At 41.2% G+C, this 60,884-nt stretch overlaps 5 protein-coding genes and 1 long non-coding RNA gene across 8 annotated transcripts; 4 read left to right on the top strand and 2 right to left on the bottom strand.

Moving 5' to 3' along the window:
* Positions 1-5,449: 5,449 nt before the first annotated feature.
* On the bottom strand, positions 5,450-32,968 carry poc1a (POC1 centriolar protein A). Of its 2 annotated transcripts, none has more exons than XM_019881397.1 (11): positions 32,763-32,968; positions 29,670-29,754; positions 29,396-29,567; positions 28,750-28,929; positions 28,578-28,685; positions 28,372-28,487; positions 26,540-26,673; positions 24,081-24,149; positions 23,868-23,957; positions 13,147-13,395; positions 5,450-6,444 (listed from the first exon to the last, which is right to left on the bottom strand). In XM_019881397.1, exons 1-11 carry the CDS (start codon positions 32,775-32,777, stop codon positions 6,313-6,315), a joined length of 1,350 nt encoding a protein of 449 aa, XP_019736956.1. In that variant the 5' UTR covers positions 32,778-32,968; the 3' UTR covers positions 5,450-6,312. The 2 variants fall into 2 exon arrangements, with proteins under 2 accessions (XP_019736956.1, XP_019736954.1); XM_019881395.1 differs by lacking the exon at positions 32,763-32,968 and adding an exon at positions 29,939-30,080.
* Positions 30,132-30,850, top strand: b9d2 (B9 domain containing 2). The gene has a single exon (XM_019881398.1). The coding sequence runs from the start codon at positions 30,292-30,294 to the stop codon at positions 30,817-30,819; it is 528 nt and encodes a 175-aa protein (XP_019736957.1). The 5' UTR covers positions 30,132-30,291; the 3' UTR covers positions 30,820-30,850.
* Positions 32,969-40,377: 7,409 nt separating the features above from the next.
* On the bottom strand, positions 40,378-45,576 carry alas1 (aminolevulinate, delta-, synthase 1). Of its 2 annotated transcripts, none has more exons than XM_019881320.1 (11): positions 45,407-45,575; positions 44,707-44,921; positions 44,438-44,623; positions 44,222-44,347; positions 43,889-44,108; positions 42,747-42,931; positions 42,483-42,662; positions 42,229-42,393; positions 41,029-41,297; positions 40,786-40,948; positions 40,378-40,692 (listed from the first exon to the last, which is right to left on the bottom strand). In XM_019881320.1, the coding sequence occupies exons 2-11, from the start codon at positions 44,909-44,911 to the stop codon at positions 40,532-40,534; spliced, it is 1,860 nt and encodes a 619-aa protein (XP_019736879.1). In that variant the 5' UTR covers positions 44,912-44,921; positions 45,407-45,575; the 3' UTR covers positions 40,378-40,531. The 2 variants fall into 2 exon arrangements, with proteins under 2 accessions (XP_019736879.1, XP_019736878.1); XM_019881319.1 differs by having other exon boundaries at positions 40,532-40,692; positions 44,707-44,917; positions 45,407-45,576.
* Positions 45,577-47,269: 1,693 nt separating this feature from the next.
* Positions 47,270-54,713, top strand: LOC109522562 (protein shisa-5-like). Its single transcript, XM_019881247.1, has 5 exons — positions 47,270-47,427; positions 49,690-49,843; positions 51,250-51,389; positions 52,551-52,808; positions 53,534-54,713. Exons 1-5 carry the CDS (start codon positions 47,358-47,360, stop codon positions 53,716-53,718), a joined length of 807 nt encoding a protein of 268 aa, XP_019736806.1. The 5' UTR covers positions 47,270-47,357; the 3' UTR covers positions 53,719-54,713.
* A 1,786-nt stretch (positions 54,714-56,499) lies between these two features.
* On the top strand, positions 56,500-59,861 carry LOC109522563 (protein shisa-5-like). Its single transcript, XM_019881248.1, has 5 exons — positions 56,500-56,637; positions 56,759-56,906; positions 57,985-58,148; positions 58,932-59,090; positions 59,365-59,861. Exons 1-5 carry the CDS (start codon positions 56,571-56,573, stop codon positions 59,454-59,456), a joined length of 630 nt encoding a protein of 209 aa, XP_019736807.1. The 5' UTR covers positions 56,500-56,570; the 3' UTR covers positions 59,457-59,861.
* On the top strand, positions 56,913-57,879 carry LOC109522564 (uncharacterized). The gene is made up of 2 exons (XR_002169580.1): positions 56,913-57,430; positions 57,768-57,879. It is a non-coding gene; the product is annotated as an uncharacterized LOC109522564 (long non-coding RNA).
* Positions 59,862-60,884: the final 1,023 nt, after the last annotated feature.

A 60,884-nucleotide genomic window follows, 5' to 3' on the forward strand; every position in this document is an offset into this window, starting at 1 on the left:
TGTGTGTGTGTGTGTGTGTGTGTGTGTGTGTGTGTGTGTGTGTGTGTGTGTGTGCGTGCGTGCGTGCGTTTCCTTTCTGCATATTTCCGAGCACATGCAACCACTTTGAAAGATATTTTGATGTGGCCACCAGCGCACACTTCTTTCATCCCAGGTGGGATTTTTCTCCCTATTGCTTAGAGCGAGCACACACAGGAGGGAAAAGATACACAGCACTTTGTCAAGACATGTCACATCAATCTGTGGAAAGCCCCTGACACAGTTACAATTTGAATATAAAGTTGGACAATAGACTCTTAAAAAAAAATAAAAAAAACAGTTGGGTTATTTCATTAACTCAATTTTTAGATTTTGGTTGAATTTGGTCAAAATTCTGGGTTATTTCTTACGAAAGTAGCCAAATTGTAGAATCAAATTAAACATTTATTGGGTTAAATGCCTATAATCTTTTTGTTGGGTCAAAAATTAACCAATCAAGTATGACTGGTGGCCATGACAGGCGTCGACATGCTGTTCATTCGGCTACACACCGTACCGTGCTGAGGTCGACACTTTTGACGTTTGGATTTCTTCATTTATCATTCCTCAATGGTAAGTACGTTACATATTTTATTCTTTTGAAAACGGTCACGTTGCTTTGTAACTGCGTGTGTTGGACAAGGCGAGTGCAGGAATCATTTTAAAAAAAGCTCAAAAGCCTCGCAATGGTAAGGCAATGTGAGCTTTTTTTTTTTTTTTAAGTTGGTTAATTTTGAAAGCTTATTATTAAATCATAATTATTAGTAGTATTTTTTTTTCAACCACTGTAGATTTTTTTTTCTATTCCATGGCCGAAAACCTGTGTCTACACAAAAGCAACACAAGTGTAAAAAATACACTTGGTATGACTTTTATTAATGCTGGGAATTGGCTTCCATTGTTAACAGTTCCCATTTGCTTGAAAAATTCCCCGTTTTGTTTTCCACCAGGTTTGATTTATACTATAAAACAGAAGGAAGGTCATTTTTTTAAAACACTCTTACAAAACACTATTTGTAAAAATATATTTATGCATGTGTTTTTGTTGTTCAGTTTTTGATGAACCCCCATTAGTGGCCCAGTACTGATGGTGTTTAGTTTCACTTTTGTTTTTGCACTACCTGTATGTAGCAAATGTTTTGAAAAATTATATCAAAAGGCATTTTGACAACAATTTAGCACTGGCACTCATTGCAATTAACTTGGAGCACAGTCCTGTGAAACCATGAACTTGCTTCACTCTCTTTTTCCCATCCAACCAACCAAAAGAAAAAAGAAAAAAAAAGAAAAAGAAAATACAGCTGCAAATTCTGTGTTTTGGCCTAAGCGACAAATTATAAGTGGCTACTAGAACTCGAATGTCTAAAAATACACTTCAGCTATTGATGTGCTTGGGAAAAATCGTTTTGTTTTTCCTCCGCATTATTTCAAATTGTACCTGCAGCACAGAGGGAACTGAGAGGGACTGGCGAATTGTCTCTAATGTCCTCAACGATGGTAGTTTATTGAACAACAAGATGGAGAGAGGACAAAGCCCTGACACACTGAACCAGGAAAACACTCACATTCTCATTCGCACTCTCACACACGCGCACACACACGAGCAGTGGCGGCAACCACAGCTTACAAGGAAAAACATATCCAGATGTTCTCCTCATAGACTCACTAAACCCCCCTCCCACACACACACAACACACACACACACACACACACACACACACACACGCACACACACACACACATTTGCTTGTCGGCCACATATGGCCCACATATTCCAGAGGCCCACTCTCAAGACTCGTTTTACTTCTGCAGACATTTGGTCCACCTATACATCTCAGGAAATCACCGACATCCCCATCGCCATCATTATCATCATTAAAATAGAGCAAGGCCATGCCCCCAACAGATCAGAAAGTGCTATGTTGTCATTACTGGTTGTTTAGCAATATACCCACCGTTTTTATATACTTCTGGTCAATAAATACTTCAATATATTGATATTAGTGGTTGAGTGAACTCGGGCAACAAGAGGCTGTGGATTCACAACTGCTGGAGGTGATATTTGGAGGATTCAGTTTGGGGCCTATTTGAGGTCACTCCTGCTCAAGCCAGGGCCTGTCTGAGGTCTACACTGCCCAAGCTCTCTAACCTACTGAAGGATGCCCAAGGGTACTGACAAAGTGTGAGCTGAAAAGGCTGCTGATAAACCTGTGCCAAGAAAAATCCCAGATCCCAACAACCTTGGTCGGAGAGTATGAGCGAGCCGGGTGGTGTCATGGAGGTGGATGCATCTGTGCTGGAATCAATCAATACAAAGAGAAGCAAGTTGGACATGCTTGACTCACAAGGAGAATATATCTGTGAGTTAAAAAAAAAAAACAGCCTAGAGTTTAGCCCAAAGCAGATTGAAGAGCTGTCAAAGGAAAATGCCTTCCTGAAGGGTGTGGTGGAAGGTAGTGCAAAAAATCAGCTGCTTCTATCATCTTAGACAACAAGCAAATTAAAGAACCTTATTGGATATACAATGCAGAGTGATGAGAAACAATCTGACATTTGAGAGGATAATGGCAACTCTGAAGATACTTGTCAGACACTTTATGACCGAAAACCTAAAAATGCACTCAAAGGTGGTGAGAGACATAACCTTCTTCAGGGTTCACAATCTGGGCAGATCTGTGGATGGGAAAACAAGGCCAATAATAGCTCGTTATGAGCATTACAAGCAGAAAGAGTTGGTGAAGAGCCAAAGTAAGGAGCTGAAAGGGTCCTCATTTTGGCTAAATGACCACTTTCCAGCAGAGATCAATGGCAGGAGGAAAAAGCCGAGACCAATAATGAGAGAAAACTATGGCCTGAAACATAAAGTGCCATTGACGGTCGACAGGCTGGACATAAATGGACAACTCTACAGGGACTCGGAGGTGACCCCTTGGATCTTTTAGAAGAGCTTTGTGTTTTGTAGATTTTTGTACATTCCGTGACTCGAGCAACTTTACTTCCAAAGAAAAGCTGAAAACATTGCTCACCCAAATATATGTAGTCTGAGGAATAAAATAATGTATATGGTCGGTTGTTTTCAAACACAATTAATAAAAATGATCTGAAAACCATGTGGATGAGACATTTGAAGAAGCATCGTGCATCCAAGGGTATAATCTATACAGAAAGGACAGGAATGTATATGGGAGCTTATCATGTTATCAGGTTACAGGGCGCATGAAAGGGTTAAAAACCAACAAGAAGGGTTCCAATGCATCATCTCGTATAGATCATATGTACTTGAGTGGAGATGAGCTGTGTCAGTGTCAACAGGTTGTAGCGACAACAATGTGGTAGGTAGCATGGAATACTTTACCACTGTCAATGTCCAAACTGACACAGAAATCACGATTCAAAAGTCAAATAAAAAAAACATCTGGGAAAGTAACTGCAGCATCTTCAACTCTTAATGTCGTTCATAAAATGATGTTACAATGGATTATAGGGTTTAATACATGTTGCTTTTTTCCTCCAAATGTTTTTTTTTAAATGTATATTGTTTTTGGATTTTCTCCCCCCCCTCCCGAAATGAATGTTTAAAAATTCATGTATTGTTTTCATAAGAGAACTCCAGGAAGACAAGCAGTGCCTAAGGGAACAACTAATGGGGGATCCTAACAAATAAAACAAAACAAAATGACTGACATGTAATAGACAGCAGTTCCTATTAAAAAATTACAGTACTGGATTAGCAGGACATACAATACGGTAAATTTGCTGAGAATTGTTGCTCTGACAGTTCATGAATACAGGCCATGCACCTAGAAACGGCTGAATCCCCTCCTCTACAAGAGCTCCTGGCAGGCCATCTGCTTGAGGCCCATAGTTACTGAAGGGAGACGTGTTTTTCTGTGTGTGTCTGAGAATGCCCCAGACAGGAAGGAAGAGAGTGGGCCCTGCAGCACAACTCGGGAACTCAGGTTGTGTTTTACTTCTTTTTCCACGGGTGCGACAGAGGCCGCGCTGGCTTCTTTTAAAAGAAGTCAGTCATTAATATGTTCCCCCGCTTCCTCTCGTGACGCCACACATCGCTCTCAGGACTGACCTGGGACCCGGACCACCGTGTTCTGCGTAAAGTCATTTGTTCCATGAGTTTAAAAAGAAAAATAAAATTACTGTTCGTGGCTGTGAGTGTAACCTCAAGATCATTTCCAGTGAGGCTACTAAAAATAAAAGTGCTGATTTGAACAAAAGCAGTCCGGTTGTGCTTATAATTGCGGAATGAAACAAAGGCTTTGGGTTTTTTCGGTTTCCCCTCTACAAATTTTGTGGTGTTTCTATTAACATTATAAAATTACTTTTTGACAACCTTATCTTAGGCTACCAATCACAGTGCGGTTCCTAAAGAGGGTGGCTGTATACGCATGCCCATGATCGGGCCAAATTTGAAAACTTTCCCTTTTCGGTTCAAAGTCAACAAAGGCCTGATTGGATGTCTCTAAAAGATTAACCTAACTGATTATCATGTGGTGTTGAGTGTGTCTGGAGTGAGTTTTCATCCCAATCTGCTTGGAAAACTTCGAGCGGCCAATTGTAAATGTTAAAACCTTTTTGACGTTGCGACGTGATATGCACAAACAGCCAATGAGGAACTGACCCGAATCTCACCGTGCCCGCATATTTTTTTGGTGGTTAAAAATCAATATCCGAGAAAAGCTGGTATTCCTGTAGTGATAAATCTGAGCTCACTTGTTTTCTGAGTTTGGTCATGTGACCTTTGCAAGCTGAGCCGTGATTGGTTGTTACCTGAGCTCTGAGCAACTGTGATGTCATTTTCAGTTGACAGCAAGTGGCAAATTGGACTTAAAATGGCCTGCTTTTGCTGCTTAATCCATATTCCACAAACAAAACCTTGATCAGAATACTGTGCGTGGACGAGTGGGGGCAGATAGAACATAATACTGTGAAGAAAATTTTTTAGGTTGACTTCGCTGTTAAGTTTGATAACAAGTGATGCGCATAGTGTCCCTGAATGATGTATTACATTGCCTACACACCGCGCCCCAAGGGAAACCGAACATGGCGGGCTGTAGCGTACCACTTGGCGGAAGACTGGCCTAATGCACGGCGGCTCCAAAAATCTGGCAAAGGAGGAGGTGAAAGTGACTCACCAGGCGCTTGGGATGACAAAACTCACGACTCACGCTGTCCACATCTCTGCTAAAGACAACAAAACAAAGGAAAGTCACGATGTGTCGGATAACCGCTTTGGCCCTGGGGGGACCGGTCGCTGGAGGAAACGGTCCCCTTGAAAGCGTAACTGCTGATGACATCATTGCTCTGGCTAAAACAATGGCAACAAATGAACTTGAAGGAGTTATGAAAGAGCATCTGGAGTCTCTTTAATTTCAACTAAGGAGAGGGAATTTAAAAACAAAACAAAAAAACCCCAAAACAAAACAAAAAAAAAAAAACAAGATGGTTGCCGACAACAGTAAAATCCACGATGTCTTCAAAGTATAGACAGCAAATACACATATACAAAAAGCACCTCAAGATTAACTTTCACTTAAAGAAGACATACAAAACTATTTCATATGAGCCAACAAAATATGTTTGGGATCAATGGCTCATATGCAGTACCATTAGTTGCACACACACAGTGTAGTGTATGAAAGGCTACCTCTCCGAATAAAAAATAATGAGTTGTCTTTATGGGAGTCTGCTCTCGTAAGTTGTCACGGAAACAAAATCTGGACTCGCCATGAGCCTTCAGGATATAGGACGGGGTGTAGGCCTAAAGTCAGACAGGACCAGGGTTGGGGTTGACAAAAGTAGGTCACAGACATTGTATTAAAAAACCTGAAAACTTTCAAATTCTGAAAAGAATGCAACTTTGATGGCGAAATGCCATACGGGACTAATAAATGGCGTAGCGCCCTGGGACATAAGCACCCAACGATGTGGAGTGACACAGAATCGGTCTTCCTATAATAGGTTACTTTTGAAAGACGAGATGAGACCACCACTATTTTTTTTTTAAGTGAATGAAGCAGCAACTTTGATGTTTGCGTTTCGATGATTAAGTGCAGCTTGCATTTGCCATTCTGTGCAAGTTTGCCCAAAACACACAGCTAAAAGACAGACGTGCCGCGCACAGGCAAGTGGGAAAATGTCGCCTACTGCAAACACGCTTCATCAGCAGAAAAGAGACGCTCTCTCAGCACTGTTGCAAGCAACCACCTCTGCAACATTTGTCTCTGCCGCGTCTCAAGCGTCTCCGCGAGGACGAGTTGGATCGGCAAACGCCGAGGCTCAGTACGGGGCGGCCGACGTCCAGCTCGCCTCGTCTGGAAAGGTTTGCGCGTGAGACGCCACCTGGTTCTGTAAACACTCCTTCAGCTTGTCTTCTGTCAGCGTCAGCCGCTGTTCCAAGATGGACACCGTCTGGAAGGACAAAGAGGAGGAGGATGATGATTGGAAGCGAGACAAAAAGGGAAGGAAGGAGATGGAGAGAAGAGGCACGTTAGGACGCGCAGCGCCAGCGTGACAGTGATGGACAAATAATGGCCGCAATTGTCTGAGTGTGAATGAGGCAGTTTGTGTACTTTTGAGGCGTCGTGAGCGCGAAACAATATTACTTGGAAAAGGTCTGCTTCTGCCCGCCACAAGACACTCGAAAATAGATGCAATATGGATCAGTGCAATCAGCAGCATCAGCAGACGGCATTGGAAACTCCAAAGACAAACACAATTCAACTTGTTCTCATTTTAATATAATTCTTCCCATCGGAAAGAATGTCATTTGCCATTGTATCACAAAATCCTTGATTAACTATTGACATTTACTTATCCTTATTTGTTCCAGTGACATTTAGACATTAATAATGGTCAAAGGTGCAAAACAGATGCTAACAACTAGAAAATGACACGAAACAAAGTTCAATAAGGTAATTAATGTAAAATAAACACCCAGAGACTGAGACCTGTTCGGAGAAAATAATAAATAAAAGAATAAAAATATCATTTTCAAACCCATCTCACAAAGACTTACTAAATAATAAATGGCCTGTACATTATTTCATAAAAAAATAAAAACATAATGTGCCAGTAGTGTGCATGTACAATCGGCAAAGACTCTCCATAACCTCCGGCTATACCGACATACAAAGATGTTTGTCTCTCAGTTGAGATATATCACTTCAATATACTTCCTTGACACCTATTACTACTTTCCTATTAGCTCAGGCTTTAGTGCCATCTTGTGGATGGTTACAGAAAGAGCACAAAAACCGCAACTGGGTGTCTTTCACCAAATAGGTCTTGAATAGGTGAAAGGGTGCACTGAACCACAAATAGGCAGGGATACAGTTCTGGTTCCACTATATTTTGAGAATTGTCTGGACGCCTGAGCGTCAAGATAAGAGATGAGTTCCACCATGCTTGCATATAAGGCTTGTGCACATCTCTGTTTCACCTGTCAAATGCTTTCACTCCACAGCAAGTAACGGTCTACAGTAAACAGACTAGAAAGCGTCCAGGCGTTCTCTAATCAACCAAGTACATGGTGCTGCTGCCAGTGGTCTGGCAAGTTCAAGGCTCGGCCGGTGCGTGATTCAATTATTTGTGACTGCAACAAAAAGGGTGTATATCTGTTATTTTGCTTTGGTTTCATTTGATTTTCTTTGTTTTTGCCCCTGACTGATTGATTTGTTATTTGAATTCTGAGTAGTGCCTGAAGACATTCAAGACAAGAAAACAATGATGTCCCATTGCAAAGCCAGGCGATGTAATCATGATCACAAATCATTCAGGCAGCACTTTTACGACAACAGTTGTGAAAAAAAAAAAAGAAAAAGATCATCTCAAGGAGGCTGAAAACAGTAACATGATTGTGAATGTCTCCCTTGTGTTGCCTGGTGACAAACACGGTGCGGCAAGGAAGCTCATGACTTTGGATACAGTGAGCGAGGAACACGTCGACAAAACTCCCTTGTTTAATGCTTCAAACAAAATACCTTGTTTGCAGGATTAGCTGTGAAAAAGTATTTCATAAAATCTTCACAAAATGGAAACTCCTCTGGTTTTTGGAGACATTGTCTCTTTGGAGTAGAGGTTGGCATCGGAGTGTATTGTCACTCCTGTCTCATCCCACGCCCAAAGGTGGGGGGAAAAATTGCGTCCTGTCATAGTTCGGACTGGAGTAAAAAAGCAAAGTTTACGGAGAGAATGACCAACGGCATGTAAAAAAGCCACTTGAATTCAACTTGGGACCATGCGGTGAGTGAGTGTCACTCGCGGCCCTTTTCCATCTGTATATATGTAAATAAAATTAATATTTTGTCATCAAAAGCCCTTTCCTAGTGTTGTTTTTGTTGCTTCATAGTTAAGGTGTCCCAAAAGCGAAAATAAATAAATAAATAAATACTAGCATCAAAGTTGCCGCTTTGCCGATCGCTTGTTTTAGGTGAAACCAGCCTGTGTTCGACTAAAGAATGGCCAACGACAGGAAAAAAGTGGCAAACCAACTTTTTGTCGTTAAAGGAGGAGAGTCGACTCTTTCCATTGCAGTTTTCACATAGTCACGCAACGCAATATTCTTTGGGTGCTGAGTGATCAGTCGAAAGGCTCTAAAATGGCGGGCAAGATGGCGAAACTGCTCTGATAATGGACGGCGGTGAATCTGTTAAAAGCAGTTAATGGTGTTATTATGTTCTTGGTCAAGTCTTAAAATACTAGCATTAAATATCCTTTTGTTGATTTAGTTCTTAGAAAACGGTTATGAAATGAATTATTTAAGGTAACATGTTAGATAAAAAATGACTTGCCCTCATTACTGAACAAATTAATTTTTATTTTTTTTACGCCACACGAGGCAAAGGGAACATGTTAGCATAAGGAATTATGTGTTATGAAACTGTCCTACACTGAATGAATATCGTGGGCCCTGATAATAATCAGTTTCTTGTTCAGTGATTTTTTTTTGGAGGGGTTTGATATTCACCAGAGCTTTTCCACGAGGCTATTGTCAGACTTGTGGGGGCCTCAGATCTCTTTTACTGCTCATTCTGTGGAATAAAATGACAACGAAGCCTGTATTTTGCAATTAGATCCGAGTAATGCTCCAATGATGAAAAAAAAAAATCCAAAAGCAAGGCTGAACTGAGGTTTGGAGAGTATCAGGTTTAACTGGAAACATGAACTTGGACACTTCACGGACTAACCCTATTTGTTCTTCAATCCAACTGCACAAATCAAAAATTTTGACACAGTTGGCAGAACATCAGAATTCCTGACGAGTCTAAAGGGCACTGGACTGCTGCGCTCTCTTGCACAGATAAGCACAGAACGCTGATCAAAGTATAAATGAATTCCAAAGAGTAGACGGCTGAAGAGTCCTGCCATGTTTTGACATTCCAATCGGAGTTGATTTTGTGTTTCTGTAATATTCTATTAATAGATTAGTGATGTTTATTTGTCCTCATCATTAAACATTATGGTTAAGACAGTGTTTAAAAGTGTTTTGTTGTCGAAGAATGTACGCAAGGTAACTTGTGGTTACCCTTGTATGACATTTAACCCTTTTAGGGACAGCGGTTACTACAGCGGACAGTTTATTATGTTATCAGGTTACTGATGATCATTATTGGTGAATGAAAGGGTTAAGAATATTATTTCAAACATTGTATGTGAAAATATAGAAAATACAGGTGTCATTGTAGATACTTAGTAATGGGATCATCCATCCATTTTCAACACCGTTTATCCAGAACAGGGTCAGAGGGGTGGCTGGAGCCTATCCCAGCTGACTTCCGGCCCTGAACTAGTAGTGAGTCAGTCGTAGGCTACATACAGAGACAACAACCATACACAGCCCCATTCACACCGTCACTGAGTGGGAACCGATCCCACACTGCCTTGCACACAAGTCAGACGAGTGTACCCACTACACCACCAACGACACGTAATGGAACCATTCATTCATTCATTTTACGATCCGCTTTATCCTCACAAGGGTCGCGGGGGGTGCTGGAGCCTATCCCAGCTGTCTTCGGGCAGTAGGCGGGGGACACCCTGAACCGGTTGCCAGCCAATAGCAGGGCACACAGAGACGAACAACCATCCGCGCTCACACTCACACCTAGTGGACAGGCTGAGTGTTCACTCAGCCTGCGATGCATGTTTTTGGAATGTGGGAGGAAACCGGAGTACCCGGAGAAAACCCACACCAGGGAGAACATGCAAACTCCACACAGGGAGGCCGGAGCTGGGATTGAACCCGGTACCTCTGCACTGTGTGGTCGACGCGCTAACCACTGGACCACCACCGGGCTGCCATAAGGGAACCAATTATTACAATTATCATTGTTCTGAACACGAAATGCTGTTTTGAAAGACGACCAAATCAAACTTTGAACATCGTCGTACTTCAGGGAACAACCGTATAAATGATCTCCATGGAGCAGAATGGATTGTGGTCAAACTTTAAGGTGTGGCTGTACAGTATATGACCACCACTACACCTTTAGGAGAATCTCGTTCAATCCTTGAGGAAAAATAAAGTCTCTACCCAACAATACAACGTGAAGAGCTGAAAAACCTTGTGATAAAGTCTGTCATCTGATGATCAATAAAACCGTGTTACGTTGAACTCCATGAGAAAATGTGTAGACATGTAGACTGTGAAAAGTCATGGGGTGTCATGCTTAAAAACAACAAACGCGCCAAAAATGATGATGAGGAAACTGCTGTTGGCAGTCGTGGTCTTCAGCTGTGGGGTATGCGCGGGTGAGGGTAGTTTTCTTTCTGAGTCATCAGACCAGGCATCTTCTGTTATTCAATCCATGCAAGCAGGGTAAATGTGTGTATATCTTTCTCCTGGTCTCTGTTCTCTAGATCAATAATACCCTGTTTATCTTACCAACCTGATATGGTCCGTCAGTCCTCAGCCTTACTGACTTTTGTGTGAGTGTGCGTGCGATTGTGCACGCGTCCCCCAGGCTGCAGCAACATGATACCGCTCCATGGTTTTCATTTAGGGTAGGAACCAAATCTTTATGCCCCTAAAATGGAGCGAGCACAGTTTCTCTTTTCATTCTAGAATGCATGATACGTCCCATCGCCTTCAGCGTTACCGGCCTGTGTTACAGTCTCATCGCTTTGGTACGGCCCACGCTATGTCTGACCCAAAAGACAAACTGGTGTTGATGCCGAACTGCTTCAATAGGAATGTAAAAAAAAATAAGGATCCAAAACAACGTTGGAGGAGGGAGACATCTAAAACATGCTGGATAGAGACGTTCGAGGAACAGAGTTGGACATCCCTGCTGACCATTTATGTTAGCGTAGCTCAAGGACATTAAGCTCAAAAGCCTCATGGAGAGCATGTAGGTCAGCTTCTAAAGTGTATTTACAAAGCAATGTGAAAGAAATTTACATAGGGGCTGGTTTTCGTATTTACTAATAACTCAAAATGTAGATTTAGTAAAAATGATTTTTGATAGAGTGAGCGCTAATACTATTTTAAGTCATCAACGTTTAGCGAAGAATTCAGACCGATGACATGACGTATGATGAAATTGTCAGACTAAAGACACACAAATCGGGGGCGGCTGATGTCGATCTTTAAACTAATAGCTTGACTGGCTCCTTCTACAACAGGAAAACCGACACTGTAATCAGAGAAAGAGGTTTATTGTCATGTTACATCTCTTGAATGTATTGGAACATGATTTGAGAAATCAAAGCCCAACTTCCCTGTAGTGCTCATTAAAACAAATGATGGACGACATTCAAAACACTTTTTGAATGTCGTCCATCATCCGGCGTGAGTGAAAAAGTCTATGTCTCGGGTGAATCATAGCAGTTAAATACATAGGGTAAAGTGCTGTACATACAGTACTGAGGGGAGGGGGTAGAAACAACTCACAACTGGGTGGAGTGGTGGGTGGACAAGTGAAAAACAGCTACGACAGCAAAGTGCGTCTTTGGAAGCTTCTGTCGTATGCTGAATAATTCATTCGCGTCCCTCAGATTCCTCGACTGTGAGCGGTATAAAGAGCTGAATGGTGAAGCAAGAAAGTATGTATTGGCAGTTATTTGCGCTTTCCTAATAGCATGGGTGTTACAATATGCTCACGTTTGCCTTATTTGCTGGTTTGGCTGTTGTATTGTAAAATAGTAAAAAGAAATTGTCATGATGAAGGCCATCCACTGAGGCCCAAACCCCTCCTCTCGAGTTGACGTGTTGACATAAAAGGTCATAGTGCATTCCGTGACTGCTCATCGTGTCATATATTCCCATTGTCATTCTGGGTGTTCCGTTTTCAGACTTGAAGAAAGCATCACGTATTAGTGGTGAAATGTGAAAGGGGTGACAAAGCGTGCTGCAGCCTGCCTCGCTGAGCTAGCTGCTGCATTTTTTTTTTTCCGAATCCTGTGCAGGTTTCTACACATGACCATCCATGTGTTTGACTGCAAATATTCCTCTGCGACATATGCTCATCCAACAATACCCAACTCGGAATTTGTTCATAGTCTGCATATTTGATGCTCTATTTGTGGCACTTCCCCTTTCAACCCCAAGCTCCACCAAATATGATATGAAATATAGCCACACTTGCAACCTAATTGTTTTATCTTTACTTTCACACCACATTTCACTGAATTCCGTCTCTTTAGAAGTGTCTTGCGATATCTTGACAGAGCAACGTGGTAACATTTTCACTCATAATTGGAATGCCCCAGTGAGAAGAAGAAAGCTTTCTAAAGTACTCAGATATCAAATATGGGGCTCTACGAATACCTCCTCACATCATCTGAGGATCCATAATTCATGAATCAAACATGGGTAAAACAACACAGAGGCATTGCAGATGAAAATAAAAAAGGAGGATTAGAACCAAATCCATATAGTGAACACATGTTTTGGGGCGCTAATGTGTGCTTGAACTGAACGAAATGTAATTCATCAACCAGTGGGATTCAGTGTCAAGCACCATAGAAGGAGTTATGTAATCGTTTTCGTGTCCATGCTGCTGAAACCATTTCTGGCCTACAAGTTGAGAAGTAAAAGGAAGCTTTTGTTCTCGACTGCATGAGTGGGTGGCGCGGTGCATGCCACGAAAGACGAGCCCGACGTCCACTTACCTGCGTGAGAATATCCAGTTGACCCATAATGTGTTCAAGCGTGGTGGTTAGGCCAGGGGGCGCGCTTTCTTCCAAGACAAGGGACACTTGAGGCGAGGGCTGAGCCGGGTAGTGGACCTTTGGCTCCACGCCGTGGACCTTTGGCTGGGTGGAGGTGGAACTGGTGCTCAAACTCCTGTGGGTGTTGGGATGTATGGCTGCACGGGGAGGACGGCCTATTTTGGCAGCTGTTTGGGCTGGTTCCGAGGCCTAAAATCGTGGCAACAGAAACGCGGTCACTCTCTCTTAAAACCTTCGTCCAACATTGAAATCCAAACTCTAACTTGAAAGCCTAACTTTAAGCTTGAACCTCAATTTCAAACTCAAATCCTCATTTAAATGTCAAATCTTGAAATGAAGCGCTAAACTTACGTGCAAACCACAACATAGAGGCTTAATGCTGACTCCAAATTCTAAATCTGATGTTTAAGCCAAACAGGAAACGACGGTTCAACCAAATACCGTATTTTCCGCACTATAAGGCACACCTTCAATGAATGGCCTATAAAGGGAATACAGGTACAATAAAATACAGCTTCATTTATATAGAGCTTTCACAACCACTGCCGCTGGAACAAAGCGCTTTACAGAACATTTAAGATATGTCCAAGAAATCAGAATATTGATCCATATGTAGAAGGCGCATCGGCTTATAAGGCACACTGTTGGCTTTTGAGAAAATTGAATACTTTTAGGTGCGCCTTACAGCGCGGAAAATACAGTACATGTACAGGGATAACTCATGGAGGTAAGCTATTTCAAAATGTCTAAAACTAAGAGCAGAGGTATGCTGCCCTGAGTGGGTGGCAAATGACTACTTTGCACAGCAAACAAAATAATTATCTTAAACACAGAGAGCCTGCTCGAACATGCACTTTCAAACTATACATTGGTAGTGACAGGCTTATTTTCCCCAGAATTGGGAGTGATCCAAAAGGAGCAGAAATCCGTACTGGGCCGAAATGATCCAACTACGAAAAAGTAGACAAAAAGTCACACAGTCTGGAAACATTGTGGTTGGTTTTTGCTTTTCACTTTTCACACAAAAGAACAAACTTTTTTGAATTGAATTTTGTTAAAAGGCTACATTGGATACAAACAAGACTGACAACATAAACATGCACGTTTGAAATGAAAAGGGCAGTTATGAGAAGTTGTTATTCGAAAGTTAGATTTGAGTGAAACTTATGTCATGTTCAAGTTCGTCTTTTGTGACAATCATTTTCATCCCAATTACACGACACAATGTCGTTATCAAGCACCAGTACTCTCTATAGAGTACTCAAATTTAAGTACTAGTGCTTGAAAAAATCAGAACAAAAAGTGGTATGGGCGCATCCCGAGTTCGTTCTGCATCTCAACAGCTGCTTCAGTGCTTACAAGGGGTCACGGCAGGCCAAGCAAAACAGCTTATGTAAAACAAATCAGGATGAAATCTACATTTCCTTCTAACGCCACCGAAGGGATGAACAAGTCCTCAGGTTCCCTCCGGTGGTGTTTACATGCTGATCGTGAAAAGTGCAGCTCAACATCTTGGGCCATTATGCCTCACTTGTGTACAATCTGTTATTATCTGGTGAACACAAAGGCCTTGGCATATGATTCACATTATCATATGCATTAACAGTAGAGCATGCGACATTCTGATTTATTACCATTCAGTTGTTTTCCATTCCCCCTCCTCAATATTTCACATCTGTATTCGATTTATATCGCCTTCCTCTGAAATTAGAATCAGACATTTTCTGCTACATTTTTCAGCACTGATTTCCTTTTGCAGGACTTTAAACAATCAACTGCTCTTTCATTTTGAACTAAAAATAGACCAAAAACAAAAAAACAATCTTGTTTAATAGTTTGTATTCGGCAATCCAGAGATAAATATTTTTTTAATAGGGAGGGCACTTCCAAACATTTTATGCAGCCAGCACTGAAAGTTGTCGATGTTTTGTACTACAGTCGCCTTACACATGCAGTCAAGCAAAACCCTGATGTGCTCAAATGTAAACACAAACTGTATGCGCACACCAACTCAGCACACATAGTAACCACCCCTACTAATGAATCACCTGGAGTGGAAAACCAACAGTGGAAAATTTCCTGAGGCCCAAATGAAACTTTGGTTTGAAAGCAGCCATCCATCAATGGTCCTTGCATGCTGCAGTACAAACTACACAAGCGCAGGCAAATACTGACACACAAGAGGAGAGCGTTTTTTTATGAGAGGAGACAGACACAAGCTGGGACACAAGCGCATGGCTGGGTTTTACAACTTGACACAAAAGGATGCTGAAACGTGAAAAATTCTTGAATGCTACGAGGCTCTTTCCAACCCAGGTGTTACTCATAACATTCACAGGGGCATTTTATTGAGGTGCCAAAGCTCTGAAGTCATGCAGCCGGTCTCACTGGCATGTTTTCACCCAGCTGGCACTAGCATGACAAGTTACACATGTTCCAAGACATTTCAAACATCAGAAATGCTAGAATGTGTTACCAAAAGCGCTAATCAGCTACATTCTTTTTCAAATAATTTAATGGGACTGGAATACCAGAAGGGGCATCGCTACCTAAAGCATTATTTTTGCGATGAGAAACCCTTGCCCAGTACCCCGAGACACACCAAATAAATAAACAAACCAGCAACCAGTGCAATTTCATCAATGATTATCAAACATCCATTCGTCCATATAACTGATTACCAGTCAATCTCCGGTTAGTTGGAAACGGGGCACTCAGTAGCATTTAATACCAAACTAGTTTAGTGAAACACTACACCACCAATGGAACCAACCAATGATTACATACGGAAGCGAGATTCAGTCCATCGGCGCAGGTCTGTCGGGGAGGCGGGACAAGCAGCTGTCAAAGTCATGTCGACGGCGGCATTATGTGACTAATCTTAGTAGGCATAGACAACTGGTGTCAACCTCAAGGCCTGAGGGCCAGATCCGGCCCGCCGCATCATTCTATGTGGCTGGCGAAAGCAAATCTTGGGTGTCAACTTGCATAATCCTTGGTGAAATGTGTACCGAAATGTCAAATTGTTGTGTGCAATAAATAATGTTGAGATTTTGCAATTATTTTGCCACTCTGTTCATACCCACTCGAACAATAATTGAACTATTATAGTTGAGTTACTTGATTTCAAAACTAGTAATCCACTAATTTGTTTTGTACAAGTAATAATGCACTGAGACGATTAAACATTTTTTTAGTTTCACTGTCATCACGGCCCACCAAGGGAAGACGTAACTCCACAGTGGCCCGCGACAGAAATGAGTTTGATGCATTTTCGAATTGAAATTGCTTTTGACTGACTGTTAACACGACTGATGCAGCATTTGGATTGATGAAAGATCCTTTGAAAGCAGTTTCTTAGTCGAGCTTGGTTGCGATGATGCATTTCTTTATCGGTCTTTTTCTATATTTTTGGTGCAATGTGAAATTGCTTTTCTCTAGTTTTTGGCATCTCTTTTCTCTTCTCTATATACAATTTCTCATTGAGTCTTGGATTCAACCACTCTACTGTGCCAGGGAAGATGCATTTTCCTTTCTCTAGTAGCGACATTAGTTTTGCTTGTTTAGCTTCATCGTTCGGTGATGTCTTATGAAAATCAAGGTTGTGGCCTATACATACAATTACTGTTGCATACCACCTTCCACTCAGTAAGATGTTTACTGAGGTCTCGCATGCGTAGGATTCTATAGCACCATCTGCAGAGAATTGCTTCAGTCTACTCTACATTTACATCATCTTTCAAGTTTGAAGATTTTGGACCTCTCATCACGACCAGCAACTAAGGGACTTGGTTTCAGTAACTGCAAATCGTTGTCATATGCATGTACTGTGCAGCAGAACAATGAAAACAATGGCGAAGGGAGAACAGAAGTTCGTGATGCTTTGGAAGTCTTCTCTGTCCCTCTTCATCCTAAGCCGTGCAGTGCAGTGGAGTGGAGGGTGCATGTGTGTGTGTGTGTGTGTGTGTGTGTGTGTTGAGCTGTGAAGGGAAGCCTGTTGCGAGCGTGCAGCTCGTCTGCCTGTACACGTGAGCGGGAGAAAGACCCAGATGTGAAGCTAGAGACGAGGAGGGGAGGCGGGGGAGATTAGGGCCGATGTGATAAGAGAGAGCTGATCTGCCTGTCAGCTATGGATGGCACACACACACACACACACACACACACACACACACACACACACACACACACACACACTTATTTTCCCACAGCAGCAAAGACTTGATCAGCTGTGTTGAGCACTGAGGAAATCAGAAACGCTGAAAACACACAAATTCTCAGACTTTGGCTGGGCAAGAGCTCGTTTGAAAGCTGACTTACTGTGCTGAACAAACAGGTCTGCGTGATTCTGGTGGCGTGTCCATGACTGGGAAAGCATCGTGCAGCCTTGCATCCAACCACATAAACAGATCAGCATATCAAATGAGCTACATTGGAATTCCCTGTGGATTTGAGTCCAAGGGGGGTAGCTTCAACAGTGAGCGGCCTTTCCTCCATGCATTGCTCTCATTAGTCAATCTCTTCCTGATTAAATTAATTGTAACCTAAGGCTGTAGTGGATTGTAAGTGGATGCTAAGCATAGCGGGCTAGGATCTCCCAAAACTTGGTTAGGCTTACGGAGGCCTTACAGGGGAGCTAAATGCAAAAAATGTTCTTGAAAGAATACGTTAAATGTGTCCATGCCAGTCAAAATCAGGTATTCTGAATAATGCTTTTGTGGAATAAGAATTAAGCATTTTAAAGGGGAAGTCGACCCAAATATATATTTTTTACAGTAATGTGTTCTTTGCGCCTCCAATCAACTAAAGACAACAATCTGATTAATGTTGCGTGTGCGCAATATGAGTTCAGTACCAAAATCCAGCCATTTTCTGTCAATTGAAAATGAAGTCACAGTTACTCAGGACCAATCACAGCTCACCTGTTTTCTGAAGCTGAGCCATGATTGGCTGTTACCTGAGCCCTGTGCAACTGCGATGTCATTTCTGGTCGACAGCAAGTGGCAAAATGGCCGCCCACTGAGATGGATAAAAACAGGTTATTTTATTGTTGAACTCATATTCCACAAACGCAATATTATTCAAAAGTAGGGCTGCAAAGAATTTATTGTTTATTGATTGCCCCTTTTAGTGAATTTGACATCACAACTGCTCTTGGCCTGGCACTGCCAATGTCGCGTGAACAAATCCAGAAAACAGGCAAGCCGTCAGGTGATGTCAATTTCAGTCAACAGCAGAGGACAGAATTGGCCAAAATGGCAGACGCATGACAGCGAATAAAATGAATCCCAATGCTGTGTTTAGAATACTACGGGCACGTCCAACATTCTGAGAGAATCTTTTGGTTTAGATTCTCTTTAAATGCTGCTAATGCAGTCTGAAAATTCTGACCGTGAATTTTTTGAGGCAGCTTTCTGTCCCACAGCAAGTGATGAGTCGGGTTTAATATGCCATCTGAAAGGGGAACTGTTATTATTTTACTGGTGAGTAAGGGTCTTTAAAAAAGTGCTGATTTCGGGGTTTGTCATACTTTACTCCCCTGTAGGGCACAGAAACAGGTTGGCTGGAGTGGACCTTTACCGTCCGTATGACAAATTTCTTTGGAACTTCTCCAAACAAGTTTTCTTATTTCAGACAAATAATTGCATTTGAATATACAATGTATGTTTCAGGATCTTTCCATGTGATATTTTGGTGAACATCTGAACATGCGTAGTTGCCTCATGACAGTTAAATCATTCAATGTACACACGTTGCTTAGAAAAATAGGATATTATTTTGATGAGCTGTCTGTGTTCATTCTGGTGATAGAGGACTTCCACGGATTCTATTCACTGCATTATCCCACTTGACTTCAAAGCACTGCTAAGCGAGAGATATTTACCTCCCGTTATTAGAACAACTCTGCTTGTTGTGTTGGTTGTTTACGCCCAAATCCAGAAAGCATTTGAAATCCATTTCTAACAGACTACTGTTTAAGCAAGAGGGTGACATTTTTTCCACTTCTTCCCTTCCCTCTCAGGCGACACACACACGTGGCAGATGAAAGAGGCGCTATAAATAATGAATTCTGAATGGATAAATAATACATGAAAAGCAAAACCTAGGAAAGTGGCACTTTCCTGGTGCATCACCTGGCATCGATGACAACGTTGCAACTCGCAGACGACAATTCAGAAAAAAAAACAGAAATGAATGAAAGTCCAGAAATGAACCCTAATTAAAATGTGGGCGGGCTAAATAACTATGTTGCCTACATGTATGTATTTCTCTCAAAGAAACACTCGGTTTTAAAGTCCTAAGTTGAAGCTTTTACAAAATGTTTCAATTCATTTTGTTGCCGTTTTGATTAGTCTCATCTGATGGCATTCCTGACGCTAAATATTACTGAATGCAATTGCTGGGTGATTCTATTGAGCTCTTCCAACAGATCTGATTAACTTTAGCACTAAAGTTGGATTACATCGCTTTTTCACGGTTAAATACGTTAAAATGAAATAACGTAAATTCCCCTTTTTTCTCTGGGTCTTTATTAATAGTTATTTTTTTTTAAAAACCAACAATCATTGATACTGACCAATAGGAAATACATTTATCCTGATATCTTTCTCAGCCATATCGGCCAACCCTAATCAATCGGGTATGAGAAAGTACAAAAACTGATCATTGTGTGTGGCTCTGGTCCGTTGGCAGGGCAGTGATCAATACAAGCAAGAAGAAAGGAGGATGCTGAGTATTGTGCATGCAAGGACCTTGGCATTGCCCTTGGTGATGTAAGTAACACTGCGGCCGGTTGAAATGATTGAAATCTCAAACCGTCTTTGAGGTTTCCTCCCCTCCCTGCAACCACTTTCCCCTTTTTAGTTTGAAAGTGATATTTGACGAAGCATTTTAATATTTAAAGAGAACTAATAGCCGCAATGCCCGAGGACCTTGTTTACCCTTTTCAGAAAACAATCTCTCCATTATTTGTTCTGAGAGTGTGCAAAATCTGTTAAAAACACATCTTCCAATCTAGGATCAACTTTAAATGTCAACTTGGAGGGGAAATCAGGAGAAGTGCTTTCAGTAAAGTACTGTGATTATATACCATAAACATCTTCATTCCCATAACAACTATGCATCTAAATGCAACGACTGAATGCTTTCATCGGTAGCAGCTATTTCTAATTGTAAATGACCATAGTAATCAATTAATTTGCTTGCTAAGAATCTTGTAAAATGCGTCGATATGATTATTAAATAATTGAGGCAAGCTGGAGTGCACTACTTGGCTGCTATCACAAGACTGGTTTGCTGACTAAGAGCAACGTGACACCTGCTGTGGGTGGTTGAGCCACATGTAACTTGACAATGCAATGAGTCACTTGTCAATACAACAGCCATGTTGAAAAAGGAGTTTCAAACATTTAGATTTAGATGAAATTTAGATTTATATGATAGATACCCATGAACATTACAGTTAAACATCGTTCATTTTGTTGTTATGAATCTTCTACTACCCCTCCAAGTTGGAAAAGCCTCATCTCCCCATTTGGTGTTGTGGTTTATACAGAACAGCAACACAAAAAAAAAAAGAGGGCCAGATCCGAAAAAGAAAGTAAAAGAGGATTATGAATCTGCAATTGTCCAGGGACATATTATGGAAAATTGGCTTTTTAATTGCTTGTCTAAAAAATCTCTGAAGTGCCTGCCCACCCATGTGTAAAATTGCACAACCAGGTACAATTTTTGCGAGCTGCCTATTCCCAAAAGCATGTGTCTGTGAGCAAGCTGTTCAGAATTTTGTTGAATTTTTTAATTTTGGCAATCAGTCAGCTGCCTGTACCGCATACACAGATCTGTTTTCACAACTTAGTGATGAGGTCACATTTTTTTTTTTGTTTGTACTGGGCCTCGCATGTGCTTTGCAGTTTGCGTTGGTTTTTTTGTCGGACTCAAAAAGAAGCCACCCCCATAGCTCCGCCCCTGGTCATCATGGTAATGAAAATCTTATGGCAGGGTAAGAAGCAGCTCATTTGCATGAAACAGGACCACCCCCTTCAAACCAGCATATTTCAGCAAGACTAAAAAAGGGGCCGTTAAGAAAGATGAAACCGTTTTCAATTTTGAAAAATAAATTGCATGTCTCTTTAACCCAGCACAGTGAGGTAGTGGCTAACACATCTGCCTCACCTTTGAGGGCTTCTAGGTTTGAATCTCGGCTCGGGTCTACCCTCCATCTTGCCCAATGTCAGCTGGGATAGATTCCAGCTCACCCCTGACGATAATGAAGACGAGCACGAGAAAATAGATGGATGAATATTCTACAAAAGTTTTGGGGTGCACTTGAGCTAATTTCCCTGGCACTCTTTGCACAGCCAGTTACTTTCCTGCAATAATTACACACATCTGCAGACAGAAAATGTTTGAAATCAATGCCGCAGGCAAAAAGACATGTTTGTGCAACTACAAAATTACTTTTTTAAAAAATAAAATTAATGTTGTCCTGCTTCGCTGACATAAACTACACACACGCACACACACGCACACACACACAGCTTAAAAGTCTTTTTGCATCTGGTTATTTTAAGCATAATTGACTATGGCATTTATTGCGGTTTTGGGTGGTATCTACACAACAGACGTCAAATTAATCCATTGGACAAGATTTTGTAAGGTTATTTTCTTTTGGCGTTATTACAAGTGCAATATTAAACAAACACTAAAAGGAAAGTATTTCATTGATCTTACGTGGATGAAAGCAAACCAACTTAAACACAAATTTCATTTTAGGCAAACAGTGACTGTATTTTGTTATACAATGGCTTAGGTTGAGGTATCAAAACGGTGTTTCAGGAGCCACGTTGTCATGACTTGAGGCTTACAACAACCGACTGTCGAAATGAATATCACATTAAAGAATGCTGTTACAATATAAACATAGATTATATTAATATGCAAATTACTTGAAGAAGTCAGGAAATGGGGATGAAAGTATTTCACATCAAAGTGAAGGTGCAGGACCAGATAGATATTGGTCGTCCTACATAAGTGGTACGGAGACGTGAAATACGCCAGACTTCAAAGGCTGCAATATGCTTGGAGGGGTAAGGCGGCATGAAAACACTAAACACTAGGGCATCTGTACCATGTGGGTGCCATGTGTTTATTTTTATACTAGCTGTAAATATTTGCATAAACCTGTAGTTGAACCTGTGAGATTATGTTAATATGCAAGCATACTATTTATGTTGTCCGTGAACATTTTGCTGCATATTGATCGATTGATTAATTGAACATATAAACACATAACATAAAGACATAAAACAAAAATCAAAAGAAAAAAGAAACACATTTTAGTTAGAAGACATGCAAGCGTCCTACCCCTTGTTCTAAATTATTAGCTTTAAATTGTTTTGCAAAACTTTGCAGCAATTCCGCTTTGATCACATTTCAGAATTAAGAGTAAGGAATAAAACTACGGAGCTCCAGACATGAGATTTGAAAAAAAATATGTATATATTTGTGCACCTGCTGAAACTACGATGTACGCACGAGGAACTCCTTCGCACGAGGAACTCCTTTGTGGGTATGACCTAGTGACCAAAGTGAGCACAAAGTAGTTGTTCGTGCGCATAAAGTACCATATTTTCCGCACTATAAGGCGCACCTAAAAGCATTAAATTTTCTCAAAAACCGACAGTGCGCCTTATAATCAGATGCGCCTTATATGTGGCTCAATATTCTGATTTCTTGAATGTAGTATTGTAAATGCTCTGCAAAGCGCTTTGGTACAGCTGTAGCAGTTGTGAAAGTGCGATATGAATAAAGCTGTAATGTATTGTATTGTATTCCTTTAGCGCAGCTCCATCTAGTGGATGCATCACGTAACCTCAACCACAATTTTAGCTTCTATTCTATTCGCCTTATAATGCGTTGCGCCGAATATGTGAACACAGTTTTAAAATCAGTCGTTCATTGAAGGTGCACCTTATACTCCGAAGCGCCTTATAGTGCAATAAGTTAAAACTTATTGTTAACACTGATTATTATACACACACAAAGACTAATCAATTTAATCAATTATTTGAAGTTTATTCACGAGGCCAATTTTGTTTTTAATTGATAGTGGGCACAAGCCGAGCCTGCAGCCGCGTAGGAAAAGAAAAAAAAGCGGATTCCACAGTTCAAAGCACATACTCACTGACACGCAGTGCTTACACTGAACATGGCAGCGAACAGATAAGAGCAAATTCACGAGAGCACTGTTACTGTTTTTTGACCGATATATTGATTTAAGTTCATTCTGAATGGGCAGCCATAAAACAAGAAGCGAAAAAACAAAACCAAAACAAAAATCCACCACGTAAACATTCCAAATGAGAACAACCGAGCCTCTATGTGCAGTCCACTACTTGCTTGCAACCAGAAAAAGTGCTGTTTATTTAGTTTCAACGACTTTGCAGCTAAAAGGACAATGTGACATCAGGTCTAAATTCTTTCAGACCTTGTGTTGAAACAGGAGTTCAGAACATTCAGACAGGCATTCTCCCAAACTTGCTCATTTTCCATATAGACAATTACGGATATGTCATTGAATGCCTTTCTAGGTACGTGGAAGTTTAAAGAGGGAACAAATAAGATGTCGTCAGATTTAGAATATTAAATATGGAATATGGCACCTGGTAGGTGGGGCTGGTGGACTGCTGCACCCTGGCTGTGTCACTGGCTGTGTCACTGGTCTCATCAAAATTGCTCTTCCACACCATCACCTGCGGGTCAGTTTAAAATTGTCACATCTTTTGCCAAAAACAGAATGTACATGGATGGTTTTAGGGATGTTATCTCACTAGAAAATGCAGCTGAAAAGGCTAGAACTGAGTTTAACTTATCACCTGTTCGTCGGAACCTCCAGAAGAAAAGTACTCTCCTGTTCTGGAAAAGGCCACGCAATTTACTGGACCCTGTGGAGATACAGAGTCGAGATCACATTGTATCTTTATCTCACCTGACGACTCCTGTGCTAACTACTGATGTACGGGGTCACGGGGAAGCAATCAAGAAAGCAGAGCTGCAGGTGGGCAGGGGTCAAACTCTGGTCAGAGCCAGCAATGATCACCTGAGGGTGTCAGGACAAAGGAACGGAAACAAAAGACACACACATGGCAAGTAGGAATTATAAAAAAAGGGAGCTGTGTCCTATGTGCGGCTGGCACCCAGACAGGCCAGTTTGTGTGAGGAATGCTTTCCCAGAAGCACCTGAGCGAAGCAGACAGTGTCACTATGGCAACACGACGACATGACAGACAGTATGTTCTGTTTCTGCTCTGACTAATGCCTGCTGCCAGGCTGGCACTTGCCACGGCTAGACAAACACTCATTACTGTACTTTTTTTGGGTGCTAGACGTTCAATGCTATGCATTCTTCAGCTCTTTACTCCAACCGGCACTCATACTGTACCTGCCTCTATCCCGTGCTTTAAACAGTGCCCAAACACAACTTTGCCTTTCACCTCAAAATTATTTATAATTAATTAATTTCAGGAACAACTTGACATTATTCATCAGGTTTGCTTCCCACCACCTTTATACTTAGCTTCATGTTGCGATAAAACCACTGGCAGGACAATAGATGACCTAGTATGTGTGCTCTGACACATGAGTGCAGCATACAAATGAAAATAGAGCTTCGCACTATGTAGCGTTTCGTACTCAACCTGTAGAAGCACCATCAAAAAGGGGTGCTAGGGAAGCAGTCACATTCATTAACCTTAGCACAAATACTGATGGGAGAGGTGAATAATACAGTGAAACCTCCGTGCAGCTCCGCCGCAATCTTTTTCAGAATGCTGGCCGACCTCCAATTTGAAATAATTTTCCCAAAAGATATCACAGAAATTGAATAAATCCATTCCAGGGTCACACTGTCTTCACCATAACACATTTGTTGACTCTAAAGACAATGTTTTCAACAGTCATTCCAATCCGTCATGATTTTGGTGGCAAATCTACGAGGAGGGAGAATGCAAGCCGCGGTACATTCCGTTCTGCCAATTTTATTTTTATTCTTGTTGACTTAGTCATATCGTACTGAGCAGCCTGGGCAGAAAGTTGATGCACTGAAAAGGAGGACCACGTGGCTAATCTGCATGAGATCAAGCCAACTTGCTGCGCTGTGTTTGTTAATTGAGAGGTATACGGTGTGGGTGGCGAGGGTCTGTTCTTAACTGCCATTCAAGTGTAAAAAGAAGTTAAACACAGTAGAAACAAAAGAGATTTCTGCTTTTTGTGTGATTTTAGAATCCCATTTTTTTTACTCATACATCAGTACCATTCGAATTTAGAGGTTATATTGTACTGTGAAAGCTCTTAGCTCAAGCAGATTGGAGTCAGTGCTGAGCCAAAGAGAACAATGCGACAAATGGCGCGTGTGTGCAAGAGATGACAACTTCAGAGGTGTGAGAAGGGGGATATGATGTATTGATTTGTTGTTTTTTTTTTTTTTTTTAAATCTGTACTAAGAGTGGACTAGTGGGAAGTGAGGTATAAAGACATCATACACAGGACACAAAAATAAATGTGTTAGATCGATAGGCTTCCTTTCGATGTTGGGCCTGCCAGTCCAGTAGGGTCGAAAGAGAGAATATCAAAACTGTTGAGAACAGACAGAGTTGAGCTGAGATTGGACAAAAGAAAGGAGCGAATCAAAGAGGAGAAGAAGAAAAGGAGGTGGTGGATGAGGAGGAGGAGAGGATACACATAAACAGAGGAAGAAACACGGTCCTATTTCGGAGATGAGTCATTATGAGTGGGCTGCTTGCCTGGCAAGTACTAAAATAAACTGTATACACATATACAAATGGGGGGAAAAAAGTAAATGATCATACTGTAGACACACTTCAAGGAAGGAAACAAAAAAGTTGACATGCGGAGTCGAGAGCAATGCTAATGATGACCAAGTAGCACCCGAGTAGTGTCCCGCAGGCCTCTGCTAATGCTGTAGCTCACTAGTGATGGGAAATTGTGACTTCCTAGAAACGTTGTAGAAGTCATTGTTTGAAAATGTAAACCACTCCAGAGATTCATAGAAAGTGTTGCATATATTATATTTATGGAATATATTTAGATATATTATATATACCTATATAATGTTATATAGATATCTATCAACTCATATATATATAATTTTTTTTGTTTGTTTTTTTTAAACGAGCGACCTAGAGCATCAAAGTGGAAGTATTGCTCACTTTCAAAAAACGTCATTGACAATTGATCAAAACTAATAGGTTGTCTCTTACCCTTAAGCCCGGCCAGGGTATAAAGAATTTAGGCGTGTATGGGTGCGTGTTCATACCTGGTGCCCGTGCAGCGTGAACAACAGTTTTCCCTCCACGAGGTCCAATATCTTGGTTGTGGAATCGTTGGATGCAGTGAGGAGAAAATTACCAGATGGATGGAAAGACAAACTGTTCACCGCGCCATTGTGGACTAGAGAGAACACACACAAACACAAATTAATGCAAAAGTCGCACACATAATATTTATCCAACTTTACAAATACTGTGTTGTGAAACTTTTCTTAGCCTTAAATATAGTTGTACTGGCCGGGCAGCCAGGCACCACATGTACCACAGCGGCCTGTTGTACATAATCAAGCTATCTGCATAATTCAAAGCAATTTGGTACAAGATCGATTGCAGCAGAATTGCCCGTTTTTTCTCCATTTCAACCATTTTACCACCTACTGTAGTTTATGCTTCTCCGCTAACTGTGTCTTAATGGTGGCTACACATCATGTTTACATTCACACAAATGATGAAGTCAATTGCTCTAGTCTGTGGCAAGCTGGTAATCATTATTCGATTCATGCCGGCATGCACTGTAACAACTTGACAGACACAAAATAAGCAGAGCAGGTTTTCCATAAACCATAGGCGCCCTCTTTTGGCTGAAAGAGGGTAGAGGACATTGCTGTCCTCAAGAGCGGCATCAAAACTTCCTCACTTGTCTGTGTGATGCAAATTACAAGCACACTAAAAATCAGGTGATAAAATGTTACCTTTCTAAAACTGAAAAAAATATTTTTTAAGAGAACGCTTGTATTGAATCCCATTGAATGTGTACCTAATCTTGTGGCAGCTGAGCGTAAGGGTCAAAGGGAAACAAATAACCGCGCAACTTCCAAAGTGGAACACAATTCGTTCCACGATACTGGTTAACTTCCAATGAATAGTTAAAAATTTGAGTTTCCTGAGAACAAAATGTAAAATGAATGAATGTGTTCCAGGCTCACATAGTTGCCACCATGTACAGGTGACGTTTTAAATACCGTTTTACCGTGCCTAACTGTCATACACGCATAGAGTTAACCGCAGCATGACAACACAGATATAAAGGAATAAATAAATAAAGTAAAACTACTCAACATTTGACTATTGCCATTCGCTTCTGTGGTCAGATCAATTCTGTGTTTTGCTATAAGTCTACACACCCCTGTTCAAATTCAAACAGGTTTGTGCAGACTTTTCATACCCACTCCCACTGATTTTTTTTTTTTTTTGTAAGCGATTGTATTACTGCTAATGCCCGGACCACCTAAAAAAAGTTGCTTTTCGAAGTGTATGATGATTACCACACGTTAATGCCGTGCATCCTCAATGAGCTGAAGTCACACAGGATCAGAAATTGACACCAAATTGTACCACTTTGTGGAGTGGTAGTGACTTTGGACGTTCCCCTGTATGTGGTTACAATCCATTCACATAACAGCTAGCGGGGCCACATCAAACGCATCCTAAACAAAACTGAATCTGATCAAGCCACTTAAACCAAGTGAATTACATTTGATCAACACCGATCAACACTTCCTCACTTCTCAACACCCTAATGTTACGACATCTTTCTGGGAACTTGTAAACGTAATCATCATAATGATGCAGAAGCGGGGACAGGGAAGGTAGGTACGGACCGGTGTCATTATCCATTATTAGCTCTTGCAGCTGAAATCCATTAAGGGGAGCTGATGAAAACAGTGGCGGTAGACAGACAAAATGACCCCTTCGTTTCATGTTAGGACAATGAAAGAAATCATGAATGCAAACTAAGTCAGACACACTGTTAATTGCAGCCTTAAAATTAACTGACTGTAATTATGTCAAATAATGGTGAGATGTCTTGACTCTTTACCTTGGTAATGCTGGAGCATTTTAAGGGATCGAATGTCCCAAATCTTAACTGATTTGTCAGTGCAGGCTGCAGCGATGCACGTTCCACTGGGGTGGAAATCCACGTGGGTTGCATAACTTCAGGATGGAGGGATGAAAAATTAACTTAGACGAATGAAGAAAGACATCTTTGCGTCGATCAAATTCTTGTCAAAAAAAAGTGATCACCCGGCATGTTCGCAGAAAGAGTGAATACATTCCCTGCTGTTCTTGTCCCACAGTTTAATGGTTTTGTCATCACTTGAAGAAATAACCAAGCGGCTATCTGGAGAAAACCTGCAAGAAATGCAGATATTTAATGAGGTTGCAGGGATATTTGGGTTCGCCAAACGTCTCATACCTTGCACAGCGGACCCAGTTGATATGCTGGCTGAGGGAGAAGAGGAACTTTTGTCGGTGGACTCCCCACACCTTGACCGTCTTGTCATCGGACGCTGTGACCAGATTCTGGCCGTCCGCGGAAAAATTCACACTACGCACCGTGGCCGTGTGAGCCTTGAAAACGGTTGACTGAGCCTTCCTGTAAAACCCACAAACGTACACATCACACACAAGGGTCTGGCTGCTCAGTACAATATGAGAGATACAACTAGACATCATCAAATGGTTTTATTGATTACAGTAACACCCATAAACCGCTACTAGGTGATGGGTACTGCTTGCAAACATTTCCGTCTCCATTACGAAGCTTGTCATCAAAGGGTGAAGAGTTTTAATTGACTTTGTTTCATTATTCAGCACTTTCACGCTTTTATGACAATTAGGAATGTTCAAATTAGATGCTAATAGATTTTATGATGACAAAATATGGGAAGATTAATTTTTTAAAAAAGACTTATGGTATTGGTTTTCTTCGCACTGTGCAAATCATTAACGTTTTCTGTTGAACAACAATTGTTAAAACCAACAATTATCTAATTAAATGAAACATACGTAACAGACATGGAAGAAATAAAAATTCCTGGCAGAAAAAAAGAAAAACCTACATGTTGGGAACCCAAAGGCGCACAGTCTTGTCTTTTGAGCAGGAGGCCACCAGATGTCCTGAGGGAGAAAACTGGATGGAGGTGACGGAGTCTTCATGTCCGTCAAACCGATATGCACGCCTCTGAGGTTTCATATTCCAGATCATCACGCTGCAGTCCGCAGAGCTTGTGGCTGGAGGATGACGATTCAGGGCGTGAATGAAGTTAAGTAAGCAGTTGCCAGAAAACACAAGTCAAATTAAAACACAGATTTTTAAATGTATAGAGCAGTTACCAATTTGTTTCAAGTTGCTGCTGAAGTCCACACTTGTCACAGCATCCTTGTGACCCTTAAAATTACGCTCAAGAGTCGGATCAGGCTATATGGATAGGGAGACAAAGGTTTAAAACATCATACATGTCTGTAAAATGGGCAGTACACAAAAAAACATGAACTAAGAATTATAATGTTTGTATCCACTGAATCTGACATGTCTTCCCAATAAAAAAAAGACAACAAAAATGTGTGCCGAACGTCGCAGCTCATCGTTAGCAGCCTTATACCCGCATGATGGCGCTGTTCCCATTGGATTTGCTTTCAAGCGTCGAAGAAGTAGTAGGTCCTTTACTTTTGTTTGTCCCTGGCGTTTGTCTTTTCGGCCCAGCCTTATGTCTCCATGGCAGCATTGCGCATAGTTGGATTCTTGATGGAGTGTTGACGACTCAGGTCATGCATCCCAATGCAAGGGGAGCTTTTTAGCCCGCCTGACATGCAAAACGCGGGACGACGAGTATCCGTATAACGAACAGCGTTGTCTAGGAGACGTAAGACGGTGACGCTTTCAGCCACGTAGCTCGCGTGCGAAGGAGATATAAAGACTTGTTTTTGCCACGCAAGAGTGTATTTTTTTCGTGGTATGGCCGAGCTGCACATCATAGGTCAGCTGGTTGGGGCCACGGGCTTCCCTCGGAACAGTCTCTTTTGCAAATGGGGGGTTCACACTGGCGGAGGGTGGCGTCTTCTCTCTGGCTCGAAGCAGGGTCAGACTCAAGTGGACAGCCCCCAGACGGGCGACATGGCGTACTGGTGCCATCCCATTGACTTGCACTACGCCACCAAGGGACTGCAAGGTTGGCCCAAGATCCATCTCCAGGTGTGGCACCAAGATTCGTTCGGTCGGTGCGAGTTGTTCGGGTACGGCTACTGCCACGTCCCCTCTAGTCCGGGACATCATCGAGTCAGCTGCTGTACGTGGAGGCCCCTCGGCTCCTGGCAGCAGGAGCTATCGCGAATGTTTGTCGGCGGGGGACCGCAGCTCAGGAGCCCCGATCTAATCTACAGCGGCGCGGACAGATACAGGCTGCACACCGCGTCCATGGGCACCGTGGAGCTGGAGCTCGGCATCATCATGAGAAATTTTGACAAATACGGCGTCGAGAGCTAACACGAAAATGAGCCGCATGTTTTTTTGGGTTTTTTTTTAAATACGAGTTTAAAAAAACTTTTTAAACTATGAACTAACGAATGTAGAGTTGAAAAAAATTATTATGGGTTTTGGATGTGTGATATTCAGCTCAACGGTCATTGTTTTGTTCTTCAGTGAAAAAAAAAACAAAAATAAAATATTTCAAATGTATGTACGACTCAGAAGTCTGTTGTACTGTCAGGTTTTTAACTGCAATATTTTGTGCGGCTGTCTATTTTTGGCAAAACAATGTTTATATTGAGGCTTGGATATGATACATGTAGAGTTGAAAAAAATTATTATGGGTTTTGGATGTGTGATATTCAGCTCAACGGTCATTGTTTTGTTCTTCAGTGAAAAAAAAAACAAAAATAAAATATTTCAAATGTATGTACGACTCAGAAGTCTGTTGTACTGTCAGGTTTTTAACTGCAATATTTTGTGCGGCTGTCTATTTTTGGCAAAACAATGTTTATATTGAGGCTTGGATATGATACATTTCCATGAGACTGCCATAAATAGTTCCAAAATACGTATCTTCATTTCACATCCAAAATTAGTGGAAACTTTACAGACATTTTATACCATTTTGCAACCCTTGCTGAACTCAAAGCATGTGGCGCAGGTCTGGACCCCCCACATCAATTTTATTTGAACCCGAAAAGCTTGACATGTGTCCTTCACTTCGGCCTAACACGCTTATTGCGCCCCCCCCCCCAACAGAACAACCCAGTTAAAAGACAAAAAGTTAACAACCCAGTTAAAAGACAAAAAGTAGTACCTCACGTTCTAGCCAAATCCACAAACACAGTGCAGATCAGTTTCTGGCTTGCAAACATGACAGAGAGAAAATGTAATTGTCTACATCTTTGAAATCCTAACCAGACACATGATTGATTTATATTGAACTTTACTACAAAGAAATGATTTAAAATATGTTAGTGCTTGATTTTGAATGACATTAAATAAGTTTTTTTCAAGATAAGCATTTGGTTTAGAATTTAGTTTCTTTACAACACCCAAAGTGAACTTAAAACCAAGGTACGTATCGAACCAAGATTTTTGGTGTAGCATTACATCCCTTGTGATGAAATATTTACCGGGATGATAACAAGCTTGACCCCACCCCGCCACCACAGCTTTATACGATTGTACTGTACATCTAACACGGGCATGATAGCGTTCATTCACAGTAAACTGAAATAAAAATAACGGCATTGAACCAAAAGTTACACCAAGGGCTCACATGTACAAGGAATGTAAATGGTTAAGATAAACCTCCATTTTAGATCAACAAACATGATTCGTTAACTCGAAACGTCATCATTGCATTATGCTTTGAATAATATTACATCTAACTTTATACTAATTGTACAAATTTTACTGTCGCATGATTCCACATGTATTAGGGTATTAACAATATGTTAACATTCCTCATCTAAATATTTTAGTGTTTTGTTTGTTTTGTTTAGTTTAGATATCAATTTGAATACCTCTTCAATGCTACGTCCTGAGTTTTGTTGGTACTCTGTTGGTTGTACTGTATTATCAGTATAAATTATATATGTGAATATTGTTGCTGTGAATATCAAATTCCTCCCATGTACAATATTGTTTCTATTAACATTAAATTCCTCTCAGGCGATGAAATAAGTACAGTATCTCATGTACAAGATGAGAGTCGACTGCCCAGCTGGCTAGTGACGTATTTCCGCCACACGTATATTGGCTTGTGTCGCACAACTCGAAAAAAAAAAGATCCTAAATATTAGTCCCTCAAATTAAGACGTGGAAATATAAATACAAGAACATCATCAGATTTAAAGCTTGCACATTTCTGGGCGTCCGTTGCACGTCAGTTGCTACTTAGAGCAGACAACATATCGAACGCGGCTCACAGATGGCTTTATGAACTCCCTTACCAGTGCAGAAATCATCTTTCGTGGTTTAGGGACAACGCGGTATGTCGCGACAACTTCCAAAGTGTTTGTCACAACTGACACGGTACTCCTTGAGAAGCCAGGGTTTGCTTTTAGAGCGAGAGATAAAGAAAACAAGACTAGCTGTTCGCCTTTAGCTGCTAGCCTGTGACAACAAGTTTCAGTTTACGCGCCGCTATTGGGCGCCCGGATACCGGTCAGAGTTGTTAAAGGGGACGCTGCATAAATGTCATGAAAGAAAAAACGGAATAAATGCTAACGTAATTTAAAGCATGTCGATTTATTGGTATTATCTTAGTCAATTAACAGTTGGTAAACGGTTTTAACGCTGTTTTGAGGCTATGTTTCAAAATGCAGTGCCGGCTTCTTACCGCCAGATGTAAGCAGCGGTGAGCAAACATAAAACATGTCTACAAAATGTCTTTCATGGTAAACGATTGTCTAACTACTTTAAAAGGCGCCATATACACACAAGCGTTTGCTTCCCATACATATTACACAAAAAAATGACACAAAATGTAGAAAAACAAAATTAATGATTTTGTCTTCATTTACTTTAAAATGTATTCATTCAGTAGGGAATCTAGGCATGTTAAATTGAGAAGAACGATGACTTAATCTGTGGTAACAATGGCCAGAGTACATTGTTTTATTTTATCTGTCATCTAATGTAAGAGCATTTGATATTTTTGTCTTTCAAGACAAGCTGGCATATATAGATGAGCAAAAACATATTTGTGATCAATGAATAAGTGAAATTTGTCTAATTCCCGCGGCACCCCTTGACCATTTCTACTGCACACTAGTGTTCCACGTAACCCTGGTTTGGAAAAACTGGTCCATACAAGTGTTTCTCAATCTATAGTTAGCCAAGGCACGTATTTCCCACACATCACAAACCAAAAATCAAAATGTATGCAATAACTCAAATAAAGATAATCATGGTTTAATTTACTTACAAATTGACTGACCTCTTCTGTTTGAATCTTTCTGTTGTATGAATGACAACTGGATTCACTTTTTGCCTTTAAGTGAAAGAGCATTTAATTGCTCTGCCTGTCAGTGTACATCGGTGGCACAGATAGATGAACAAAAATATATTTATAATTTTCACACCAATAAGGTGAAAGTGGGGAACAACAGGGAGGACATGGTCCACAGCCAAGATTCAAACCCTGAATGTCAGGGTCGTGCTGCTACACTACTTATAAACACAAAATGAAGTCAAAATAATTGTTCTTGCCACTTGTGCCGCACCACATTGCCGCATAGCATTGATAAGATAAGAAATTGCATTTAATTTTTCATTTGTTATGTTTTATCAAAGACAGCGATGTGTAAAATGAAACTTGAAAACTTAAGTTGAAAAAAAATCGAATTAAATTGACTCAACTCAACTGCATTTTTAGAGCACTATAAAACAACCACCGCTGTATACAAAGTGCTGCATAAAAAGCATTGTATTCATCATTTATTTTTGCCCCCCCCAATCCATTCTAGATCACATTGATTTCAGTATCTCGTCTAGAAAATGCCAAGGTTTAAGATAATCTTGTGAAGTTAAATATTTAAACGTGGTTAACTCTTCAGCAATACCGCTTTCCAGGAGGACCTAAGGAACAGGAGCCAAGAGGCTTTCCTTGAATAATTATTTACACAAATTAATGGTGCACTGGAGCATTAGAATGAAAAACTGAACCCTTCTCTCATGTGGAAAAAGTGCTTGGGTGTGTCTGAACATGTTCGCAGTTTTTGCCGTGGGCTTTTTGTCAAAGGGAGGAGAAAATAGGTTACCTAAAATGTTACCTAAAGCATGTTATTGTTATAGTCCTTCGCCTATGGCTCCTATCTTGACTGGGTGATCATTTTACACCCTTTTCTGCTTGATGAAGTGTCATGTACGTTTTCATGAGCGAGTTTTAGTTCTCAACAATCTGGAATTTTGTTTCACGGAACTCTATTGTGGTGTTTAATTTTTAGACACACCTTCAGTCCAGCTGGCTGTCAGAGCCAAGAGGAAGTATCTTTGTCATTCCACACTTTTCAAAATGAGTGAAAGGCTCACTTTGCAACATAGTTGTTTATATTTAGCAACACAACAAACCAACTGTAGTATGCTGTTCATGAGGAAATGATGGCCCTAATGCTACGAAAGATTTCTGTCATTAAGAAATGTTATGATATTTTGAAGATGTAAAAAGAATTTGTGACTCAAAGCAAACTCCAGCCTGTCTTTTCGCCAGCTTTGGGAGCCATGCACTACACAATGCTTCTGTTACAAAACTAAACATCAGTCAACTCAATAGTCAAAACATGACCCCGAATGTCCCTCCCGTTTTTTTGTTTATTTTGTAATGAACAACCTCACGAGGATAAGCCGTATGCAAATTGGATGGAATAAAAAAAACGTTTACAGCAAACAGATACAGTATTCATGTTCCGCTTAACTTTTAACAACGTGTAGCAAGAAGGTAAAACGTGATGTTTAAAAAAAAAAATAGATTAGAAAAATACACAATTACAATAGAAAATAAGTATAAAGTCTCTGACTATAGTCATGAAAACACATTTTGTTTAATGAGAAGTCCGTTGTATAAAAAATGTAAGTGAATCGCATTTTTGTGTGTGTGTGTGTTTTGAAACAAAAGTGTTCAAATTTCTCTTCATTTAGAGTCAACAAGACAAACTCGTGAAAGAAGTGCAGCACTCCATTTCGCAAAATGATGACATCCATCCCGTATGAAGGTTTTTTTAACTTGAATACTGTAGTTCCCCATTTACCAAAGGTATGTTTCCTCCTCTACATCCTTGTTCCTGATAAGAATTTGAGCATGCATGGACAAAGTCTGACAGCCTTGATACTCGAGTGAAGGTTACGCGCGACAACACAAAATAAATAACAAAGGTCACAAAACAACACCAGCATGTAATATATTTCCTGTCCACTCTTATGTATACAAAAAAAGTGATGGACCATTAAAAAAAATAAAAATCAAATCAAATCAAATCTTAACATTGCATGTTGGTGTGGGTGTTTCGAAACAAGGACATAAAAGGCCCGAGATGGAGAGGAATGTCCAGCTGGAAAGTCTGGAAGCTAGCCAGTTTATGTCAGTGAGGGACCAACAAGGACGTTGTGATACAAGTGCCGGGGAGGACTTACTGTGGGGGTGGGGTGAAGGTTGATGGGTGGCCAGTGTGGCTAAATTTCAAGGACCCTGCACATACGCAAGTTCATTCAATATGCAATATTCGCGCGTAATTGTAAATGTCTGGCCAACATTTTCAACGGCAGTTATAACTACATTTCCCCTATAAAGATAGACATAATATTAGGTAGTCCTGGTCCATCTTGTGTGATACACAACACAAGGTCTTGATGAAAAAAAAAAATCCCTAGCCACCCAATTATTCAACCTATAAAGTGCATTGGTGCGAATTTATCATTAAAAAACAGATTCATTTTGATAGCATGAACCACAATGGAATATATTAGATGTAGACTACTGCCATTTGTAAAGGCTCAAAATATGTAATGGTGATTATAATTCTTAATTACTTCCTATGCCTCTATGTTCCTACCATGTAAAGCATGTATATCTACAGCTCTTGAACATCACCAAAGTCTTGAGTTGCCTCCCTGGCAGTGCATTGCCAGGCTTCATGGCTACTTTTTTTGTGGCTCTTACTGCCCTCACATGTGTCTTCAGTTGGTGAAATGTATACTCTGTGGTGTTGAGATCAGGCCATTGATTTGGCCAGTGAAGAATATTTTCATTTGTTTGCCTTTAATATGTCTACACTTGCTGATTGTCTCTGTCTCCTACTACCTCTACTTGTGTCTTCGTTAAGCAAAAAATGTGACTAGATGTACCATCCTGTAATTTGTTGAGGTGACCGGCTTTGCCATATGTACGTCAGTGCATACTTTCCGTAGTTAAAAAAAAACATAATAGGATGGTATGAGGAAGATGCTTGCCTGACCTGTTAGACCAGGGGTGTCAAACTCAATTTTGTCACGGGCCACATTGTAGTTGCCATTTCCCTTGGAGGGCCATCTTGACTGTAAAACCATGTGAGGAAGTCAAGAATAATAACTATTTAAGTGACTGTAATGAGGGATTTGGTAGCAAGAAAATACTGACAACAGCTTTCATTTATTACATATGATCATTTGAAATTTTGGTACAGATTTTAGGAAGCATCATGGAAGTTGACACGCTTGATTGGCTTTCACGGGCCACATAAATTTATGTGGCGGGCCAGATTTGGCTCCTGCGCCTTGAGTTTGACACAGGTGTTAGACAATGGAATTATCATCAACTTTTAACAGGAAGTGTTAATTACTACTCTCTAGCAGGGACTTTTTTATTTTCCCAGTTTCTTCTGCGTGTGTACAGCAACAACAGGCGTGTCTTGAGTGTGTTTTTTTTTCTCCTCTTCCCATTGCAACACAGCCAGTTATACAACCTTGCTTTTCCTTCGAGCGACTGCCACTGTCTTTACAAACAGGAATCACTGTGTAATTTCCTCATTTGAAAACCATGAGTATGGCCAAAACTAAGGTTGACTTTTTACTCGAGTGCGTAAATTGTAAATGGCATCATAAACAGTAATTGACTTTATGACACAAGTGTTATCGGGCTTAGGAGAAAGGCAAAAGATGATTGTGTGCAATTCAACGCACATTTCAAAGTGAGAGTCACATGGTCACATTCCTGGAGGCCTCAGACGTGCTGCCAGGAAGTAGGGTTGCACGCGATGCGAGATTACTGTCAAGCTGTGTTTGAGTAGACAGACTGGCAGTAAATATACATTTTTTACATTTCCCACAATTATTAAAAATAGTTCTCAAGTCTCTCCATGCATCAAAATACCTCAGGTATCATGAGTCATAGCACAATTTTCACCCGTGCTGCAATTAGCTTGGTTTGAAGTGGCAGTCCTTTCTCATACACAGGAACCGCACTGACTTCATGCTCTACCGCCTCGTATATGGCTTTTGTAAATGATGACTAGGAGTGGAGCTGAGAGGTGGCTACTTGTTGAGCCTGCGTCAAAAAAAAAAAAAAAAAAAAGGGATTGCCAACTTTGAAGTGCACGTGAGCACCCATAAACACACAGATTGCAATTTCACACCGGACGCAGCACTTTATCATCATGCCGCCGAATTGCACCTGTCTATTAACGTGCGTCCGAGAAATAAACACCTCCTTCGAATAGACGCCCCCCTTTTCCCAAAAGGAAAAATCATCTTTGTGTACGTACGGTAATTGCTCTCTGACAGTTTCAATCTAAACTCCTTTTCTTATAAAAGTAAATGAATTTTATACCACTCTTTTATGGAATCTACAGTAAGTAGAATACCAAACAATGAAGCTTCTAATATGTGTAAATCCCACCACAAGAGTTCAACTGGGTTCTAAGTCAGCGCATCAGATAAAACGTTCAAGTGTCATTTCAAAGGGAATTCAATTGAAGTCCCAATAGAGGACACAGTGTTTTTCCAATCCAGCTGCAGTGTGTGTGTGTGTGTGTGTGTGTGTGTGTGTGTGTGTGTGTGTGTGTGTGTGTGTGTGTGTGTGTGTGTGTGTGTGTGTGTGTGTGTGAAAAATATTGTGATTGTACTGGATATTAAAGGTGTGGGCAGCGATGAATGAGCCGGGCCCCTCCTCGACTACATGGTGAATGTTCAAAATGATTGTCAAACTTTGATGCCATGCTCCGACCACATAAGATGGTGAAGAGGAAAAAGGTTAGAAATTTAGCATGAGCCATAAACAAAATTCCTAGTGAGAGTTGTTGAAGTACAAATGATGTTTTTTCCCCAAAATAGCTGCTTCAGACCAAAGTAGCCAACTTGCCGATTGTGTTCAGGAGTAGGGCCTGAATAATATGGATTTTTGTTGTTTTTTTAGGCTAATGACGATTCCTGTATTTGGCAGAAAAAAAACAGAACCGAATGAAATAAAATACCAGTAGTGTCTTTTTTTGTGTCATAGTGCTTACAATATCAAAGATATAAATTGGAGGCACAACATTTTGACTTCTACAAAATTTTGTCCTTCAGCATTTTATATGCTGTATTTCTTTAAATTAAAAAACAGTCCATTTTCACTTATTTTTCTCTCTGTTGTAAATTTTGAATGACATTATCTTTGTTGTGATATGTTATTGTCTGGGGTAGAAATCAATCAACAAAAGTCAGGAAAAAAACAGCCAACTTTTGCAGATGTTAACACAGCTAATATAATCACCTGACCGATTAATTGGTCACGCCTTATTCAGGAGCCTGAAAAGCATAGATTTTCACCAGGAAATAAGGTTTGCAAAATTGACGAGTCATCAAGCATGGTGAGGCCCTCAAAAAGGCGAATAATTTGTCAGAAGAAACCTCGAGAATTCACAATAAAAAAAGAATTGAAAAAAAGAAGAAGAAACCTCGAGATTCCCCAATAGAGCACAAACCAGCTTTACTGGCACTCCTTATTATCCACTGCAATGTGTACATGTCAATTTACATTCTGAATGCCCTCATTTGTTTTTCATTACTGTATTTCCTTGTGTCACTTTGATATGATTCCTTTAACCTTACCTGAAATGTCATTTGTCATAGAAGAGATAATACTATTGCGATAATGCCATGCTATTTGTAATGCACACATCCATATGCACAGACCCCTCAATAAGTAGGTTACCTTTTGAGAGGCGTGTGAAACTGAGTCTGATGATTAGATCTAGTGCGGATCTTGCTTCGGTTTTTGTTAAACCTCTTTCGGTGTTTTCTTTTCTGGATCTGGGTTGTGCATGTGTCATGTTACATAGCAAGGATTATGTCACCTGACACACAAAACGGTGGGTTAGTAGGTTCGATCAAATGTACCGGTACAATGTATTATTACTTGGTGTACAACCAGAAATTCAGATGCCTTTGTAATAATGTTTCATGACATTATAATACATCCCTATGAGAAGCAGGATTTAAGATTTAAGCCCTTCTTAAAAGGAGGTAAATTGTTCAAAATACATGGTCATATTCGATAGTTTTCCATGACGTCTAAACATGCATGCTGGTGATGTCCCAATAATCTCTGCATGTAAATGTAATTTAATCAATCAATTGCCGTCATATCAAACTGTGCTCCGGCACCGTTTTCGGTTTGCCTGTGGAGGCTCCTGTTGCATGTTGTTTTTCCCCAGGTAGAATTTCACCCTTTTGTTTTGTAAAGAAACAGCAAACAAGTGAGAGGCATCTTAACAGTAGAGTATTTTCATCTGGGAGTGTCTTCACCTGTCATAGTAGTACACAATAGTGTAATGGAAATGAATGAATGACATTTATCATTTCAAAAGTGACAAGTCAAGTCACATGTGACATTGGGCTTGTGTTCTTGTAGAATTGCAAGTTCATTGCAAGGACTGGTGGTAATGTGATCTTTTGCTTGTATGCATACAGTATAAACATGAGTGATACAAAAGCCTTATGTGCGAAACATTCTCGTAATCAGCCAGATTCTAAAAAAAAAAAAAAAAAAAAAAAATCTGCAGTCGGCGTTCATTGCTTTGGGACACTTAAGGAATTAACAGACCACATACATCTTGTATATCATATTTTATTTTTACCTTGATATAATATTTGACCATATAGTATTTTAAATAATGTGTTACAGAGGACATATCAAAGATAATCAAGTGACACAGAAAGGGCGTCGATGTATGAGTTGTCTGGAGCCAGCTTTGGGGGTGGTTGGTTATGCGCGGGCCGAGATTAGGTGACTGAGGCCGTTGAAGTAAGACTTCTCTCTCTCACTCATCACCTCAAAGTGTAGAGGCTGCTGGCAGAAGGTGCACTCGGCTGACGAGGAGGGCTTCAGCTCCAGGCCAGCTTCCTTCCACGAGTGCACCAACCTCTCTGTGTAAAGATAACAAAAATAGGCAGGCAGAGGTTACCAAACTTTGTATTTCAACACACGTTGGGTTCAAATACACCAGGGCTAAACCTTACCAACAAAGTATTTCATCATCTCAGGAGTATGGTGGGGTGTTGGAGCAATGCGCAGGAGCTCATCCCCTCTGGCCACAGTGGGATAGTTGATGGCCTGCACATAGATATTGTGGCGACTCATCATGAGGTCACAGACCTCAGTGTTCTTCTCGGCGTCAGAAACCTAGGAAGTGGGGAAAGTGCCTTAAGTTTCAGTTGAAATTTGTCAATTCGGCCATTGTAAGGCATGTCTTGTAGATTTACCCGGATTGGGATGATGTGGCTCGGGCAGTGCACCACAGGCAGCCCGACGTCCATCAACATCTGCCGGAGCAGCTTGACGTTGCGTTGGTGCTTACGTCTCAGCGCCTGACCTTCCTCGCCCTTGAGCACCTGGATGGACTGCCGGGCGCCAGACAGCAACATCGGCGGCAGAGAGGTAGTGAAGATGAAGCCGGCAGCGTACGAGCGGACCGTGTCCACCAGGGCGGCGGTGCTGGCGATGTAGCCGCCGACGCAGCCGAAAGCCTTGCCTGGAAGAGGACAAGCAAATACAGCGAATACTGCTGGGGATACATTCCAGACCCACTTGCAATTTGTAAAACGATGCAAAAGACTGACCATATACAAGACATATATGCTCCATCTATATTGTGTGTTATATATGTGCTTTTGAGAGGCGGAGCCTGGTTGACATTAAGATGGAGTGAGGTAGGTTAGCCGGTTGGCTCAGGCTAGGCTGAGTCTGCGCGTGAGGCTCTGTATGTGAGCTGAGGTTTGACAGCAGCTTCTACACAACGGTGCTCATTGTATTTGTATTCTACTCTTCTTCTGATGTTGAACAGACGGCTGTAAAGTGCATCAGCAAGTGTGGCTCTCCTCTGTCACATGCAAGGGGATTCAAGTAATTTAGGAATGAAGTGTGTTGTGCCCATTAAAAAAATAATAGAGAGCATGAATAGTTGCAGTCACAAAACCTTATTTCAGTACACAAATGATTGAACTTGTGTTTTGCAACAGTGGTAAGAGGAAGAACACAAGAGAAGAAACTATACACTGGAAATTACTTAATATAAACAGACTAATTTTAAAGCAGTAAAGACTTCGCGGGGGCTGAAGTATTTTCATACAGCTGAGTAGTACAGGTTTTACTTTGGCAGGTTTCTAACTTCATGTTTTTGCTCCCGTTCTCTCGATAGGACTCTCAGCCAGAAAAGGCGTTTGTTTGTCTAGAGTAGCGCACAGATGGAAATGACAATGACAAGAGAGCAATTCAAGCCTCCGGTCTCTTAGCAACAGCAGGGCAGCGTGGACCTCCTTTCAGCCCGCCAGCATATTGGATGACATGGCCGAGGCTTGCTCTCAAATAGAACAACAAAAGGGTATTCCAACCTTTTAAAGATACTTGTTCAGTCTTGCATTCAGGGGAAGAAAATCAGTGCTAAGTAAAAATGTCACACTAACCTAGTGTCCCAGAGATGATATCCATCTTGTGCATGATGCCATCGCGGTCTCCAATGCCGCCTCCCCTGGCGCCATACAGACCCACAGCGTGAACCTCGTCGACAAATGTGATTGCGCCAAATTCATGGGCCACATCGCACATCTCCTCCAGCGGACACACAGCACCTGCCAGGGGGAAAAAAAGAGGCAAATGTTGCACAATTTTTCTTGAACATTTTGAATCACTTAAAAACAAGGGATGATCTGCAACTGACCATCCATAGAATGAACAGTTTCAAATGCAACAATCTTTGGCTTGCTGGGATCTCCCTTCAGCAGCAACTCTCGGAGGTGAGCGACGTCATTGTGGCGGAAAATGAACTTCTTAGCACCGCTGTTCCGGATTCCCTGAATCATCGATGCGTGGTTGCCCGCGTCAGAGTAGATTTCACAACCTGCGACAACCCAAGTTTTTGAGATACAGTCATTACAAACCCCAAAGGATTTACAGTATGAAATAACTGGGTAATCCAAAATACCTGGCAGCATCTTGGCCAGGGTAAACAGGGTGGAGTCATTGGCCACAAAGCAGGAAGTGAAGAGCAGTGCCGCATCCTTTTTGTGGAGGTCAGCCAGCTCCTGTTCAAGTTCCACATGGAACTTACTGGTCCCGGAGATGTTTCGAGTGCCTCCTGCCCCGGAGCCGTGCTTTCGTAGTGTTTCCCTGGAGGCAACAATTCAAATTCCCATTGAGAAAAAAAAAAAGTCACATCATAAATATATGAATTACCATTGGCAAATAGTGGCAGGCAGAAGAATATGGCATATTGTTGTAAAAAACTGTATCCACCTGTCACCGTTCAAATCAGATTTATGTTCATTTAAGAGGTGCGGATCTCACACTGAATAAGCCCATTTGTGATTCATTTATGAAAAGATTGTTATTTCAGTATTAAATGGGGGTCCCTCGAGCTTAAGGCAAGTTCAATTCAATCCTTTTTAATTTCAATTCAAATTAAATTGCAAGACGAATTTCGCAACAATCCTTCCGTGTTGTCCTAAGTTGCAACAGCACAAACGTCCCCACGAAACCCACATCGCTGCTTTGTTGGCTCCGCTGTGGTGATTGCGTGATGTTGTCACGAGTGTCATTTGATACATATATTTTTTAAAGAATAATTTATTTGACACTATTTGTGACATTTTTGTTTGTGCTGTGACATTTTTCCAAAGTTAAAATGGGTGCCTTGTCTCAATCAAGGGTTTATAGAGTTTTCAACATTTTCATTATACTAATGGTTGATTTCATTTGAAAACTTGTGTGAGTTTGTTAAAGCCAGAAAAAGAAGTGACATTTAAGGCACTTTTGTTGCCCCGAATTATTCATGTATAAACAGTTTTGTTTCCAACATAGTAATATGGGAATGGTTCTGGCGTCTTCTTACATTGTATTAGTTTGAAAATTGCCACTACAGTTAAATGCATAATGACGGCAACAGTTGACCCAGCATCATGGAATATATTGTGTTTGACTTGGTGTAAACTAAGACCAGCTACCACTATGGTCACATAAACAATGGATGGATTGCACTTGGGTGTCAAGTAACTTTCAAATTATATATGTTTCTTTGCATGTTTGTCGGAAAAATGAGACTACACATGTTAACGTGATTAAACTCACATGATTGATTGAACGACCCGAGGATGTCGACTCATGCCAAGGTAATCATTGCTGCACCACACCGACACTTCCCGCTTCTCCTCCAGGGAGCTCGTGAAGTCGTCGGCCATGGGGAATTCGTTGGCCAGGCGGTTCACCGTCTTGAACACGCGGTACGTGTGGTCACTCTTCTTCTCTTCGATCTTCTTTTCGAAAAAGCCATCGTAGTAGAAGCGGGACACTGTTGGGAAAAGAAAGACTCGCTTGAACGCGACGATGCGAACTCGTTTGGTAACAAGTTGCGACGAAAATGATTAGTTAATTTCCTCACAAAACCACAGTGCATACACTTACAGCTGGTTGGCAAGTTGTCCTGTAGCAAATGGGAGACCATCTTAGGGCGTTGCTTCAGTAGTGTCTTCATGAGACTTTCACTGGTGCTGGCCAAGGAAGGCTTCTTCAGCTGATCAGGAGACATTTCTGGTAAAAACAAGGAACAAAATTGAGGATGATGATCATCATGTTTCTTCTACAGCTTTCTACCAAGGTCATTTCGAAAGTTAATCTCACCTTTCTGGACAGTGCGGACTTCCTGAACATCCTCTTGGAACTCCATACCGACCTGGCGGACCACACTGCTGTTCTTCTGGCCCATCTCTGCAGCCAAGAAGGGGCATTTGGAGGCCACAGCCTGACCAGAAGATGGTACAGTCGAATGGCCAGCGGGCAGCTTGGCCTCCACCTCCAATGTGGTGCCTGAAAGTTCAAAGAAGAGCCCGACTTCAATCATGCAATTGCACCAAAGAGTAATCATGTCACTTATTTGATCATTATCATACCTTCAGTGATGTTATTCCCTGTCCTCTGGTGATGGGAAGAGGACGAGCAGAGAGCCCGCGCCAGAGACGGCGCCATGGGTTTGGAGGCCAGCTCCATCATGATGGGGCATCGCTGAGCGTAAACCACAAGCGAATTCCTGGGCTGTTGCATGAAAGCCTGGGGCACGCGGGCCAGGAATGGACAGCGGCGCACTATGACATCCATGGTGATTGTTCTGAAGTAGAAGAAACAAATGAGAAATTGTTCTCATATTGTCATGCTAGAAGGACAAACTTTGATGTTAAATAGTTGCTTTCTTATAAGTCGTGAAAATCAGCAGCTGTCTCAATGAAAAGCATGTTGTCGATCGAATCCTGAATATACTTCGACAGTCAAGAGAAATTGAGAATGGGAAACAAAACGGCCAATCGCTTTTCGTCGCCTTCAAATACTTCCTGGTACTACATGATTATAACGCACGGTGGAAAAACATAGTTTCGCCCCGTTGATTGTTCTACTCATCGACAAATGATGTTAATATTAACGAGAACTTGAGTAAAAGAAAAAGGGTGAAAGAGCGCCCGGGCTCTTTGTAGTTTTGACCTGACTTCGTCTTAAGCAACCCTTACATGAATCACGAAGCTACAAGAAGCGACTGGGAATGATGGCGGCGGCGGCGGTAAGGAGTAAGCGTGGAAAAAAAGAATCTACAAATCTCACCAAGATAAGTCTCGCAGGAAAAAATGACAACGATCGTCTTTTACGTCGACTCGAAATGTTGAAAGCGTGAAGTTCTCGAGAGAGAAGACAGCCAGAAGGTGACAGCTTCGTTATCCTACACTGAGGACGAACGAGAAGGACGCGGTTGTCCAGCCGCTTATCAGAGCGCTTTAAGGGCAAGACTAACGTGGCAAGTCTCGCGAGATCTCAGCACGTGCGCTTGTGAGTCATTCCCTTTTCCTCAGTCAAGAATTTCCAGGACGGTAATATCAATTACAATGCGTAGATAAGACCCATGTTTACTGCAAAGATAATTTGTTGTCGTCTTAAATGTTTGATAAAGATAAATGTATATGCTGCTCCCTGCTCATAAAAACTAAAACATATTTAGCTTTTGGATGAAATTTGAGTTTGCACTTAAAATTGACTATAGTATAACCTTTGCATCCATCCATGCAATCTCTTAGCCGCTTAACCAAATGACCAAATTTGAAGCTCTCTAAACTTTTAAATACACATGTCCAGCTGCTTTTTTCACAGCTTGTTTTTGTTTGTTTTTCGGGACAAGGAGCCGAATTCACTTTTGCTTGATTAATGAATGGACCAATACATTTCCTGGTTCAGTTAGAATTGCTATTGAAACAGTTCATACTGTGAACATTTTGAAACCAGTGATGAACTGTGCCTGACCATTGCTTCGCTTCAAACAGGGAGTGGCCACGAAACTCAAAATCACATTAAGACCAATACTTGCGGCTCGCCATCTGTGAATGAACTTATTCGCTGATTTTCTTTTTTTCAATTTTGTCCAGCACTTTGTTTTTTGGGGAGGGGTTTTGGGAACAAAGTTCTGTTTTTTGTGGAAAATGTATATTGGAGCTTTGTCAGCATTTTTGTAAGTCAGCCTATTTTTTTCTGATTTGGACTGATATGCAGTACAAACATTACCTCAATAATGTTAAACATTTCGTTTTGGGGAAAAAATAACACGAGTTCTTGCTCTTAATTTGGTTAGCTGTTCAGTGGTTTTGGGACATCCGTAACTGGTCATTTTTATGCAGTGGAAGAACAGGGGGGCCATCAGAGTATGTGGCTATTTTTTTATTGTTCAACCCTTTTTTTGTTGGAGGCTTGATCTTTCATACATTCATTAAGAAATGTATTAAAAAAATATTAAGAGCACATGTTTTGCACACATGCATACATTATGTCCATACAGCTGGTTAGTAAGTGCGTGGTCCTGTGTCAAGTAGCACTGCGGAAACATTGTGTGCCCTGCCATCATTTTAGTTGCCCATCCGTGTCTTAAGTGAACACACCTTTATTTCCATGCAGTTATGTTTTGGTAACTTACTCCCAGTGTTGTCTCAAGAGGTCTTGCATTTTCTCTCAGTGAGGTTTTGCTGCTCTCTGCAGACGTTTTTAAGAATGACACTTGATGACTGCTGTTTACATCCTGTAAATTATTATGGACTTGTTGTTAACACATCTGCCTCTCAGTTCTGAGGTTTGTGGTTTGAATCTGTGCTCTGCTCTTCCTGTAATGAGTTTGTAGGATCTGCTCTCATGTTCTTGCGCATGGTTGGAGTAACTTTGTTCTTCGATGCCAGCGCCGATATTAACAGAGAGTACAAATTTTCTAGATAGATACGTTACGATGGACGTAATTAACTTATAATAAATTAAGAGGTCATCATTATTTCTGTGTATAATACATTTTCTGACATTTTTGTTTGGTGGTGTGCTATGAGATTTTTCCACTGTAAAACAGGTTTGCGATCCGTCATACTGTAGTTGGTTCTGAAATGTGCAACAAGCAAACGGAAGTGAGGGAGGAACTACAGTGGAGTAAGACACAACGTTAGTTTGTGCATAGACGATCTTTGCTCTGAGGTTGAGACGTTCGCTTCCTGTGGTGTGTGTGTGACTCCATCCTTTCCAAGAAGCAACCATGGCGTCAGGCCTACCCGGTGTCGTCTTCTTGGCCCTACTATGTGCCGTTCTGCCCATCTGCGTGTCTTGTAAGTTTGGAATTAAAGTAAACTAATCGGCAATTCTCCGTGGTTGCCATTGTCGTTTCACCCACAGACCTGTCTGTGTTTGCTATCAGGGAGAGCTAGCAAGCTAGCCCGCTTGCTCGTAGCCTAAACAGAAGAACGCACAAGTGTATTTTGTTGGTTTCTGTTCTCAAAAACAACGTCACTGACCCGAATCGCGCAAAACATTTTTGAATCCCCGTATGCCTTGTCGGAAAAAAAATAATGAAACAGAAACAGCAATTTAATCGGGAGACGAGTCGTCAGACCAAGTCTGGCTGCAAATTCCCCTGGCTTCGACACTCTGAGAACATAATGTTTTCCTGTAAGGTGTGAGTGAAAAAGAAGGATAATCAAAGGCTGTCACGTGTTTTCTCTACCGGGCTCCATTTTTATTGTCTTTACACGTTTTCCCCATCTAAACTCATCCCTGATGTACATAACGTAATCTCACTATGCACATTGATTAACGACTTTGTGGTAGTTGATGCTGTATGGCATTCTGCAGTTGTATGTAATAATGCAGTAATCGGGACACAATGTCAGGATTATTATAAACTGTCTATTATATAATAAAACTGCATGTGGAAACTATACAAGTTTATAATTACCTGTATGCAGACATTATATTGCACTATCGCAGTCCATCCCACCCATTCATTATCCGAGCACCTTATCTTCACGAGGGTCGCCGGCATGCTGAAGCCTATCCCAGCCGTCCTCGGGCACTGGGCGGGGTACACTCTGAAGTGGTTACCAGCGAATCGCAGGACACCCTCACAATCACATCTCGGGACAATGTAGAGCATTGAATTAACTTACCTCACATGTTTTTGGAATGTGGGAAGAAACCAGAGTATTTGGAGAAAACCCTTGCAGGCACAGGGAGAGCATGCAAACTCCACACAGGAAGGCCAGGGCCCTGAATCGATCCCATGACCTCTGTGCTGTGAGGCGGACGTGCTAACCAGTCGCCCACTGTGCCGCCCCCATCCCAAAGTATGTAATAACGGTAGCATAAATTTAAAAAATATCACTCATTCAAGACAGTGTTTCTAAAAACATTTTCCAGAAAGTACCACCTAAAACATTTTACAACCCCATTGTGACCATCATGAAAATATTCTAACATCGTGGATCTAAGTGTTCATAGAAATGAGGCATTTTTTTAAAAACTAAAACGTACCTTTATTTTTTATTGCAAGCATTTGCAACATTGTGCATTGTTCAATCATTTACACTGTGCTGGAGTACAATAAATACAATGTAGTAATGATTACGTTGAAATTATTGAAAAGATGTTGAAGAAAAATTAGACTCCAATAAATCTTTGAAATCAAATACTTCTTAAACATTAAAGACCCTCCAAAGATAAATCTGTGTTTTTTTTCTTAAATGCATTATTTTAGAACACAAGTGTTTAAAAGGTGGAAAGACTGGGAACAATTTACTACAGAATTGCCAAGATAGAGCGTAAAACTCACCGCCCCAGTTATCTATATTTTTTGGGGGTGGGGCAGAAAAGCAGGCAAGCTGACAACCAAGGAGCAGCTTCTTAATTGATGATAACTTGCCCCATTTCTCCTACTACAACATGTAGTTCATCATCAAGCTATGCCTACAATCCCCCCAAAAAAACATCTTCCCTTATATTTTTATGTGCTTTGTGTTATTTGGCCTACAATGTCTCGAACATGTGCACGTATGTGTGGTGCACGTAAGACAGCAGCAAAACATAAACCTGATGTCATGGCTAATTACACTTAAGTGTGGCTAGGAGTTTTTTTTTGTGTTTCCCCACATTGGCTAGTGGTTTCATGACCCAGCACCAACCCTGAAAGGAATGCTGTTCAGTAACAATTTGGCCTTTTTTCTTCCTATCTGTATTAGCAAAGCAGACATTTATTTATTTTTTTACAAATTTATGCTAGGTTGTGTGGCTTACTTTTTTACTACCTGATCACATGATGAAACGAGCAGTTTTACTTGTCTCCCTCGTGAGGATAAGTGGATTAGAAAATGGATGGATGGATTAAGGCAACATGTTTTGCACATATACATATACTCATATTATGTCCGTATTTAAAATGGCATTTTTGCCATAGAGCTGGTTCCGAAGTGTGTGCTCCTGTGTGACCCCTCCCAGTAGCACCGCTAAAAAAAATGTGTGCCCTGTGTACTACTAAGTGAAGTACAGGCTCCTCATCTACTTAAACCTGTTGCTTGTGTTTTTGTGATGCATTACAGCGGACGATAAACACTGTCTGGCCTACACCGACTCATCAAGCCAGTATCACCCATATGAGCGATGTGTCCAAGGATTCTGCTGTGGTACTTGCCAATCCAAACGGTGCTGTAGCGATAGTTTTTGGCGCTTTACGGAGGATAGCCAAGAAGCATGGTAATACATTTTCCCACTCCCTTTCAACCTACCCCGAATTCAACCTCATGACATTGTATGACTTTCGGTGTGACTGAAAAACCTTCAGCGGTTTCCTTTTGTGTCCGTTCTCGCATGAGGCTTGTTGACATATGACAGGAACCTGGTTCGAGTGTGATTGTGCAATGTAACTGCAATGCACTGGATGTCCCCCATTTTTCATAAACAAATTGGTAAAGGAGACATTATCTTAGCTGCTCTATAAATGTAGAGATGAAAGTCCTCCGGATTTTCAAATTTGCATGAAAATTCCTCCGGAAAATTGAGGAAAAATTGCCTAAAATTAATCCGGATAGTAGTTGACAACATTGAACGAACACATGTTTGAGTTTGTTGATTTGCTTTCCTGAGCGTAGCCATGTTGAGGTGTAGAGACGAAACTCGAGCGAAGCGCGCCTCAGCAGTCGACAGTCCGCTGCTCTCTGCTGTGCGTGCGTCAGCGCGAACATGCATGCACGCGCGTCTTTTGGCTTCAACCAAACAGCGCCGACGCAACGGACGTCACAGATCAAAGAAGCTCTGAATTACGACAACAGCTAAGCTAGTCTAGCCGACACGACGCTTGAAGACAGACGGACACGTCGTGCTGGAAATATGTGTGCTTTCTTTTTTTCGCCCAAATATATATATATTTTTTACGATAATAACTGTCTTGTCCACGGCGTCTTTTGTCGTTCAGCCGGGGTTTAGCAAGTGTGTTTATAAAGAGACAAAAACGTCTTTGGAGTATGGATATGGATATCGAAATAGTGCATTGCAGATTCTCACTGCTGTTTTTGTTATGTGAACGGTCTTGGCGTGGACGAGCGTGTGGATCGCTGTTCTTACGCTGTGTAACCATCATTGGCAACATGCATGACTCATTACTGTAAACTGGAAATTTGTTGTACCCCCCCCGCGACGTAATGCAGAAAACAGTTGCATATGTAGGTAGATATTCTGCCTCCATATCATTGAATTGAATTCAACTTCATTGATATTATGATCACAAATGATCGACTTGATAGCCTAAATTACTCCGAAAATAATTTCATTGTCATCAGGACATACTCTTTACAGTTTGTATGACTTATTGGAATCTATTGTCTTTAAGTAAGAAAAAAAAACATACGTATAAAACATTCACCCAATCACAGATGCCCGAAATAGACGCGTTATGAAATGACAACGTGTTCTCTGATAGTAGCGTGAGTGAGGCAGTTAATCATTTCGACGCTCACTTAACCTGCAGTCTTGTGAGATATGCGATTCAACTTTTGACCTGTATTGTCATTAAAAGTTCCAAATTGTGCACCTTTTTCCATTGACACTTTTTCTTCCCATGTTAGATGCACTATTAATTATTCATTTTGTTTGTCTTTTATTAGTGAAGCCCGACCAATATTCATGGAATCCTCCTCCATGTTGGGTTCCGTGATCGGCGGCGTCATCTTTGTGGTCGTGATGCTCATCATCTGCTGCGTTTGTCCCTGCTGTTGCCTGTACAAGGTGTGCCGCAAGCCGCAACGTAAGTCCCATCGTTTGCCCGTCATCACTGATAATTGCTTTTAAAATTGTTTTTTTGGGTGGCCTCGGTAACTCAATGACAAGGCTCTTGAAACACAATGTCCCTATCGTTCCTTTGGCGAGCATCTTCCTTTCCACTTTGTTTGTTTCGTTTTGTATTGGTTTTAAAGTCCCATCTTCCTGAAACATGCACGTTACGATGCCTTATAGATGAATGTGAATGGTTTGTCTATTTGTGTCCCATGATCGACTGGGACCAAGCCAGGTTCCAAAGTCTGCATGAATTCTCGAGTTGTTTTGAACAAGTGAAAACCTGCAGCTGATTGTGTTATTCCCCCCCACCCGTGACTCAGAGTCATACTTGGTCTGTCAAATTTTTGAAGAACTGCAATCAGAAGAGTCATGAGCGGTCTGTTGGTTCACCGTCCACATGACACTCATATTTGTGTTTCCAAAAATGGGAATTTACGCTTTTGCTGACTCTCACAATTTGTTTCACATCAACTTGGGTAGAGATTTAATTGATTACAACATAATGAAAATTCCCACAAGCATTTATACAATCCATCTTTATTTATATAGCGACACTTTCACAAAACACATATATTGGGGGGGGGGGGGAGACGAAAGGTTTAAAGATGGATGTATACACGTTAGGTGCTACTGTGTATGTGTGTGTGTCTCACTCTTGTTGCCCACACTTTCATTTCCTGTCAGCTGCACATAGTTTGCTGCTGAGCAAGCGAGTGATTGCTGAAGTGCAACGGGAATGTCAGAGCTCCACCTACTGTGTCTGTGCGTATGTGTATATGACTCATAGTCTCCATGCCAACCACATGAGGGGAACTTAAGGACTATCCCACATCATTTACGGGAAATGGTTATGGTGACCTTGGGAAGGAAAAAGAATGGTATGCGTGTGTGTTTGTGTGTGTGAGGGGGTTGGTGGGGGAGGGGGGTAAATTCACACACCCATTTTACACTTATTTTTATGCAGAGGTAGATTTTCATCCATTATTTTGGGGAGTTTTTTTTTTTTTAAACACAAAATAACTTCAGGTTTAAGTAAAAAGTGAGATTGTTCCACGTTAATAATGCTTTATCGTCATGTTTTTGCCATTGTTTTGGAAATGAGTCTTTTCTTTCTGTCATTTCCCCACAGCGGTAATCGCGACCACCACTCACACCACGGTTGTGACCAACACCCCTCAGCATTACCCTCAGCAACCAACTACGTCGCCTGGGCAACCACAGCCCTACCAGGGGACCCCTTATCCAGCCTACCAGCCTGTACCAATGCAGGTGGGATATGGAGGCCAGCCCATGCCACCTCAGGGATACCCACCGCAGCCCATGCCCGCTATGCCCCATCCAGGGCACCCTTACACACCGGGACCACCGCCAACCTATCAGGAAGCCAGTGAGTGGAAATTCTGTGCACTCACGCCATCAAATAATTTGAATAATTCGAATACAGACGTGGATATCGCCTACGATAGTTCGTATAAGGCACAGGTGTCAAACTCAAGGCCCGGGGGCCAGATCTGGCCCGCCACATCATTTTGTATGGCCCGCGAAAGCAAATCAAACATGTCAACTTCCATCATGCTTGCTAAAATCTCTGCCAAAATTTTTAATTCTCATATTTAATGAATAAGAGACACATTATAAGCATTTTCTTGATATCAAACCCCTCATGACAGAAACTTAAACAATAGTTGAATAAATCGTTATTGACTTATTTTATTTGGTTTCAGTCAAAACGGCCCTCCAAGAGAAATGGTAACTAAAATGTGGCCCATGACAAAAAGGAGTTTGACACCCCTGGTGTAAGGTAATGCACCCGCGAGCTTTAAAGGATAGACGCAGCCGCTACGACAACTTCAATCTATTTTCTGAATAAATGGGAACAAAATAAACACGTCGTAAACGTATTAATATACAAGCTGCTTTGGCCACAACTGATGCCCAGGCATTAAACACGCAACTGGCTCACTGTTAGCCGGTTAGCAGCCACACGCTGCCCTGAGCTCACAACAGCAATTTCTAAACTCATTTGTGGAGTCCTGCCACAACAGTCAACCCCCAAGTGTCATGCTCTGTGTCATTTGCCACAAATCTGTTTTTGTCTTTCCCTTCGTCCAGCTGGCCCGGCCTACCCTCCCAACCCGATGCCTTACAGCCAGGCTGCGTTCACCCCTGGCCAGCCGTCCTACCCTCTGCAACCCCCCATGCAGCCGCAGGCCAATGCTACAGCAGCCCAGATGGACTACCTGGCTCAGCCGGCGTACAACCCAGATTTTGTCTCTCCGCCACCCAAGATGGGATAACTGGCACGTCCAGTTTGCTGCAGCATCTTCAAAGAATTTTCCTTTTCTTGCTTTTTTATCATCCACCCAGGCCATTTCTATACACACTCAATGCACAGAAGGTCCGTGCATGCTTTTTTTGTGAAGAGATATTTGCCTTGCATTTCTCAGGAAGCAAATCCACGTTTCCTGCCTATTTTTTTTTCTTCTCTTCGTTCCTTGAACCTGCCGCAAATCCTTAGTGAGCTACTGCAGCTTGAACTATCTCGACCATCTTCGGCCACGTTTGATTATTTCAGTGTGAAAATTGGACACGTTTTTGTAGTGTTCTCTCGTGCTGACGTTACTGCCTTTTAGCACCGTTTCGCGTTCTCATCATTAGCTGCTTCTGTCGTCTGCCAGTACTATTACAACGTGTAACCACAGATAAAGTTCTTTTTGTGTGTGTGTGTGTGTGTGTGTGTGTGTGTGTGTGTGTGTGTGTGTGTGTGTGTGTGTGTAATTGTTGTAATGCGTTTTTGTGGCAGTTGTCATATATGGCCTTGGCACTCTGCGGGTTTTTCAAAGTGTGGGACAGTGAGACTTACTTTACAGGACATAAAACTATTGTGTTGCGTACGTTAAGGTATAACAAAATGTAAAAATCTTGGGTGTTCAAAATGCTGTGTGATAGCTCAGCAAGAAACAGTATTATGAGATATTTGCAACCTTAATGACACTTAAACATAACTTTTAGAAACGTGTCGCAAGGTGTGTGTGAAATTTCAAGTCGTCGCATTTTTGCACAAACTAAAAGGGATTTTGAGGGCGCACTTTTCACATCCCATTCTGCAATCCGCAAATTTATAGAGCATCATCCTGGTTCTGTTACTTTCTATGTCGTATTAGCTAAACGAGTTGTCAATGCCACTGCATAAATTCCAGCGTGAAATTAACACCAGTTTAGATAAGCATTGTATTTAAGTCCTTTTTGTATATCATTTATTTTCCCCTCGCAACGTAGGAACAAAAAAAAATCCTTTCTCTTTGCCTTTAACAAATTGATCTTAACAGACATCCCTTAATTTTTCTCAAGCTGCTGTGTATGTATACCTTAAAGTAAAGTAGCGCGCCTCACACTTTGAAATCTGCCACACCCGACCAAAAGAAGTGTCTCTGGGAAAAATAGTGCTCGGTTGATTGTTGGGGTGGGAGAAAAGTTCAAAGTGTATTTTTTGTTTTTATTTGGACAATGGTGGGAAATATTTGTTGCGGAGTGAGAGCTCCCAGGCTAAAAGGGAATGTTTGTTCTGAGCGAGCTGGCCATTGTGTGTGGACTCGACAACTTGGGTTTCTATTCATGTCCTCAATAAGCTTTTCTTTCTTTCTTTCTTTCTTTCTTTCTTTCTTTCTTTCTTTCTTTCTTTCTTTCTTTCTTTCTTTCTTTCTTTCTTTCTTTCTTTCGTGTGTGCCACTGTAGGATGCTTTAATTGTTCCAACTGTGGATGCAAATGTGCCAATGCATTAGTAGCAAAGTAACCAAAGTTTTTTTTTTTTCTTGATTTACTGACTAGCAACTGCTGTGCCTTCTTATCCACCTAACGTCCAAAACAACATTTTGAATATTTAGTGACATTAACTTGGTCAAAATCGAAACATTTCAGCTGCAAGGTGAGACAAGACTGTATCTACTTGCTTGTGACTCAACACCTTAGGTTTCGCGTTTCCGGAAAAATATATTTTTTTAGCCTATGTTATAAAACTAACCATCTGGATTCAGTACATCTTTCTTTTACTCTGCATTGAATTGCCTCATTCATTTCCTCTTTGACTTGAAATACTTGTGCTCAAGTGACCTTTTTGCAAACCCGGCTGGGCCTTTGTCAAAATGCAATGTAACCCAAGCGCCACAGAGCTTTGCAACTTCCTCCTTTTTATTTAGATTTTAGTAGGTGTTCCCCATTCCATCACGCTGTGTGATTTGTGTGACATGTGTACGGATTGCTCAAGTTTCGTCCTGTCAAATGTGACCACATGCCAGCTCAATAAATTAGAAATTCGCCTTGTATGCATGCATGTATTATTTGAATGTCTCCTACCTTTCATGCCACTGTTGTCAATTAAGATGTGTGCAATGCTACTCTGTTTTATTTGTTTGAAAACTTTCGTGATATCACGAGGATCCCCAAACCTCTGATTTGCATGTTTAAGTTCATACATTTTGATTGCTTCTTATTCAGATTAAGCCGCCAGACCGTAGACCGTGGGAACCATTTAGCTGTAGGGAAAATTATTGGCGCGGCTTATGTCATCCTTTGAAGAAGTTGAGAACTTTTACGGTCTGTTATGCTATGCCGAAGATATCTGATTGGAACCTTTTCATTCCAAGAACAAAAAGGTCCTGTAACTTATTGAAGAAATATGTCTTTAGAAGACAGCTACGGCAACGGCTAGCAACAAGCAACGGCTAGTGAAGCTAGTAAAAAAAAAAAAATCGGACGCATTGTCGTAGTTGTGTCTGAAGTAGTGCCACTGTTTTGTCATTTTGATGTTGGCTAATGGTTCCCTTTAGCTTGGGAAGCTCCACAATTGACTGAGGTGCCTGTCCTGTTGCGAGACCTGACATGAGAGTCATAAAACTGCATATAAAACAATCATCAATCTCTTTATTTTGATACTATATAAGTGTAACAAGTGCATTAATTGCACCGAACAGGTTCTCAGCAGGAATGCTGCTGGGTGACTTAGCTGCTGGGTGGGACGCGCGCTCACACACGCACACACACGCGTACACACACACTCACACACGCACACACACACACACGCGCGCACACACGCACGCGCGCACACACAAACAGCATGTCCTAAAAGTCAGTTTACGTGTTTTCGCAGTAATGGTGTCGGCTGTTTTGTCCATTGTAATTTTCGGGTCCTGTGTAATATTTCTACCGTCTACATGGGGTGAGTTACAGTGTCTTTGGTGTATATTTCTTGAGGCCTTTCAGTATGTGTCTCATTATGGAGGTGAAAGCAACAGTATATGCTATTTTGTGCTCCCAATATGTCTCGGCTTGTCTTACAGCGGACGGCTGTTCCAGCTACTGGGACGACAGTGGCATTCGTCGTCGTGATCTCCAGTGCGGTGACATTTATTGCTGTGGAACCTGCAGCAATAAATATTGCTGCATTGAAAAGACAAGGCAGCTAAGTCAAGAGCTCTGCGATGACAGGTAGTGCCAAAAATAAATTGTTCTCTGGGTATTTTAACCTCTAAAGTTGGACAGTAGTAAAAATTAGTTTTTGGGAAATGGGTCTAAAGTTGTAACAAACCTCATAAGTTGCGGATCAGAGTTCAAGGATCAACTCTGTGCATGTATTGCTTTTTCATTGTTGTTGGTTTTGTTTCCTTTCTTTATGTTCAGTGAAGACGGAATTGCTGGTAGGTGTGAATGTCTAGGGTGTGCCCAGTTCTTGTCCAAAGTCAAGTAGAAGACTTCCTACTCACCTGAGACCCTTGAACAGGATAAGCGGTAGAAAATGGATGAATAAACAAAAACGTATTTTTACACTTGTATGCAGGGTGTCCAGAAATCCTCTAAAAATATTTTCCAAATAAAGGCCTTCAGATTGCTTCAATACACAAATCTGTTTTCTATGCTGCTTATCCTCATCTCTTGGATGAACTGCAGCCTAGTTTTTTGTACTTCTTCCTTGCCCTCCTGGCGGTTAAGATCCGAGAATGTTGCTAATATTTGTCAACTGCGGGCACGTGAAGCCCTTTGATACTCTTTTGTAATGAAGGGCTATATGAAGACATTTAACTTGACTTGACATACAGTATGGCGCCACTGCAAGACATCCACCCTGCCGACGAGAGCAATGGCGCCTCCCATCTGTTGATAATACTCCTTTAGAAAGAAAAAAAAAGGAATTAGCCTTTTTACGAATGATTAGGACAAATAAAAAAAAAAAAAGACGGTATTCTATTATTTCTTTTTCGCGATTATTATTAAGTTAATCCTGATGGAGGCTCTGCCATATGACATGATATTTATCCATCCCTCCGACCATTTTCCACGTATCCTTTTCAGAGTCGGCGGAATTTTATCCCGGCTGTCTTTGAACAAAAGGCAGAACAGTTAATATCCAGTACTAAAGATTTTTGAGGGATGACAGTTTGACCCAGCAACATGGTTTTAGCGGGAAAAATCACTTCATTCTGGCAACCTCGACATCAGAGGGTTAATCTTAATCACCATTTTTGTGAGAATTCTACTGGTGACGACTACTACTGGTTCATCTACGCAGGCCTCGCTTTGAGAAACACTTCAGGTCCCCCATACTTTTGGTCAGCATTCTCGGAGCAGTCATTCCCATTATCTTCTGCGTGGGGCTCATCACCTGCTTTGTGGCTCCATGCTGCTTTCTGTACAAAAAGTGCAGGAAACCACGCAACTCACGGCGGCATCCAAGTGAGACACTTTCTTTATTTCGTGTTCCCCAATCGTTATTGAGCAAAGGCACACAATTTGACACGATAAAAAAACGGTCACAGGACACCACCAAAAAAAATATTAAAAAGTATGTAAGGTGGACATAAAAAGTCTACACACCCCTATTGAATTACCAGGTTTTTGACATATAATCTGTTTTATGGGAGAGCATTTTCATTATTCTGCCTGCCATTACATGCCGCTGACCAAGATACATTATTTGTTGCAAATAGCAGTTTGGGTCAAAATGAAACGGGGTTAAATTGTTCAAGCTTTCGCAGAACACTTACATGTTTAGAATCACTGTGTTACATGGCCACATGACAGCACACATGACGCCCACTATCTAAAAAAAAAATCATTCACTAATTCAGGGGTGTCAAACTCATTTTAGTAGCGGGCCAATTTGGAGTTACGTCTTCCATCGGAGGGTCGTTATGACAGTGAAACCACAAAATTATTGCTTGTACACAACAAATTAATAGATTATTAGTTTCGAAATCAGTCAAGTCATTTAAAATAGTTTGTTCAATTATTCAAGTGAGTGTAAACTGGGTAACAAAATTGTTGCAAAACCTCAATGTCATTTTTTTTTTTTTTTTTTTTTTTAACACATGACAATTTCAATTTTCGGTACATATTTTAGCAAGTTGACAGACACGATTTGCTTTCGCGGGCCACATAAAATGACCTGGCGGGCCGGATCTGGCCCCCGGGCCTTGAGTTAGACACCTGTGCACTAACTAATCTCACTTTGGATAGATGTGACAACTACCTATGTCGTCGCACCCCATCAGCCGGCCTCCCCGCCTCACCATCCGCCGTACCATCCCAACTACCAGCCCGTACCTGTCCCGCCTCATTACGGAGGCCCCGCCATGCCCACTGCACCGGTGGGCCCGCAGCCATACATGGAAGCAGGTGAGTTCTTATTTTGATTTGTAACAAGATTTTAATCATGTCTTTGTGATTCAGAGTCTGGCTCATTTCACAAAGATATTTTTGTACTCTTTGTAATTGTTAAAAATGAATCAGGAGTTGGTTCATGTTTAGTATGTGTGAAATTATAATGTATGCATACCTTCCCACAGTTTATTGCAGTAATATAAAAAAAAAAGCCAATATTCGCCCTTTCCTTGACCTGTAGACTTGCATTTTCATCATTATGTTATGTGATGTGATCTATTTGTTTTAGCTCCTCCAGCGTACCCTCCAGGTGGTCCACCGCCACATCTAGATGAACATTCGCAACCTCCCTACAACCCTGCATATGGTTTCAACCCCTAAATCACACACTTGGAAAGGCGCGCGCTTGTCTTTAGCACGTGGAATCATTTGGTGTTGCAATACATTTCCAGGGACAGCTAAGCACGCAGAGCAAACGGTAAAAGCAATTGTAAATAAATGCAGTCTTAAATTAGATTATCTTTAAACGTGTTTCATCCATCCCAAAGCAAAGAGACTATATTTGGGAAATCCCGCTAGCCAACTGGCTGTCTACGTTTTACCCAATATATTTGGAATTCATGAAAGTTTACATAATTTATATTTTCCCACGACAGAGTGGACATGATAAGATTGATAAAATCCAACTAAAAGCATACTATTATGAAAATGACGTAACACAAGTGTAAATATTTATTCTGCAACTATGCACTGTTTAAGCTTCAATTAAAGAAAAACGAAATGCTGGTCAAAATGTCATGTTTGCAAATATTGGAAAGTGGTTTTCTCAGTGGCGGGCCGTGCATTTCAACCTTAGGCCTTCAGTGACGTCACATACATACACAATATAGGCTCGTCAAGCAGCACTTAATTTCAGGAGCATTTAAAACCATCAAGTATGCATTCACAATTAAGAGCAGGAAACTAAATTTACAGATAGTCAAAAATAAAAAGATGATTTAAAAATACGAAATAAAATGCCACCCAAATTACGTTGTGTGATCTTCAACAAGTCTGTCCAATAAATTGCGCAGTGTCGCAGTTCCATATAAGACACCAACCAAACAATAACAAAACAAACTATTCTTTGAAAATAAACAGATCATTCGCATTTTGAAAATCGGCGATACAACAGCAAATAACTGACATAACTGACTAACTAATAACTGACGAACAGCTGAGATTGAACGAACTTTCGTGCACGAAGGTGACTACAATGCGCCATTATAAATTGCAGGTGAGCAGATTTATTTGATACATTTTTGTATCTTTGTCATTTTATTTCGTTGCCATGAATTTAATACTAACGAAATGAAATGACAAGAAGAAATGTAAAATAAAATTCATTTACTCACCAATGTAGTGCCTTTTCACTGAGGTGCAGATCTACGCAAGTGTCCCCAAACGTTTTTAAACGCACCATAGCTTGTAAGTGCCCAGCCGTTTCCTTGCTGCCTTAGTAAAACAATCCAGTGTGGCTCCAAAAACCAAATCGGTCAGTTACAAGCAATAGGCATTCCCAGCAGTACAATGTGCAGCGTTTACAGAGGCTGTGAGTCACGGGTAGCGTTCATAATTGCTCGTCTGAAAATGACGGACAAACTCTCTTCCTTGCTGGGACAGGTTAGCTAGCGCAGGAGTTGGGCGACCTCTTCGCACAACATCCAGCTTTTGGTGGAAGGTCCGTCTTGAAAATTGTGTGGAAAGTAGTTCCACAACCAGATCAACGTCTTCTCCTTCAGCCATTTTGGGTTAAAATGCATTGACAGC

The sequence above is a fragment of the Hippocampus comes genome, unplaced genomic scaffold (assembly GCF_001891065.2).
Source record: "Hippocampus comes isolate QL1 unplaced genomic scaffold, H_comes_QL1_v1.1 scaffold68, whole genome shotgun sequence".
In the NCBI taxonomy this organism is placed as follows: Eukaryota; Metazoa; Chordata; class Actinopteri; order Syngnathiformes; family Syngnathidae; genus Hippocampus; species Hippocampus comes.

What these genes read in the sequence shown, in the direction of transcription:
- poc1a (XM_019881395.1), bottom strand. Translation starts at nt 30,061, where the DNA reads ATGCTGCCATGGAGACATAAGGCTGGGCCGAAAAGACAAACGCCAGGG. An exon ending in TCACGCTGCACGGGCACCAG is followed by an intron (nt 24,150 to 26,539) that starts GTATGAACACGC and finishes GTATCTCCACAG; the next exon opens with GGTCCAGTAAATTGCGTGGC. An exon ending in CTGGAGGTTCCGACGAACAG is followed by an intron (nt 23,958 to 24,080) that starts GTGATAAGTTAA and finishes ACTGACCCGCAG; the next exon opens with GTGATGGTGTGGAAGAGCAA.
- b9d2 (XM_019881398.1), top strand. Translation starts at nt 30,292, where the DNA reads ATGGCCGAGCTGCACATCATAGGTCAGCTGGTTGGGGCCACGGGCTTC.
- alas1 (XM_019881320.1), bottom strand. Translation starts at nt 44,911, where the DNA reads ATGGATGTCATAGTGCGCCGCTGTCCATTCCTGGCCCGCGTGCCCCAG. An exon ending in GGACAACTTGCCAACCAGCT is followed by an intron (nt 44,109 to 44,221) that starts GTAAGTGTATGC and finishes TTTTCCCAACAG; the next exon opens with TGTCCCGCTTCTACTACGAT. An exon ending in GCCACATCATCCCAATCCGG is followed by an intron (nt 40,949 to 41,028) that starts GTAAATCTACAA and finishes CCCACTTCCTAG; the next exon opens with GTTTCTGACGCCGAGAAGAA.
- LOC109522562 (XM_019881247.1), top strand. Translation starts at nt 47,358, where the DNA reads ATGGCGTCAGGCCTACCCGGTGTCGTCTTCTTGGCCCTACTATGTGCC. An exon ending in TCTGCCCATCTGCGTGTCTT is followed by an intron (nt 47,428 to 49,689) that starts GTAAGTTTGGAA and finishes GATGCATTACAG; the next exon opens with CGGACGATAAACACTGTCTG. An exon ending in GGTGTGCCGCAAGCCGCAAC is followed by an intron (nt 51,390 to 52,550) that starts GTAAGTCCCATC and finishes ATTTCCCCACAG; the next exon opens with CGGTAATCGCGACCACCACT.
- LOC109522563 (XM_019881248.1), top strand. Translation starts at nt 56,571, where the DNA reads ATGGTGTCGGCTGTTTTGTCCATTGTAATTTTCGGGTCCTGTGTAATA. An exon ending in ATTTCTACCGTCTACATGGG is followed by an intron (nt 56,638 to 56,758) that starts GTGAGTTACAGT and finishes CTTGTCTTACAG; the next exon opens with CGGACGGCTGTTCCAGCTAC. An exon ending in GCAGCCATACATGGAAGCAG is followed by an intron (nt 59,091 to 59,364) that starts GTGAGTTCTTAT and finishes TATTTGTTTTAG; the next exon opens with CTCCTCCAGCGTACCCTCCA.